Source organism: Gymnoscopelus microlampas (genome assembly GCF_963454915.1).
Source record: "Gymnoscopelus microlampas genome assembly, chromosome: 3".
Taxonomy (NCBI): Eukaryota; Metazoa; Chordata; class Actinopteri; order Myctophiformes; family Myctophidae; genus Gymnoscopelus; species Gymnoscopelus microlampas.
The window spans coordinates 9,405,434-9,477,522 of NC_139940.1; positions in this window are offsets into that span (position 1 = coordinate 9,405,434).

Consider the following 72,089-nt stretch of genomic DNA (forward strand, 5'->3'; position numbering starts at 1 on the left):
ACACATTGCTCTCAAAATCAACACTACCCCCCACCCTGACAAGCACTTAAGGCATTAGCCAAACTACAAGCTACAAGGTCCCGCTTTCCTGAAACAAGTTTGAAAAAAGTTTTGGTCTTGCAAGGTTTCCACCCGACAGTGACGATATAATACGCCCCCAAAGCAATATTCATCTCACATTATCCCCTCACAATGCCCACACACTCACACAGTTGTGCAATTAACCTGTGATATTTTAAAATGAGGTTTTACCGTCGCCTTAACAAGAACAGAGTGTTAAGGTGACACAGTTTGGAAGTACATTCTGAAGTGCCCAGCACAAGAGAGAGAGACTGAAAGAGAAAGAGATGGAGAGGGAGAGAGACAGAGTTAGAGAGAGAGAGAGAGAGAGAGAGAGAGAGAGAGAGAGAGAGAGAGAGAGAGGCAGAGAGACAGAGAGACAGACAGAGAGAGAGGCGTGTTATTAAGTTGAAGAGCACATCTCTTATCCTCTAGGAATCCTATGTTCCCATGTTCCTGTCCCCAAAACAAAACCAAAGTCCAGAGTAGAGGACATCTAATCCAATCAGGGGAGAGAGAGAGAGAGAGAGAGAGAGAGAGAGAGAGAGAGAGAGAGAGAGAGAGAGAGAGAGAGAGAGAGAGAGAGACAGACAGAGAGAAAATGGGATTGACCTACAGAGAGACAGACAGACAGACAGACAGAAGAATGGAGAGATACTTTACACAGACCGAAGGAATTCAGGACAGAGAAAAGAGACAGAGAGAGCGAGAGAGCGAGAGAGAGCGAGAGAGACCGATATTGCATACGGGGGGACAGGGAGGCTGGGAGAGAGAGAGTAATGAATTCTGAATCCAATCACGGGGGCTAATATCAGTTAGCTTTGGCCAGAGCCAAACACACTGAAGGCTCTGATTATTATTATGCCCCTGTTTATGCACCGTCGTTCGTTCGCCCGCCGGCCGCCACGGGCCGAACGTAACCGATCTACAAGCTCATCTGGAAACAGCAATTTGTTTGGCGCTCGATGGCGCGGTACGGCGAAGTATGTGTGCTATATGCTACAGGCCTAGCAAATACACGAGAAGGAAACACAATGACAAGCTGGAAGGGAGGAAGGGTGCCGAGACAGAGAAAGAGAGAGAGAGAGGGGGGGGGGTGAAATGGGTGCTATTTAGGCTACGGGCGGTGGAAGATCGAACCATATTAACCCATTAAGACCTGAGGCGATTCTTTAAAAAAATCTAAATTCTAAGAGTTTTTTGAAAATAATTAAAAAAATGTTTTTTCAAGATTTTTCAAAAATAGCAGATCTACACGCTCATAGCGCGGCACTCGGTGCCGCGCTATGAGCTTGTATATCTGCTATTTTTGAATAGCCATAGAAATCTACCGGGAACGCATCGGTGTCAGATCTACAAGCTCATAGCGTGAGTGCCGCGCTATGAGCTTGTAGATCTGCAGTTATTTTTTTCAATCATGAACATTTGTGAAAATCTTTGAATATATATATTTTTAAAGTGAACATTTGTAACTCAAATCTTTGCTTCTGGGGGTATTCTACAAATGTCTTCTTCCTAACAGTTTTTTGAAAAAAAACATCTGTTGCTATAATCAGTGGTGCTCAAACTTTTCCATGTCAAGGACCCCCAAAATTAAATGAATTTGGCCGCGGACCCCCATCTCAAAATATTTTGTTCCAGGGACCCCCCAGAAGCAAAGATTTGAGTTAAAAATGTTCGATTTTAAATATATATACATTGAAAGATCTGCACAAATTTTCACGATTTTTCAAATAGCAGATCTACAAGCTCAAATAGCAGATCTAGTAGATCTGCTATTTTTTAATAGCGTAAAAGTGTAAAATAATGCTTTTTAGCTCGAATCTAAAAATGACACACAGGTGCGTTCCCGGTCTTAAAGGGTTAAGAGGTGGGAGGGGGGGCATGCAGCTGGAGGTGAGGAAGTGAGGGAGAGAGAGAGAGAGGTAGACAGAGAATGGGAGAGATGAGGAGGGAGAGAGAGAGAAAGAGAGATAGAGATAATAGCAGATGCAGACAGAGGAACGGGGGCAGAGGTGGGCATTGTGCTGCATGAATGATAACACCAATTAAGACCACTGTAAACACACTCGCCCATGTATGCCTGCGCACACACACACACACACACACACACACACACACACACACACACACACACACACACACACACACACACACACACACACACACACATACTTGTATTTGCTACATGGTGGGGACGTATGACAAGACCCTCCCTCGTGGGGACACCCCTTTCTAGACACGCTACAGCTCTGAAAAAAATCAGGCATGACCATAAAAAAAACAGGAACAAGAATCTGACTTTAAATTAGCAAAATTCAATACTTTTTCTCCCAGATTTGACTGGGTCATCCCACATGGGGACGTCAGATATTTCTATCTTCGTGGGGACACCGTAACACATTTTCAGATATGTCTCCGTGGGGACTGACCAGTAGAGTCTAGTACAGTACAGTACAGTACAGCCTAGTACACCCAAGACTAGTATAGTCCAGCCTGTTGGGAGAACAGACTAGGGGAGGGTGTTATATGCTATACTAGCATGGAACAGGCTGGACTAGGCTAGACTAGGTTGTACTAGGTTGTACCAGACTCTAATACTCTCTATTAGGCTTTACTAGTCCCTTGTCAGCCCTGTAGATACTCAGACCATAGGGACTAACCACTGTGTACACGGGCCATAGCTTCTGTGTGCACGAGCAATAGTTTTGCATGAACCTTTGTAGAGTTTCCGGTTCCGGTGAGGCTGGTCGGTTTGCCACGCTGTGCCAACAGCTACCAAAACCAACAAACTTTTATTAACTTGAATACTGAGAGTATAATCTCGCTACTAAAATTGTGTTACTAACTGCGGTTAGTTAGCGAGTGACAATGGCGGAGAAAAACATTAATCTTCGCAGTAACAAGGACAGGCCCGAGCAAGCTGAGACTCACAACCCATCTACAATAGCGCAAGAGCTGAGAATAATGAATGACCGTATTAACGGCATGTATACAAGCCTGGAGGCAATGTTTGACGAAAAACTGAAAAATCTACACTCGTCTCTGGAGAAGAGTTTTAACAGGAAGGTGGATACCCTGCGAGACTCCCTGACTAAAATTGTTAATGAGAACAAAGCAGCCCTTAAACAAGAAATCGAGGTGAAAACCAAGCAGATCCAGCACAACGTGGATATGGATATTGGATTAATAACATCCCGGCCTGACCAGATGGAAGGCGCCGCGGCCAATATGAAACGATCTAAATTCGATATAGACGTTTCCATCACGGTGGCTGGCCTCCCCTTTGAGGAGGGCGAGGAGGTAAAGGAACGGGTGGTTCGGCTACTAACGGAGGGTTTGAAATGCCACCCTATGCCCAGCGTAGTGAACGCGGAGAGGCTGAAGCCCAGGGGACGCGGACCGGGTCTCATCAAAGCAGAGTTGGGCTCCGTGGAGGAGAAAGTAGCGGTGCTAAGAAGAAAACAACACCTACGGGAAGAAGAGGGATTTAGCAGGGTGTACATCCAGTCTGCAAAATCTCATGCAGAGAGGCTGATAGACCTAAACTTTCGCACTCTGCAAAAGACTTTTACATTACCGGCAACGGGAGGCTGGTCAAACGGGACGGAGCGCGCGATGAACGGGGGGGTGCGGAGCGCACCGACCCCACGGAGAGAGAAGGACATTGAACCGCTACCTCAGCCCATGACACTGTCTCCCTTGCATATTGGAATGTGAACGGGTGGACAATGAGAAACTGTGAGTTGAGATCCGTTATTATTCATTCTATGAACCCGGACATAATCTCAATCAACGAGACTCACTTGGTTGGAGAGGACTCCATTGATCTGGAAGGCTATGCGTGGTTTGGCAACAATTAGAGTCAAGCATACTAGGGCTCCAAAAGGGTCTGGGGGAGTGGGGTTCTGTGTAAGTCACGGTTTGATTAAATCATATAAAGTGAATGTAATGTATAATCAGATGGAATTCTAGGCCTCCAGTTTTCACATTTAAAATCTGGATATACATTTGTGGTGTTTACATGTTATATTCCACCCGAAATGTCTGTGTGGGGGAGAAATGCGTTGTTTACAGTCATCTCCTGAGTCAGATATATTTATGTTCAGAAGCTGATGCTATTTATGTATGTGGTGACCTGAACAGTCAGGTGGGCGGACTATATGATTATGTAAAAAAGATTGGTGAAGTTCCAATGAGAGTCCCATTAGATGCAGGTATTAATAAACGTGGAGAATCATTGATTGAATTTCTTAGAGACTCCAAATTCTGTATTGTCAATGGCAGAATCTGCCCCCTCAAAGATAACTATACATCTGTATCAACTAAAGGAAAAGCTGTGGTTGACTACATATTGGCACCATATGATTGCTTGCAGTCTTGTATCTCTTTTGAGGTGATCACTCCAACTCCATTGGTGGATAATGCAGATTGTGTAGAATTAATTGGAGAGCGGAGTAGACTTCCTGACCACTCATTGATATATCTAGAATTCCAGACAAGGGCAGTGGCAGCTCCTCAAATGGCTCTACCTTATTCTAAAGGGAAGGTATGTAGGAAACTACCGCAAAACTTTTTAAAATGAGAGGAGTCAATCAGAATTACTGATATTGAATGAGAGTTCACAGAGTAGTCACGTAGATCAAGAGGGCCTGGATAAGTGGTATGATCATTTTTGTAAACTTATCCACCAAAAAGTGGGAAAAGAGAATACAAGTAGTAGCCACAATAGTAATACAAGAAAAAAAAAATACACAAGGAAACCCTATTGGAATGAAGAGCTTCAGCATCTATGGCAGGCTATGCATAAGGCAGAGCACTCATTCTTGAAATATGTAGGCACACTGTCTGGAAAAAAGAACCTCTTGAAAACATTTAAAGAGTGTCAGTGTGTATTTGATAATATCTATAGGACAAATAAAAGAGCGTATCAAAGGGGACAGATACTGAATTTTGAAAGGATTCAAACTTCAAACCCATAACTGTTCTGGAAGGAAATTAACAGACTGGGCCCAATAAGGACAAAGAAAATCCCTATGGAAGTGTTGTTGGGGCATGATGGTAATCTATTTAATGAGCCATCACAGGTTATTAAAAGGTGGGAAATAGATTTTAAAGGTCTTTTCTATGATGATGCATCAAGTTTTGATGAAACATTTCACAAAGAGAGATGTTCTGCAAAAGCCTCGCAAGAGTGTAAGATGGCACTGGAGGTTGAGCCTTGTAATGACGATCTTAACACTGAGCTGACCATAGAAGAAGTCCAGTTTGCCATTAATAAAGCAAAGACAGGCCACAGGCATAGAAAATCTATGAGGTCTTGAAATCGCCAATGCTATCTCACACTCTGCTTATTTTGTTTAAGAAATGCTTTGAAATGGGCAAAATTCCCTCTGTGTGGTTCAGATCCATTATAAACCCTATTTTTAAATGTGATGATCCTAGGGTGCCTCTTAATTATAGAAGGATCAGCCTGTTGAGCACAGTCTAAGTTATACTCCTCTATACTCAATGACAGGTTAATGTTCCATCTAGAGGAAAGACACCTACTCGTAGATGAACAAAATGGGTTCCGCAAAGATAGAGCTTGCATTGACCATCTTCATTCACTCTGTACAATAATAAGGACCAGGTTAGAAGAGAGGAAACCCACATTTACTTGTTTTATTGATTTCAAAAAAGCTTTTGATTTTGTTAATAGGGACTTCGGAGGAGTCATTGGTAAAATCAAGGCACTCAAAGATGTTGGTTTCCATACCTATACAACACTTTATCAGGCTTGTGTTTGCCCAGTTCTAGACTATGGGGCTGGGGTATGGGGTCATGGGAGATTCCCTAAGAGTATAGCTGTAAATAACAGAGCCCTCCGATATTTCATGGGTGTACATAAATATGCACAAATGGCAGCTGTCTCAGGAGATATGGGATGGGAACCTAGTGAGGTCCAATGGAAGGTCTGCACCGCCAGGTTGTGGAACAGATTAGTTGACATGAATGATAATAGATTAACAAAGAAAGTATTTAACTCGGACGAACAACAGAATGGACCTTGGATAGAGGACATACACAATATGTTCTGTATATATGGAGCTGAAGATGTGTTTCTCAGATCACAAAAAGTTAATATTGTAACGCTAAAGGAGAATATTTTTGATAAGGTCAAACATACTTGGGCAGAAGAGATCTTGAGTAAACCAAAATTGCGTACATAGACAAATTAAACATGATTATTACACCGAAAACTATGTTTTATTTAACCTACCAAAGAAAATAAGATCACTCTGTGCTCAGATTAGAGGAGGTATACTGCCACTTTACATTGAAACAGGTTGCTATGTTGGGTTGGATGAAGAAGATCGAATCTGCCAAATGTGTGATCTAAATGAAATAGAAAATGAGTATCATTTTGTTTTGTATTGTCCTTTTTATTGTAGGGTCCATGAAGAGTTGTTTAAGAATGTTAACTATGCTGATATGTTGGACATCAATGACTCACAACTTAATAAAAATATGTATTTAAACTGGCAAACTACCTGGAGAAAAGCCTGGGATATGAGGAAAAAAAGCATTGTACAGCCAGTAGGAGACATGTAATTCAAGTTATGTTTTGTTTGGTCGGTAATTGTTGTATATGATCAGCAATACCGGTAACCAGTATATGAAACTATTTTTGTGAATATTGTAACTGTCTGAAAAGGTGTCATATAATCCCATGAGGGATGGGCCACGAGGTGGCATGACACTTAAATAAAATAAAATAATTCAAATAATTCAAAATTGTAGACCATAGTACAGATCTGCCTTGTACAGCCTAGCACAGCCTACTAGAGATTAAAACAGCCTATTAGAGACCAGTAGAGTCTAGTATAGTACAGCCTAGTACATCCAAGACTAGTCCAGCCTTTTGGGAGAACAGACTAGGGGAGGGTGGTATAGGCTATACTAGCATGGAACAGGCTGGACTAGGCTAGACTAGGTTGTACTAGGCTGTACTAGCCTCTAATAAGCTCCATTAGGCTGTACTAGGCTCTTGTCCACCCTGTAGATCCTCAACCCATAGGGGCTAACCACTGTGTACACGGGCAATAGCTTGTGTGTGCACAAGCAATAGTTTTGCATAAACATTTGTAGGATGGACTGGATGTCAAAATGCAATACTTTTTCTCCCAGATTTGACTGGGTCCTCCCACATGGGGACGTCAGATATTTCTATCTTCGTGGGGACACCGTAACACACTTTCAGATATGTCTCTGTGGGGACGCCATAAAACACTTTTAGATTAATGTCTTTGTGGGGACAATGGTAAAGGCTGTACATACATTACATTCATACACTGCATGGTGGAAGAAACCATGCAATGCACCAACCTACTCATCGGGGGCAATTAGGGGTTCAGTGTCGTGCTCAAGGACACTTCGATATCAACTCTGAGGGAGTTGAGCTAAAACTGAGCTCAGGTATTCACTCTGACAGACTGGAGATAGCCTGCGTTTGTCTTGGAACCACATGCCATGGCTGCATGCCATAGAAGGGACAGGCACATCAAGCTACAAAGCATGATGTAGGCCAGATCAAATCACTAACTTTTGTATAGTCATGTGCCGCTGTATTAAAATGGCAACTGACGGACTGGACTGGACAAAAAGGTTTGTCCATTTCAGAAAGAACTACCTGTAGAAAACTTGTTCAGTAAAGCACAGACCAGACAGAGTGAAGTTGTCAGTTTGCCTGTATCAAACAATTAAAAAAAATCATGATTCATTATCGTACAGTACCCACAGACAAGTTAAATGATTCAGGGTAGGAAGAAATACAAAAAATGTGGGAAGACAGCACAAAAGACTTGTGTACTGTTGTGATAGAAGGCTAGAGAATGGATTACAACCACCCTATGGACCGCTAGCATTGTATATATAAACAGTTCTGCTACCTTTAAATGCATTTTACATCAAATACTTACCCTGTAGATCCTCAACCCATAGGGGCTAACCACTGTGTACACGGGCAATAGCTTGTGTGTGCACAAGCAATAGTTTTGCATAAACATTTGTAGGATGGACTGGATGTCAAAATGCAATACTTTTTCTCTCAGATTTGACTGGGTCCTCCCACATGGGGACGTCAGATATTTCCATCTTCGTGGGGACACCGTAACACACTTTCAGATATGTCTCCGTGGGGACGCCATAAAACACTTTTTCATTAATGTCTTCGTGGGGACAATGGTAAAGGCTGTACATACATTACATTCATACACTGCATGGTGGAAGAAACCATGCAATGCACCAACCTACTCATTGGGAGCAATTAGGGGTTCAGTGTCGTGCTCAAGGACACTCAGATATCAACTCTGAGGGAGTTGAGCTAAAACTGAGCTCAGGTATTCACTCTGACAGACTGGAGATAGCCTGCGTTTGTTTTGGAACCACATGCCATGGCTGCATGCCATAGAAGGGACAGGCACATCAAGCTACAAAGCATGATGTAGGCCAGATCAAATCACTAACTTTTGTATAGTCATGTGCCGCTGTATTAAAATGGCAACTGACTGACTTGACGAGCAACGCTGGACTGGACTGGACAAAAAGGTTTGTCCATTTCAGAAAGAACTACCTGTAGAAAACTTGTTCAGTAAAGCACAGACCAGACAGAGTGAAGTTGTCAGTTTGCCTGTATCAAACAATTAAAAAAAATCATGATTCATTATCGTACAGTACCCACAGACAAGTTAAATGATTCAGGGTAGGAAGAAATACAAAAAATGTGGGAAGACAGCACAAAAGACTTGTGTACTGTTGTGATAGAAGGCTAGAGAATGGATTACAACCACCCTATGGACCGCTAGCATTGTATATACAAACAGTTCTGCTACCTTTAAATGCATTTTACATCAAATACTTACAAATCACTGCAGAAAAAAAGCAGCTTTTTGTCCTAAAGCAACTGCAAAAGATATGTGCCATTTGTTATACCCTGAATGTGTGTTGCTGTGCCCCTCCAACTCTTAGGTTCCCCTCTTTCAACTGTGTTTATAGTTAGACACTTGCTTTGGCAATTCAAATGTAATTTTCTCCTGCCAATAAAACTCCTTTGATTTGAAAATGAATTCTTATAACTCTCCACATCTTTCTGGGTTCACCATAGCACAGATATACTACTTCACACAGTCTTCAGGTATTACTGAAATGTATTTCCAGTCTGAACAGAAGGTACAAAATGTTATACAGTCTGAACAGAAGGTACAAAATGTTATAACAATTTAACAATTGAATGTAACAATTCAAACAGAGCAATAAGGCCACTCCAAAACAAAAGCCCATCACACCAGTGTAATGTGCTTGCCAGACCCTTGCAGAACATAATACTGAACCTCCATTACATTTACATTAGTAACCCTTTGCCATTAACCAACTGGGCAGATGTGGACCCCCAACTACTCGGCTCAGCAAGCAGAATTTGCAGTAAGGCTTGGGGATATTGTAAGACAGGTGCAAGGGGGTCAGACCTCTTGGTCTTGGCGCAAACAAAAAGCAACACCCCTTGAAAATTGTTAATGCAGCATATATATTGCCAGGAGGAAGCTGTGATGTGTGCCAAAGCAGTTTTTCAAAGCAAGCAGGGACAGTGTATAAAATAAAAGGATTCACAAGAGGGCAGGCAGTGATCACCTTGTGTGCACAATGCACACGCCCCCACCACCTCACATGCAGATTCACCTTCTTAGAGTGACGAGTGTGTTGCACTGTTCAATTTATGGACAGTGACTTGCATAGGGAATTAATAGACGCAGGTCTCCCCTCGCCTCCCCACAGATCAAATACAGTATGATGTTTTAAGAGTGCAGAAGTGGACGACAAATCGAGGATTTTTTTTTTTAAACTATCCCTCCAAACTTAATTGGCCAAATCTAAACTTAATTGGCCAAATCTACACAAAATGAAAGTCCCAATTAACTGAAAAGAATGAAAGATTTTTTTTCTGATATCTGATCATAACAGATACCTGGAAGGCACTCTTCAAAAGGAGGATCTAACAAAAGTGGATACAGCAGTGTTAATGAGGACAACACCATACTGAACTCACTGTGCTATTCAGAACGTGATGACTGAGCAAAAGAATGATTCTACTCATCAAAGCAAAAAACATATAACCCTCATCTTTTACTGTGGTTTGTAAGTTTGAGTTCAGACAGATGGAAACAATAGTGTACCTAGTACAATGAGCCAGTTCCTGATAAATATAAGAGGCACAGTGATATGTTTTGTGGCATATATTTTGTGGCAATGTTGCAACTTCAACTTCACCATCAGGAGTATTTTCTACTTTTTCTTCTTCAGGGAGGTAATTTTGTTGTGGACATAATATTTAACCGATCTCCAGTCTCTGTTCTTAAGGGCGGGCTCTGTTTTTAAGCATGTCTCACAGGCACTTTTGTGGGGGACCGTACTAGACAGTATGAACTTCCTTAAGTGCCTCTCCACAGCTTCTCTTTCTTCTGGCTCCCATTTTCTCTTTTCTTGGGCTAAAACGAAAAAGGAATAACAAATTTGTGTAGTATAAGTTGATAGTTTTAACCTAAAAACTATTTTTTTTCTACCACTGGCTATTTCTACACAGATTCAGCATTTGATTGGTCAGCATAGTTTCATTTGTGTAATGTGTTGGATGTTTTGCACATCACACTTGTTACTCTTTAACATATGATTTTGTATGTAACGGTAAACAAACAACAAAATGTTAGCCTTTATGCAGCAACAAAGTAACGTTGAACTTTGAAGTCAAGGGAAATGTCACTGTGCTTTACTGTAACACTCCAAATTATCATACATACACATAATGTGTGTGTTAGGTTCGCAAGACCAACACTAAAAACTAACCAAACGTGCTCGGTCAGAGACAGACGCTGCCAGGAACACACAAAGCTGTCAATATATCTTTACCTTTTTTTGGCGGTCCGGCTCCTGTCTGTGCTGACCCACTCCGTTTTGCCACTGTTGCCACTGTTGAATGACAAGGAGATTATTCTGTTAGTGCCACAGATAGGCCAAGTAAAGCTACATGCATTGATTGCCAGGAACACACAAAGCTGTCAATATATCCTTACCTTTTTTTGGCGGTCCGGCTCCTGTCTGTGCTGACCCACTCCGTTTTGCCACTGTTGCCACTGTTGAATGACAAGGAGATTATTCTGTTAGTGCCACAGATAGGCCAAGTAAAGCTACATGCATTGATTGCCAGGAACACACAAAGCTGTCAATATATCCTTACCTTTTTTTGGCGGTCCGGCTCCTGTCTGTGCTGACCCACTCCGTTTTGCCACTGTTGCCACTGTTGAATGACAAGGAGATTATTCTGTTAGTGCCACAGATAGGCCAAGTAAAGCTACGTGCATTGATTGCGGTACCATTCTACATTCCGACATCCCGCCACTCTGACATTGAATCAAGGTTGAGTTTAGGGTTAAGGTTAGGTTTAGGCATAGTTTGGCATAGTTACTGAGGTTAAGGTTAGGATTAGGTTTAGGCATAAATGCTAAGTCGGAATGGCAACATGTCGGAATGGCGACATGCACCCCCCATTGACTGCTACACATCTCCAAACTTGGTGAGAATCGACACATGCAACAGACTGGCCGACAAAGCCACTTGGACCACCCAGCTGACCTAGGTCAGAAAAAAAGGAAAACCCTGTCCAATATCCTTACCTCCGGTTGGCACCGCCTCCTCATCTTGCTCTGATACTGATCCGCTCAGGCCAGCAACTATATAATGACAAGTCAAATATTATTTAAGTAAATGTGCAGGAGATAAATGTGTCTGCCGTCTCTCACTGTAATGTCTTTGTGTCAATTACAAATGGCGAGAGCTGTAAAGCTCACAGTTCATCCAATTACATTTGATATTCACATTTCCTTTAAGCACAGCTGAGGTAAAGCTCTATTCCCAGGTCTACCCTATAGTAACAACTAAAGTCAGTATTGAACAAAGGTGGAAGCTAGAACAAAAGTTGTACTCTGACTCTCCCTCCCAGTGAGATTTACTTGTGGAAACTTTCCATCCAATGTGAGTGTTCGTCAGGCGCACACATTTACACCTGGCATGTACAGTGGTGTATGAGTGTGTGCACTGAATCCAGCGTATCCAGCATAAGAGAATGCTCTCGCTGTCAGTGGAAACCTTGTATGTCCAGAAGCTTCAGAAAACGGACAGAAGAACTTGTGTTCCAATGAAACAAATGTAGTTCTTATTTAGTTAAAAGTTATTGTTAACATTCTTCATTGATAAAATAATGAATTTATAAAAGCTACATACAGTTGCAATGATTGGCTATTTCCGCTACTTTTGTGTGGCACTGTCATATGAGGAGGTGGGGCATTAATTAAATTATGGAAAAAAATACATCACAAAACACTGAAATATGGAGATACTGGTTTTCTACCCCACAGTAATGTGTTGCCTCAATCTGTCTTTGCCGTGGCATGGCTGTGCAAGTAGTTTGAAAATGGAATGACAATTAGAAAGGATGGTGATGCAGCTGAGCTTGGAAGAGGAGTGTGTGAGTGAGTGACCGAGCATGTATGCGTGTGTGCATTTGTGTAACAGTGTTTGTGTAACAGTACCTGGATGTGCTGTACCATGTTCCTTAGCTGAACCAGGAACTACTTTGCCTCGGTAGCTCTGTTTGACAGTCCTGTGAGAGCTGGCGACAGCTGGCCCTGAGAACAATACCGAACACAGAGAGGACATCAGAGACAGGACAATGTATGGACACGTAATAACACAAGTATCCTGAACGTAACAACCTTATTCAAAATCTTGTTTGCGGGCCATGAAAAATTACCCTTGAAAATGACAAGAAACCATCAATAGCCACTTCTGCCCTTTGACGATACAACACATTTCTTTGCCAAGCATGATAGATTACTGTAGCAACAGTACCTATGAATTCTGCTGCACTAATCCCCACAGTTTATTTCATAAATTAGGTCCCCTGCATGACACTAGCTAAATAAGTTACTGTGTTTCATAAACCAGGGCTGCAACCAGTTTAGTTGTCACCTGTTCTAGCATTCATGAGCTCTCAATACTAATAGCTATTCAAGGGCAGGTTTGCCAATGTGACTGGAAATCTTTATAGTACAATGTACAATCCTGCAACAAGCAAAGGAAGAGAATTTCTCAGAACATAGAGTGGCCACCTGGGAACCAATGGGTTCCCAGTTAGATTCCCGGCTCCTCTTGTGTTCTTGAGCAAGAAGACAACCCTTACCCCTTCCCCATAGGGAAGGGGTAAGGGTTGTCAAAGGGATTTCAGGTTGTTCATAGCTTACACACCTGCTTTGTGCATGCAGGTACCGTCATACAAAACAGTAAATTGATGACTACATCTGTAGGGCTCTAATATTTACGAACATATATTACATTCTAATTAGCAAAATGACCCAAGTCTGACATTGAGATGATTTAAGTACGGTTCAGCACTTTTGCAGTTATGTTTTGCTGTGTCTTAAAACTGGCCACACCCTGCGAGGCATGGGAAGGCGAGTCCGCAGAGAACATAACAGGAAATGCCATTGCTGCGGCCGTGCACAATGGCACAAGAATCCCCTTGTTTGGACAACGAGGGAGCAGAGAAGGCGGTGCGTGTGAAGTGGGAGAAGACTAAAGGTGGCCGTCTCCAAGCTGATAACTGTGAGAAGCAAACAACTGGCAAAACCATCAACTGTTCCCTTTTGCATGCGACAGTGAAAAACAACATTATGCTAAAATGTGTTATGTATATCAGCAGTCGGGGGGGTTGTAAACATGTAACAGAATATGTGCTGCTGTAATGATCAAAGCACATACCTTCCATGAGCTCAGGCCCCCCACACACGTCGTCATCCCCACACGCGTCATCATCTCCACACGCGTCATCATCTCCACACACGTCGTCCTCACAGTGGGCAAGTTCTAACAAGAGGGTATACAGCACTAGGGTTAAAAGTTGGCTCTGAAAAAATATACAAGCTTCTATTCAAGGATTTAAGCCACATTTTCATGAAAAAAAGCATATATATATATATATATATATATATATATATATATATATATATAAGCTTGTAGCACGGCACAGTGGCACTCGGTGCTGCACTGTGAGCTTGTGCATCTGTTAATTTTCAACAGCTAAAGTAAAACAATGCATAAAACACCAACCGTTTGGAGCAATGTCGATTTCGTCCAGGTTCTTGCCTTGGAAATCTCCCATTCGTCCCTGCTCCATGGCCATGAGCACTTTGCTCACCCTGGCGAGCTGAAGGGTCCTCTCCGGAAGCTTATAAAACTGGGAGTGAACAAGGGGGGAGTGTCCCATGAAATCGGCTAGCTGCCCGATCTCCGTTTCTCTTAGGTTCAGAACCGTGGAAAGAGTTGCTAGATGTTTCCTCAGTTTCGTTCCTGTAAATGCGAGGGGATTCTTGAGGTCACACAGTTTGCAGTACTTTCTGAGAAGATCACTTGTGCGAAAGAATGACTTTGAGTATCCGGGTATGGCGAATAGATAGGGGTTGTCTTTGAGGACACCACATTCATTTCTGTATTCACAGAGACAGACCAGTGATTGCAGCATTAGCGGAGTTAATAGAACGGGTACCTTCCTCATATCAGTCTTTCCCCTAATTTCGAATCTCGCAAAGTGGCTGCATAGCTTTTTCTCGAGGTCAGAGAGAGCATAGTTGATGTCTTCGTGGTTGGACGATTTGTCTCTTGAAAAGAAGTCTTGTAGAGTAATTTTGTTCGTCTCGCCTTGTCTGCGACGGTTGAAAAGCATAACCTGAGTTTGAGTGACCTTGGACAGGTTCCTCCAGTTCTCCTCAGACACTGTAGACTTGAGCTCCTCAAGGTATTGCTGCTGCTTGTTCTGCAGGTACTTGTGTAATTTTACGACGTCCTCCGTCAGAGGAAGAAGCAGTGGGGCGTTCCACTTGGCTTGAGCCAGGTTCTTATGACACTCATTGGCAACATCCTCAGCCCATCTGGACTCATAAAGCCTCTGAAAATTCTGTGCTTGTTCAGCCAAGGCTTTATCTCCGTTGATGAGAGCACGACCCTCCATAAGCACCGATATTCTCTTTAGGCTGTAGCCGATTTTCATTGGCAAACTTATGGCTGGTGTGTCTTTTCTGGTATGAGTTCTTCCTACATATTCCGCAGCCTTCACAGTTAGGTCATAGTTTTTGGGAAGGATATACTCTGCGATGGTATTAAGTGGCGTTATTTCACTTCCATAAAGAACAAGTCGCCCCAGCTCCCTTAACTTATTCCGGATGACGCCATGTTTCGTTTCGTCGGATCTGTGCTTGTTGTAGAGGGACTTGGCGAACTCTATAATGCACTTGTCTCTTAGGAGTGCATCTGAGATGTTATCCTTATTCAATTTACTCAACACTTTCCCAAGCTCCTTGGTCACATCACAGGGGATGGGTTCGGCTACTGCACATATGGACTGAACTCTTGTTTTACCAGGTTTTGGTTTATCGTTTTGTTTGTTAAATTTGCACTTCTTAAAGTGTCTCCACAGTGCCTTTCTTGTGAAGAGCCCTAGGCAGTGGACGCAATGCAGGACATCTTGCCCAGTCAAATCTTTTTTTGGCTGCTGTCTTGGTATCAGACTCCCTGAGCCCGTTTTGAAAACTTCACCATTGTGGGCATAGTTGCCTTTGTTGCGGATCAGTTCTAAATGCAGTTTCCTTTCTTTAGAATTCTTTTTGAAACTGAATGCTCTTGCAACCTCGATCTCCTTGTGATGAATTTTCTCCAAATGCCTTGCTATCTTTGCGAATGGCAACTCACAATACACACAGAAATAGCGTTTACTGTATTCACGAGATCCGTCTTCTTTTCTTTGGGCGGCAGAAATTTTCAGAGAGGCTCTCGAGACATTTTGGGTCTTAGTGTGTGTGGTCTCAGAGTGTGTCTGTGTGTCTGTCACATCCTGTCTGTCTCTCCTCAGTTGGACATCTCTCTCTGCGGCCACATCATCACAAAGTTCCACCCGTTCCTCGCTGGTGTGAGCGGTGTCAGCGGCTGGTGTCTCAGATTCACTCCCTGCATCCACTTCCTTAGAAGAATCATTGCCACTCTGATCGGCAGAGGGGGAGTATGTTTCGTTGTCTAAGGCTGGTGGGGAATTCAGGCTGGTAAATTCTAAGTCACTCCCTCTATCCACTTCCTCCCCCGAATCACTGCCATATCCATACTTATCGCCAGTGGGGGAGTATGTCTGGTCGTCTAAGTCTGAATCGGAGGATATATCGGTGTCCTCATCAGATAAATCTTTGGGCTTTGAGTCGAAGCCAGGACCTCTCAGAGGGGCTCTCAAGACACGTTGGGTCTCAGAGTGTGTGTGTGTGTCTGTCACATCCTGTCTGTCTCTCATCAGTTGGACATCTCTCTCTGCGGCCACATCATCACGAAGTTCCACCCGTTCCTCGCTGGTGTCAGCGGCTGGTGTCTCAGATTCACTCCCTGCATCCACTTCCTTAGAAGAATCATTGCCACTCTGATCGGCAGATGGGGAGTATGTTTTTTTGTCTAAGGCAGGTGGGGAATTCAGGCTGGTAAATTCTAAGTCACTCCCTCTATCCACTTCCTCCCCCGAATCACTGCCATATCCAGACAGATATGTCAAGACATGTTGGGTCTTAGTGTGTGTGGTCTCAGAGTGTGTGTGTGTGTCTGTCACATCCTGTCTGTCTCTCCTCAGTTGGACATCTCTTTCTGCGGCCACATCATCACGAAGTTCCACCCGTTCCTCGCTGGTGTCAGCGGTTGGTGTCTCAGATTCACTCCCTGCATCCACTTCCTTAGACGAATCATTGCCACTCTGATCGGCAGATGGGGAGTATGTTTCGTTGTCTAAGGCTGGTGGGGAATTCAGGCTGGTAAATTCAAAGTCACTCCCTCTATCCACTTCCTCCCCCGAATCACTGCCATATCCAGACAGATATGTCAAGACACGTTGGGTCTTAGTGTGTGTCGTCTCAGAGTGTGTGTGTGTGTCTGTCACATCCTGTCTGTCTCTCCTCAGTTGGACATCTCTCTCTGCGGCCACATCATCACAAAGTTCCACCCGTTCCTCGCTGGTGTGAGCGGTGTCAGCGGCTGGTGTCTCAAATTCACTCCCTGCATCCACTTCCTTAGACGAATCACTGCCATATCCAGACTTATCGGCAGAGGGGGAGTATGTCTGGTCGCCTAAGTCTGAAACGGAAGATTGATCGGTGTCCTCATCAGATAAATCTTCGGGCTTTGAGTCCAAGCCGGGACCTATACAGGACAAACAAGACAGTCTCGGTTATTTTAGTTGCTAAGTATATAAAACCTTGCAACCTAAAGAGGATGCACCAACTTACATAATTAGGCTACTAATAATAAAGGTGTAACAATACATTTTATCAGCGATATGATACGTACATTACATGGTTGACGCTACGATGCATGAATGATATTGGTTCATTATGGCAATACGATCTTTTACATAGTATTTTTATTTATTATTTTCTTACATGAATCTTTTTAAGCTAACACATTTTTGTTGTAAATTAACACCCTACTTGAACCTGACCGTTTGGGGAATTATTACTTACTTACTTTTTTTTTTTTTTTCATGTTATGTGGAAGCAGGGAATTATAGATTCAAATTGGTTCAGTTTGGGGTCCTCCCTATGTTCCCCAGGTCCTATGTTCCCCTCTCAACCAAAAAAAAGTTCTATGCTCCCCGGGTTGTTCACCACTCAGACAAAAAAGGTTCCATGTTCGCCACTCGCGATTATTGTATTCCTAGGTGGCGAGGTGGAAGGGAGTGCTTGTTTTACTGAAATTAAGGCTAGGGTTTAGGTTTAGGCATAGTTTTACTGACCTTAAGGTTAGGGTTGATGTTAGGTTTAGGTATAGTTTTACTGACCTTAAGGTTAGGGTTGATGTTAGGTTTAGGTATAGTTTTACTGACCTTAAGGTTAGGGTTAAGGTTAGGTTTAGGCATAGTTTAGACACCACCCACATAGGGGAACATAGGACCTGGGGAACATAGGTACGGTCCCGTCTGCTATTAACTCATTTTGCATAAAAAAAAAATACAATTGCCTGAAAAAGCCAGTACTCATGCTGACTGGAAACTCACCAGTACCTTTTTTGTGGTGCTGGGAGATATATTTCTCCAACATCTGCAGCGTGGAGGGTTGGAGTTTATCAAGCTCAACATCAACCTCACGGTCTTTGTCAGCAGCTAAATGGTATGGGTCAGAAAGGATAATTGCTAGCACTTGACCTGTTTGTTCTCTAGGGAGATCGGCGATGTCAGACGCAAGCTGCACCAACTCCTCCACAGTATATCGGTATATCGCCTTGTTTCTGTAGAGGCAGGACACAAATAGGTGGCAGAAAACTCATTACAAAAGGACACTTCTGGAGTGCATGAGTGAGGTGTCCGGTTTATAATAATGACATGTATTAGATTAAGCTACTCTAAGTGTGCAAATCCTACCTGGCATTTCTGGCTTTGGGTTCTCCCAGCGGCTGCAGCTGGTCAATGCCAGAAGAGCCATTGGGCTGCAGAGGGAATGAGTAAGACCAGAGTTAGAGGCATAAAGAAGGGGAAAAAAACAAACAAACAAAAAAACAGATCCCTCCAAGTGTGAATGTATTTTATACATCTAGGCTGAACTAATACTAAGATGAAACATAGATAATCTTCTTCTCACTACTGCACCATACTATTTCCATAGACAATGTCCTGGTTACCTCAGTTCCAACTGCTAAAAATCTTGGTGTTGTCCTGGACAGCCAGCTCTCATTCAAAGCACACATCATCCTTCACATGTTATCATCTATAACATGTGAAGGATTACACCCTTCCTCACCCAGGAGTCAGCTCAGCTCCTTTAACAGACATTAATCAACGCTTGACTATTGCAACTCCCTCCTCACCGCCCTACCGGCCTGCGCACTTCAACCTCTCCAAATGATGCAAAATGCCACAGCACGCTTGGTGCCAGCCAAAATTCAGCCAAAATTCTCCCATGTCACCCCCCTTCTCCCATCCCTCCATTGGCTCCCAGTCAGCTTAAGTCAACCCAAGCAATTATATGACTGCACACTCAACATGCCGTTTTTTTAGGGGGAGGGCGTTATGCTGCTGCACTGTCTATAGAAGCCAAGCATAAATAAATAGGCTGCTATTATGTATGCACCTATATTTAAATACCACCTTGAACTGAGCATTATGCATTATCAGTAGTCAGTGGACACATCCACTGTCATAGCTGAAATGCACTGTGCATGTTTTTTTTTATCATCATATGCATGCAGGCAGGGTTGGGAGGGTTACTTTTAAAAAGGAATCCCCTACAGTTACAAGTTACTTGCTAAAAAATGTAGTCAGTAACGTAATCCTGATTACTCCATTTAAAAAGTAACTACTAGTTACTTTCAGATACTTTTGGCTTACTTTTAAGCAAAACTCTATTTAATTAGATGATACAAGTTTTACCATTGATAGACAAGAATGTTGAGCCAATGAAATTAAGATATGGACAACATAAATATGGTTAAGGTCATTTAGTTGTTAAGAATTTGACCTCTCTGAACAGTTACATTACTGTAGAGTCATTGTGTCAACAAATAACAGATCATAAGAAAATGCATCTTGACCTACAGAACCATTTGGATTGTTTGACAACCAACACTAGCTCATTCTAAATAACACAACCGTCCCACAGCAGATAAAATAAACAGAATATACCAAGTTACTATCAGAACCTAGTAACAATCAGAACCAAAGAAAGACACTTTAATAGATTATAGTCCCTTTAACCAAACCATCTGATCAGTTTAAGGTTAAGAGTAAAGGCTTTTATGCAGGAATATCACTGCAAAGAGGACGAAAAAGAGAGCCACGAATAACATCTGAACTCAGTGCTGTATTTCCTAATACACCCCTCGTAATAGCTATCTGCAGTGTTGCCTAGTCTGTTTATTATAAGCCACATTGGTGCTAATTATTCTGAAGTTGCTTGTAAAGAATGGTAGAACGGTTGTGAGCTTGTAGATCGTCTATTTTCAAATAGCCAACATATATAAATATGCACATTGTTTAATGGACGACATATATAGCTTTGAAGTGCTCATGTGGCCTTTTATAGTCACTTATTTTGGGCTTGTTTTCGTAGACCTGTTTGCTTATTTCTCTCGCAAAGTCTGGCAACACCGCTCTTGACTCAACAACAGTCTCCACTGTGAGGATTGAACTCGCGGTCTGAACTCTCAATGACCCCAATAAACAAAACCTGCTGGCCTGCACTCAATTCATAATCAAGCTCACTGGAGATGCAGCGTAGTCGACTATGACATGGATTTAGTATACACATAGTGCAATCACATGTAGGCTACTTTCTGTGCACTGTGGTGCAATACAGCATGTTCTACACGTTGGTAAACATTGTTCAAAAGTTTAGCGCGCTGCTGTAGGACAGTGGTTCTCAACCTGTGGGTCGGGACCCCCAGGGGGGTCCCCACATGATGGGGGGGTCCCCACATGACAGTGAAGTGACTATTTAAGGACTTAAGACCTTTTTAATACCTCAGAAACAAAAGAGAGGGGAAAAAAAGACCATTACTGCATCAAAAGTAGCCTAATCAACAAACTATACTATAAAAAATGGTCAAACATTGGCCAAAGTGTCAGATAATATAAGAAAGACGCAAACATTTTGACAATAGCCGATCTACAAGCTCACAACGCCAGGCATTGTGAGCTTGTAGATCTGCTATTTTCACAATATTTATCTGTGGAACAACTCCTACATACCAAGTGCTTGTCAGGGTGGGGGTCCCCAGTTCAAATATGATTTATTTTTTTATTTTTTTTGGGGGGGGGGGGGGGGGGGGGGCGCGTCACAGCATGAAAAGGTTGAGAACTGCTGTAGGATACTGTTGACACTGTCTCTCCCTCCCTCTCTCTTTCTCTGTCTCACACACACACGCATGGCTAATGGCTACAGCAAACAAAAGCTCTCTCCCTTATGGATGTGATGGTCTGGTCTGTAAATATCCCATCTTAAAACATTTTCAACATCTGAATAAAAATGACTTACCTTCCTGGCAGCATTCTGGCCCATGGCAGAGTAGTTTAGTTGAGCCTGTAAAAAAATGAAAAATATATGGTATAACTCCCTTCTCAAATGACCACCAAAGACAAAACAAAAACAAAACTTTTTTTTCCCAGACAAACAAACACTAACACTTTTTCCAGACAAACAAACTAACGCTAATTCCTATGTTAATGTACCTGGCGTGAGTCGGGAGCCTTTGTAAACTTTGATGAAGTGTGAATTTTAAGTAGTTTTAAATCTACGCGTGTGCCTGCGCGTCTCCCTTGTCAAATAAGTGGTTGCAACCAGTCCACTGAGCATTGCACCCCTGATTACATGACATGAGGGACAGCTGGTAGCCCTGATGCAGCTTGAAGTTGAGAGAGACAGATTTATTAACTAAAATGACTCACCATGCTGCAACCCTAAAAACAACGTAGGTTTAAGTCACACATGCATGGTTTCCATGTCGTAAATATGAAGTTAATCCCACGTGGATGGTTTGTTTACCACCAGACCACAGAGACGAACGATAGCACTGTCAAGGCAACCCCACACAGCCTTCTAAAATGTTAAAAGTGGATTTCAAAATAAGAGCCACTTTGTAGCGGTACATGACACGAGAGTTAGACCGGTGGGATTTCAGAAAAAAAGGCCTTCTATAAGGAGGTTAGAGGCATTTGGGGGTAAAAATTGGGAACAAGGCCATTTTACATAATTCAAGGGTGCTGAATCAGAAAAACACTGTTCCCAAGCAAAATTCTTAGTGCTTAACCTCCTAATTTGCATATCAAAAGGGCTGCCGATTTTGAAGTATTTCTTAAATAACTCTATAACAAAGCAATCAAATCTGACAAATAAAGTGTATATATTTATATTCTGAGGGTCATACAATGTGTGGAAGGTATTTGTAATGTAATAGATGTAAATAAATGTAAATAAATATGCAAATTAGAGGCCACTACAGAAAACGGTGTCGTACTTAAAGTGATTCATCAGCATCCCCCCTATTTTCTTTTATTTCTACTTATCTGTATTTTTTACCATCCTTAGGACATCTAAAATAAATATTTAGATGATGTAAAAATCGTGGTACATTTGGCCCCTGATGACCAAAAAAATAAATGTGACATTCCATAAATACGCTATCATGGGGATTTCTGCCTTGTATAACTCACCCCCAGAATGAGTTAGAGCCACAGAACTGGTATCATGGGGATTTCTGCCTTGTATAACTTTTTAAAGGCTCTAGCAGTGATTCTCAACCATTTTAATTTCAAGGACGCCCAGTTTGACATGCATTAGACTACAGATCCCCATTTAATGGCATTTCTATCACTTGGACCGCAATTTATATTGTGAAATCTATGTTAATTTAACTCTGAGAGTGTACAAATGGAGCCAAATGGACCTGTTAGGGTCCATTTGGTTCCATTTGTACACTCTCAGAGTTACAGACCCATAAGGGTCCATTTGGTTCCTATCCATCATTTAGCTGGGGACCCCCTGGAACCCCCTCAAGTACCCCTGGGGGTCCCCGGACCCCACTTTGAGAACCAATGATCTAGAAGACGTTTTGTAGAAACTCTTAATGGCTTTAACTCATTTAGGACTGAGGGCGATTCTAAAAGTGACTTTATTTTCAGGGGGTCAAAATTCAACCATACAAGACTGTAACTCCGACAGTGTACAAAGCAGAGTAAAATGGAGGACATTAAATTTAAAAGAAACACTACTCCCTGTCTTGAATGACTTAAACGGGCGGACAGAGGGCTTACTTGTTCATCCTCTTGGCGCATGGAGGAGGCCCGTGTGTAGGTCCTCTCTCTCTTCATCTTGCCACTTAGAGTTAGAGAAGAACCTGGGTCTGATTCAGGGATGAGAGGTGATTGTCTTGAGGGCTGGAAGGAGAAAAACGAAAAACGTGAACCCTTGCATCCATTTTCTGGACATTTGTACAAGATTACGTCACTGTAGATAAGCTACAAAAGAACACAGGAATGAACAATAAAATTAGATCTGGTTGTCTCAGGGGTGAACTGTCCCTTTAAGAATCATTTCACTACTAGCCTATGGCCTGTCAAATGATCAAAAATTGTTAGCACAACTTGAAAATGAATTAATCAATCATGATTAATCAAGAATCGAGTTATGTTCTAAATATGTATATTGTTTCGGGAATGAAAAGATAAAGGCTAAGATACATTTGTCATACAATATGAGAAAACATTGGTGAAGAAAGCTATTGGTAGTAGCCTACTTTTTTCACAGATGGTCCAAACATCTTGCTAAATTTCACTAGCTACAATGGGTAATTTACCTCTATTCATCCCCCCTCACACCTAGGGTTACTCTGCTACATACACACACATACATGCACCACATTTGTGATGAGTCAATCACAGGTGGGATGAGGGATATAGGCGTTTTGGGTTGGAATTACAGTATTTCTGAGGTGATAGTAGACACCTTATTGAACACATTTGTGAATTAAGCTATTAGTACGTTTTTATTTGCCAGATTTGACAACAATTGGGCTAATTTTCTCTAACTAAATCGCCAGACATGGCAACACTGCCATTTCACGTCCAGAGCTGCACAGCTGTGGTGGGTGACTAAAGCTAAATGCAAACCACTGCAGTGTATTTGTGTATTTCACACAACAGTTTATAGCTGCAACACTGCACAATCAAGGAAAGAAACATGCAGCAAAACATAGGCCTACAGTAAAAATGACAATTACAAAACCATCAGAGAAATCGGGTTCCAAAAGAACAAATACACCGGCAAAAACGAAGCAACTGTCAATCCCCCCGTCCTCCCCCTCTCTCTCTCTCTCTCTCTGTCTGTCTGTCTGTCTGTCTGTCTGTCTGTCTGCAGTGCATGCAGCAGAGACTGGTCCATAGCGTCATTTTAACATGAGATAAAGTTATTTTTGTCTCAATGGACTCACTCTTGACAAACTCCTACTCACAGTTTGACTCCAGTACGGTTTATGCACTCTCTGAAGTAGTTTTCGCGGCAGTATTTAGGCCTATCTGTTTTAGTTTTGTTTTGAGAGGAAGCCGGTAGTACATGCTTCCAGGCACTGAGCCAATCGCTATTAATTATCGTATCCATAGCAACTTACTGACCAATGAGCTCCCTGATTCTAGTGCGCCGCATGATGCATCCCATAGCCGCAAGGCTGCTTGTTGTTTGGCACTAATCTAGACCCGAATTTATTCTTCTCCGTACAGGGTGTCGCGTGGCAACACATGGCCTAAAACAAGCTTTGAGGGCAAACTTATCCTTGTGTATCTAACCTTATTTTTTATCGTCAAAGGTTCTTTTATTAATATTCGAAGGAATGATCGAATATTTGGCTGTTGTAGGTGACATTAGTAAGCATACAAGCATACAATTACTTTTTGAAGCAAAATAACACTGCAAAGTTAGGATTAATTGAAAAGGCAACTGACCTGAGACTGCATTTGCGCTGCAAATCTGCTCTCACATTTCTTGTGGTGCTCCCGAAGTGTTTTCACCCTTTGTTTGAATCTTTCCATTTGATTACTCTCCATCACGAAGTCCTTTCTGTTACAGCAGTACCCAACCAATGCACACAGCTGGTCTGATTAACACCTGATTAGTTGGGGGGGAGGGCTGGGCAGCAGTCTAGCTGCATGAGTTAAACCTTTGCCTCAAAGTCATGTGAAATGATGCCATGCAGGTCAAACATTGTCGAAAACATTAAATAATACACATGAAAAAGGCAGATATTGTGAAAATAGCAGATCGACAAGCTCACAACATCACAAGCTCTCAGCAAAGTGAGGGATTGTGTAAGCTTTTAGATCTGCTGAATGAAAATTGTAAAAAACAGCAACATTAAATTACATAATATACACCCTGGTTCATTCACCCCTCATGTTAAGGTGCGTTGTTTGTACTTGTTATATCTGCACTGTGGCATCCTATATCTTCTTCCTGAACTCATTAGCTCATACTCAGAGTTAAGTACATGTAGTGCAGTGGTTCTCAAACTTTTTCATGTCAAGGACCCCCAAATTGACACTTATTAGCCCGCGAACCCCCATTTCAAAAGAGAAGTCAGGGACCCCCATAAGAGAAGATTTGTACGTCTCTAGCAGTGATTCTCAACCATTTTAATATCAAGGACCCCCAGTTTGACATGCATTAGGGCTACAGACCCCCATTTAATGGCATCTCTATCTCTGGGACCCCAATTTATATTGTAAAATCAATGTTAATTTAACTCTGAGAGTGTACAAATGGAACCGAATGGACCCTAACGGGTCCATTTGGTTCCATTTGTACACTCTCAGAGTTACAGACCCATAAGGGTCCATTTGGTTCCTATCCATCATTTAGCTGGGGACCCCCTGGAACCCCCCCCCCCTCAAGTCCCCCTGGGGGTCCCCGGACCCCAGTTTGAGAACCAACGGTTTAAGCTATGTAGCCTAACTTTTCAGTTGATTGCCATACAGGCTTGTGTTGTAGACAGAACGTCGAGGGCGTGACCTCGAGGGTGTGACCACCCGGGATGCTGTTTCTGGGCGGAGTCTCGCCAAATTCATGCCACGTCCCCCCCCCCACCCCCGATGGGCCCTGCCTAGTACAGCCTAGTCCAGCCTATTACTGCCTAGTCCTAGGACTAGGCTAGACCTGGGTGTACTAGGCTTTACTGTATTAGACTCTGCTGGGCTCTAATAGTCTGTTTTCAGCTCTAGCAGGCTTTGCTAGGCTGTACTTGGCTTTATTAGGCTATAGAAGGCAGTACACGATTTCCGCCCCTTTTCTACACATTTCTGTAAAAAAAAATAATAATAATTTTTTTAATGTTATTTATTTTTGCTGTACATTGTTAAGCAGCGTGGGACAGTGGGACAAAATGTCCAATTTCGGGACTGTGTTACAAAAATATATAAAATCGTTTGAAACTTTACCTTCTGCACAGTTCTCCACAGCAAAGATATTTGTCCACAGTCTTCCTTCCTTCCTTCCCATGAAGCAGCACGGCATATTGGCTAACGTGTCACGTGAATGACGTGATATAGTCCTGTAGCAAGTCCTCAAAAAAGCCCTTAGTTTTTGAGATTGTCTGGTCTATGGGGAAGATGGACTCCTCAGTGGGGATACAGTGGAGAGAAATGGCCCCTTATGGGCCTAAAGAGGATGTGCAAGTCAGTACAGAGCTATCACAACATGTATCTAGTGTCTAGGCAGGGGTGGTGGAGGAGTCTGGCGTGGATAAGGTGCAGATGTGCTTGTCACAAACATCTCCTTATTCCTGAGACTAGTAGTTGTGTGAGGTTTTAGTGCAAAATGTATTTCACATGTTATTTTGTGATTGGTACTGCTGGCAATAAGCTTGAACCTTGATCTTTTTTTCTGGATATTTTTAACAGCAAGAAGGTAGATATAGGGGACAGCCCATGACACCCTGGGCTCCAGTCTCCCCATATAATCCCAATCTAACCGACCTCCACGCCCATAAGGGGCTGTGTCTCTGCTGCTATCGAACAAACAAGCATTGCTTTCGGAAAACACCAAGTTTTTGTTCTGGAGCTGTTCTGGAGAGTGGGGAGAACGCTCTGAGCCATAATGATAAGTCACTGTGGGCCCATGGGAATATTAATGGTTAGCCACCACCGACTCTCCTGTGAGCCAGTACGACATACACCCTTGTCTGCCTGACACACAGTCATGCACCACCTCGTGGAGGTCTTACAACCACCACTATGGGGGGGGGGCGACCCTCCTCACAAACGCCTATGCCCACTCACGAGCACCTATCTCAGGCATAGGAGCCAGCCAGACCCGCCAGGAGGTCCATTTGGGGCCAGCATACATACTGTACATATGTATATGACACAGTCTTGCAACATGTGGAGGTCTTACAACCACTACCACCACTGGGGACTGTCCTCACTACCTATGCTAACTCAAGAGAGCCTATCTCAGGAGTGCCTATCTCGGGAGCCAGCGTGGAGGTCCACTTGGGACCAGTGGGACTATCCAGTGAGCCAGGCATGTTATTTAGGACACCTAATACTACAAAAAAACTGTTGAGAAACCTTTTGTTAAAACATTTTAGGGTACGGTGCTTATTTTCATATATGCACCCGCCTATTATTTTTATGTTGGAATAACTTTTGTACTTTATATATACCAAATTAAAGTCCATATCAAATTAAAAGTCACATTCCTTCTCAGTTGGCATTGTTTAACCCTGCCTGAATATCTATTGTAGTGATTTTGGGGCAACATTTGGGGCAATGTTGAGGCAATTATGTATGTGAGCAAAGTACAGCACCATATTCAATCACACTCACACATGATTGCTGTCTGTGGCAGGGGCAACATGAAGCCATGTCATTCATTAATGGAAATATGAATTTATGATTTCAGTAGTAAGACATGTTTTATATACACATCCAAACCAAAGGTGTATAGATTAATTCATTTTGTTGAGAATTGCAGGCCTCAATACAGAGAAGCATTACACAAATGGAATACTGTGATTAGGTGTATGTCTAAAGAAGTCTCATTTGCAATACAACTGTACTAGATCTCTCCACACAATCACTGGTTATTGTTTAATAGCATCTTAGGCTATGCAGTAACAGCTTATTTGACATAAATGTATGTTTTTTTTCTAATGAGGGAAAGTAGAGGAGTCCTCACTACAAAAGTACAATTTCCGCCTAAACTAAAGGTATGTTTAAAGGACTATATTTTCAGTATTTCTTTCTGTAAATTACATTCTGACTTTGGTGATGTAGGGTAGACAACTGGTTCATACCTCAGCAAATTTGATGAAGATAAGAGTGAGCATTCTCAAGTTATAGCATTTTTGGTCACCTTTGCCCTATGCGGATTTGCCTTTTTCAGAGATTGGGGTAGTTCTAAAGAATAGTCAAAAAAACTAATTCTGCCCCCAAATAATATTCACAACAATCCATTTCATTAATGGGAGACCCTAAAGATAAGAAAAAACATGGTTGTGTTTTGTTCTAACTCAAAATCTGAGGGCCTCTGCTACAGGACTAATAGGCAGCATGCCATATGATTAGCTACAGGAGTGTGAAAAAGATAGAAAACACACACTTCTGCAGTTGCATGGTTTTGGTCGATAGGGGGCACTGTGTAAACACTCTTGTCAAAGTTTTCCCACATCGTGGGGACTTCACTAAAACTTGTTGAGGACGTCACAGGCTGATGTCACAGCCATGTGCTATTGATTTAAACGATAATCCACGTGGGGACCCGGTTTTGGGTCCCCATGAGGTTTTGGGTCCTCACGAGGTGAGTGTGTTGTCAAACGTCTGTCCCCATGATGTAGCAATTACAAACCCACACACACACACACACACACACACAAAGAATGACAGATGAATGCAGAGATACATTATACACTGACAGTAACTCAATGATAGAGAGATACTAGGGTTAATGCTGTGTACACACATGTGCACTAACACACATGTACACGCGCGTGTGCACACACACACACACACACACACACACACACACACACACACACACACACACACACACAGCATGGAAAGATAATGACTAGCATGGTGTCAGGGTTAATGTGGCAGTCACACACACACACACACACACACACACACACACACACACGGAAAGATAATGACTAGCATGGTGTCAGGGTTAATGTGGCAGTCACACACACACACACACACACACACACACACGGTACACGACAGACAGACAAACACACACACATCCCGTCACACAAACACATCATTTTCAATTTACTTTCAGTGCCAACCACCCTCTCCACATCTCTCTCTCTCTCTCTTCATGACTTCAGGTAGCAACACCATTGCATTGATTAGTGTAACAGGGGCCGCTCACATAATACTGACACTAAAGTCCTTCCCTTTCCCCCTATACATCTTTCTTCTTCTTCTTCTTCTTCTTCTTCTTCTTCTTCTTCTTCTTCTTCTTCTTCTTCTTCTTCTTCTTCTTCTTCTTCTTCTTCTTCTTCTTCTTCTTCTTCTTCTTCTTCTTCCTTTTCTCTCTCTCTCTCTCTCTCTCTCTCTCTCTCTCTCTCTCTCTCTCTCTCTCTCTCTCTCTCTCTCTCTCTCTCTCTCTCTCTCTCTCTCTCTCTCTCTCTCTCTCTCTCTCTCTCTCTCTCTCTCTCTCTCTCTCTCTCTCTCTCTCTCTCTCTCTCTCTCTCTCTCTCTCTCTCTCTCTCTCGCTCTCTCTCTGATATGATTGAAGGAATGATGGACAAAAGGATGTAGGGAAAGAATGAGAGACAGGAAATGAATGGAATGAAGTTGCTGAAATGTGGAGAAGAGGTAAAAACTCAGACAGACTGACTTCATTATCATATAACTGACTGACTGACTGAATTATGAAATGAATGACTGACTGACTGACTGAATTATTAAATAACTGACTGACTGACTGACTTAATTATTAAACTAGAAAAAGTGCTCGGAGCACAAGTCTCCACCAGGTCAGGTAGGTTATTATGGCCTCCTGGTGGCGCTCTAAAAGACAGGGCAAAGGTTTTTCCTTGGCCTCTAAGGAGTGTGCGTGCAAAGTTTCACGCAGATCGTTGCAGTTATAGGTAAAAACGTGAATCGGCCTGTTATAGCGCCACCATGAGGCTGATTTGAAAGTTTTCAAGTGGCATTTCTTCCTGGGCCAAGTGGGAATCTACGTGGAAAGTTTCACGGAAATCGCATGCTGCGTTCATGATTTGAGGCATTTTGTTAAAAACGAACCAATCCTGCAAACGTTGGAAGCCAATCTTAGCCAATCAGGATAGAATATGGAAAATCGGACAGATCCGTGTTGATCACATGACTATAGAGATACTGTGTACCGATTTGCGTGTTGTTTGGACAAAACCTGTAGGAGTAATATCCATGAATGTGTTTTGCAAAAGTCGGCCTCATGGTGGCGCTATGACAGGCTGATCTGAAAAATGTGGGGCAGAGGTTATGCTGTGGCATCCAGGGAGTGTGTGTGCGCAGTGTCACAGCGACCGGGCCTACGGTGGCAGAGATTAGCTGATCGCAGACAGAAGGACGGACGCACGGACGGACGGACACACGGACGGACGGACAGGGGGCAAAACATACTCTCTCGCCATGCCTTTCGGCCTGGCGGAGACAATAACTGACTGACTGACTGGCTCACTGACTGACTGACTGACTGACTGAGTGACGACTGATGGACTTAATTATGAAATAACTGTCTGTCTGTCTGTCTGTCTGTCTGTCTGTCTGACTGGTTGTGAGGATGGAGCTGGGGAGTGGCAGAAAGGAGAGGAAACAGTAGGACAGACTGGCTGAGGAGGAGGAGGAGGAGGAGGAGGGATAAAATATGTGAGGGGAGCAGGAAAGAAATATTGATTAGTGGGGATGTGGAGACGTGGTTGGACTAAACAAATGGCCTGCCAGAGCTCCGCTTTTGACTGACAGGACGTGCGTGTGCGTGCGTGTGTGGGGCCTGTTTGTGTGTGTGTGTGAGTGCACGCACGCACGCACGCACGTCTGTGCACGTGTGTGTGTGTGTGTGTGTGACCGTGACCAAGAAAGAGAGGCAGAGTAGAGAAAGGGAGGGAGAGAGAGAGAGAGAGAGAGACTGCGGAAACAGACACGGTCAAATACAGTGTGTCAACGACTTAACCACTTAAGACCTGGAACTGTGTCATTTTTAGATTTGAGCTAAAAACGCATTATTTTACACTTTGGGCTATTCAAAAATAGCAGATATACAAGCTCGTAGCGCGGCACCGAGTGCCGCGCTACGAGCTTGTAGATCTGCTATTTTTGAAAATTCGTGAAAATGTGTGCAAATCTTTGAATATATATATTTTTAAAGCGAACATTTTTAACTCAAATCGTTGCTTCCCTGGAACAAAACATTTTGATGGGGGTCCGCCGCCAAATACATATCATTTTGGGGGTCCTTGACATGAAAAAGATTGAACACCACTGATATAGAAACATACATTTTTCAGAAAACTGTTGAGATTTAGGAGACGTGTAGAATCGTGTAGAAAGGTCTCAATGGGTTAAAGCCCACGCAGCATCCGTGTTGTTCCAGCAGATTGACAAGCTCACAACACGTCGTGCTGTGACGGGTTGTGAGCTTGTCGATCGGCTATTTTCTGCGAAGGCGTTTCCCACATTAACAGAAAACAGGAAAGACGCCAGTATGACGCTGTCAACCATATAGGGTTTAAAGCAAGGGGTCTTCAACAGGGGGTCCGGGACCCCTAGGGGGTCCTCAGAGTTACTACAGGTGGTCCGCCAAATCTTTGTGTGATAGGAACTTCTTTTTTACATGAATAACTTGAACCCTAGAATCCCTGCTCTGAGGGGAACATTCGCCGAAAATAGCAGATCTACAAGCTCACAACGCCTCGCAGCGCGAAAACATGATTTACGAGACTGTGGCCAGCCTGTGTGTGTGTGTGTGTGTGTGTGTGTGTGTGTGTGTGTGTGTGTGTGTGTGTGTGCACGCGCGCGTGCGTGCGTGCGTGTCCTGGGCATGACGTTAAACTGCCCAGTTGTAACTACAATCGTCAATGTAGTTGGTGCAGTGGATGCATTTGCAATTTCTGTGGACTATGTAGCTTGCATACAAGAGGGCACTTCTCACCGGTGGACTCTACCAACAGCCGACGCTACCTGACGGCCCCTCCTTCCCGTGAACAGCTACCGGGAAGAGAGGCAACAGACCCGGTGGCCTTCCAGTGTCAGTACACTGTCGGAATAGCAACGGGTGGACCTCCAGGCCCATGAGAACTACTACTGAGAGCGCTTTAACACCAAGCAGCAGTGCAAGACTAAGTTTCCTCTGGTGATCCAGCCAAGGACATTATACCCACGGACTGGTTGTTGGGAGAGTTTCGAACAACTTGGGATGCCCAAAGACGAGGCAGAAAGGCTGGCAAGGTATAGAGGATATGCGTGTGACATCATCATCAAATCCGGAAGTTATGCAGGAATGCCTACTGAGTGTCAAAAAAATACTTCCTGGCCTTGACAGCCCATGCATCCAAACAGAAAAGTCATATCTGATTGCATTAAACAACATTAAACAATGTTAAACTCACTTTGCATGTTGCTTTGCCACTCGATTTGCCACTCGATGTGCCATTGACTTTAAGCATGCGCATATCCTCTATTCTTCTGTCTCTGCTGCCACATGTGGCGGAGCCGCCACTACTTGGAGTGCTGAATGACATGTGTGTTGTATCATCAGGACATATCCATGAGTTTGTGAATGTAACCTTTACTGCACCTAAAATATGTGTGTCCCTGTATGCTTTCCCTGTGTGTGGACATAAATAAATTGTTAAACTGTGTGTGTGTGTGTGTGTGTGTGTGTGTGTGTGTGTGTGTGTGTCTTTAAGTGGCGCATGTGTTGCACTGTCGGTTGTTTTGTTTAATCAGTGTAACTGGTTGCATATTTGTGCAATCAGCAGCTGTTGATGTCGTGCTCATACGGACATACAACCACACTCGGTCACCTGTTGGAGCGGTTGGCACCGCTCAAAAATGGACCAGTAAAATGGACCAGTAAAATGGACCAGTAAAATGGACCAGTAAAATGGCCACCAACACCAAGAATGATTAATCAAGTCTCTCCAAAAGCGTTCCCAATGATACCGTTTATCAACACTGTTGCTGTCGTATTTGTGGTGTGGACTCTACCATCCGCTACATTAGAACAATGTGGACTATACCATCCGCTAGATTACAACAATGTGGACTATACCATTGGCTAGATTAGAACAATGTGGACTATACCATCCGCTAGATTAGAACAGTGTGGACTATACCATCCGCTAGAATTAACAAACAGTGTGGACTATACCATCCGCTAGAATTAACAAACAGTGTGGACTATACCATCCGCTAAATAAATGAAATGACATATTTATGGTTCTTGGTGCGGGCGGCCCGTTAAGGGTCCATTTTTAGATAAATTAACGCGGCGAGGAAGAGATGGATAGCAGAGAGAGAGAGAGAGAGAAAGAATAAAAGGCAATGAGAGGTGGCGTTGGAAGGAAGGGAAGAGGGGGAGCGGATAGAAGAGGAGAGAGAGGATGGAGGCGTGGACAGATAGAAAGAGACAGAGCCTGTTAGGAGGAGAGAGGGAACGGAGGGAATGTAATAACGAAGGGGAAGGAAAAACAGCCTCTGTGTGTGCGTGTGCGTGTGTGCGCGCGTGCACACGTGCGTGTGTGCGCGTGCACACGTGCGTGTGTGTGTGCGCGCGCGCGCGTGCGTGCGTGCGTGCGTGTGTGTGTGTGTGTGTGTGTGTGTGTGTGTGTGTGTGTGTGTGTGTGTGCGTGTGCATGTGCGTGTGCGTGCGGATCAACAGGATAGGAAGATGTAGCAAAGAGAGAATTGAGACAGAGAAAATGAGATGGAACGAGAGAGGAAAAAGAGAGAGAGAGGAGAGGTGTGTGTGTGTGTGTGTGTGTGTGTGTGTGTGTGTGTGTGTGTGTGTGTGTGTGTGTGTGTGTGTGTGTGTGTGTGCCTTTCAAAGGCGAGGAAGATGTGGCGAGAGAGAGAGAGAGCGTGTAAGAGAGAGAGAGAGAGAGAGAGAGAGAGAGAGAGAGAGAGAGAGAGAGAGAGAGAGAGAGAGAGATGGAGCCGGAAGGAGTGGAAGAAAGAGGGGGGAAACGAGACACAAGAGAGAAGACATAAATTGAGCAAGCGAGAGGCTGGGAGGGAGAGAGAGAGAGATAGAGAGAGAGAGAGAGAGAGAGAGAGAGTGAGCGCGAGAGAGAGAGAAAGAGAGGGGGGGAGAAACGAGTGGCAGAGACATCGCTAGGTTGGATGTTATTTTTGGGGAGGGGAGTTTCTATGCCGATGGAAGATGAGGCAGGGAATACAGAACTTGCGAGAGAGAGTGAGAGAGAGAGAGAGAGAGAGAGAGACATAGAGAGAGAGAGAGAGAGACACAGAGAGACAGAGAGAGAGACAGAGAGAGATAGAGAGACAGAGAGAGAGAGAGAGAGAGAGACAGAGACAGAGAGAGAGAGAGGTGTTGCTTTGCATGTATTACTGTATACCATTCTATCACTCTCTCAGATAAGATGTATTTGACGGTGCGGAGCTCTCTCTCTCTGAGCCATAAACTGTTCGTCTTCTTGTCACCCCGTTTCACTCTCTCTCTCTCTCCCATGGTATTTATGTTGTCTCTCTCCCATGGTATTTATGTTCTCTCTCTCCCATGGTATTTATGTTGTCTCTCTCCCATGGTATTTATGTTCTCTCTCTCCCATGGTATTTATGTTCTCCTGGCTGCCTCTCCCGTTCCCTTCAACAACAACACGTATACGCTCCGCTGGGACCGCCAAAAAGCCTAATTTATATGCTCCTCCTGCGTACGTACGGCGGTGTTAAAAAATAGCAGACCTACAAGCTCACAACGCGCCGCGTCCGCGGCGCGTTGTGAGCTTGTAGGTCTGCTATTTTTTAAGCCGCATCATGACACTCGTAGCGCGGCGCGGTATCAATCAGGCTAAACGCAGCGTTATTAGCTAGCGCCGCGCGCCAGTGGTGTAAAGTAACTAAGTACGTTAAACTCAAGCACTGTACAATTGTGAGGTACTTTTACTTTACTGGAGTATTTCCAATTGTCTTTACTTTTACTTTCTACTCCACTACATCTCAGAGGCAAATGTTGTACTTTTACTCCACTACAATTATTTGAAAACTTTAGTTACTAGTTACTTTGCTGATTTAGATTATTATTACAACACATGCATTAACCACTTTAGCTCTATCTATCTATCTATATATACAATTTGAATCCTGCGCCATGTCGGTTGTCCGTATGCGACGCCAGTGTGACGGTGTGACGTAATCTGACATCACGATGACAACGCCAGTGTGACGTAATCTCACGACAGCATGACATCACATGACATCACATCCTACCTATAAATTCTAGGATGCCGTCAGATCGCACCAGTTCGACGGCTTCCATAGTGGGTTTTGGTCATTGGAGAGGTGATGCACGTCACCTCTTTCTGAAGTGGGTACTTTCAAAGCCTGCCGTGGATTTAGGAGAGCACAAAACTCTCTCTCACACTGTGAGGTGCCTGTAAGGTGGCACTGCAAAGTGAACGACGCGTCACGCTAGACGTTCGGGCCGCGTAGCGGCCCGAACTTCTAGTTTTATACATAGGCTATTTGAAAATCACAACTCGTCGCATCGCGACGCGTTGTGAGCTTGTAGATCTGCTATTTTCAGACATTTTTGTACTTTTACTTTTGCTACTTTAAGTACATTTTGATACCACTACAGTACTTTTATACTTTTTAAATTTTTAATTCGGAACTTTTACTTGTAACAGAGTACTTCTACATTGCAGTATTGATACTTTTACTTAAGTAAAACATGTGAGTACTTTTCCCACCACTGCGCCGTGCGTGCGTGCCATCTCCTCATGTACCGAGAAACAAAACCAGTCGCGTGTCACACCCATGTGATCACTCACTCTGAGAAGATTTCATGTCGAACAATCTTCTGAATCTGAACCTGATCACCTCGGCTTTTTTCCCGGGAACTTGTGAAATATCGTGAAATACCGTTTTTGAATGAGGAACGACGACGCTGGAAGTTTGCCGAAGGTGACACGTTATGTCACCTTGCTAGCATGTTACGCTATAGCCTAGCAGGAAGCTGCTTTATGGCGGGCACATAACGAGCTAAAGTGATTGTCACAGTGACAGTGCCTCCTCGTGCGCGTTTTGGACAGGCTGACAGCAAAAGCCTTTTTTCATGTCAAACTTTGAGTCTGTTTTTCAGAAGGAAAAAAAAAACCCTACGAGATGACATTTCTGGCTGAATATTTGGAGTAGGCCTACAGAAATAACTCAGGCATCATTAGAGAGCTCAGAGTGTCCTCTGGCCTGCGGTGTGCACGACTCAAAAATGTCTGTTCAGGTTCAGCTTTCCCACTGATTTTTTTTTAGATTTTAGATCTCGAAAGCGTTCGCGGTCCACCCCATGACCACTTAACGGTTCGGGGGTTGGTTGGTTGCCTCACAGGATGCTTGCCTTTGAGGTAAGCCTGTGCACCACACACATAAACACACACGCTCACATTTGCATACAGTACAGAAACGTGTGCATGCGATGCGGTCTATAGCCAATACCAATTCAGGACTCCTGAATCGCTGCCCTCCACACTCTCCCATCTAGCATCAGGGTATAGACAAATCCACAGACGCGCTGCCTGTAGGCAGCCATAGCTGCGGTGTCAACGCTCCTACACCGCGACACCGCAGCAATGGCCGCCTACAGGCAGCTACAGGCAGCACGTCTGTGGATTCGTCTATAGGCTCTATGCACAGCAGCCATATCGTGAAGAAAATCACAGGTGTTGCCAATGATACTAATGAAGGCTCTGTTCCATTCTGGTCAAACTGAGTCAGGGTGCTGATATTGTGCATGTTGGCTCACTGTAAACACTCTGCTACACCACCAGTGGGTCTCAAAGTGTGGTCCAGGGACCCTCATGGTTACTTGAGGGGGTTTCAAATGGACCCCTTATGGGTGCGTAACTCTGAGAGTCTACAAATGGAACCAAATGGACCCGTAAGGGTCCATTTGGTTCCATTTGTAGACTCTCAGGGTCCACTGTGCTACACTAAATGGAACAGAGCCTTAATTAGTATCATTGGTAAAACCTGTGAAGGAAGTAAGGAAGAGGCCCATTTTTTTCCAATATGGCTGCTGTGCATAGCCTATTCAGGACTCCTGAATCGCTGCCCCCCCACACTCTCCCATCTAGCTTCAGGGTATTGAGCTCTCTACACTGTTGTTAGCTAAGCTGTTGCGCCGCAGCGCATCTATACGTAGGCGGTTCGCTTCCTGCCTTTGCCCTGGGTTAGCTCCCATAGTGTCAGTTTGCTTGCCACTAGTTCCGGGTTGCCTGACGAAGTGCCCTGCCAGCCTCACCCTTCTCTCTCTCTCTGACTTTGTCTGTGACCCGTGGTTCCCGTAGAGCAGTGGTTTTCAACCCTTTTCATATTAAGGTCCATCATTTATTCGGCATTTGAGCCACAGACCACCATTTGATGAGATTTAGACTCTCCAGACCCAAAATGTAGTGTCCAAAATGTTTGTCCACAATTCCACATGCTGTGTATTGATGTTGGTACCATAGGAGAGATAACAGGCAAACGTTGATTTCACATTCTCAAGAGTTAAAGATCTACCTAATAAGGGTCCATTGGTTACCATCTCTCCATCATTTGGCTGGGGACCACCTGGAACCCCCTCAAGGACCACTGGTGGTCCCCGGACTACTGGTTGAGAACCACTGCCGCAGAGAACCACATTTCTGATGTGGTCCGTCCCATGATGTGACAGTGCCATTCGTAGCATGCTTAGACTCCATCCAGGACCCTTTCCACACACACACACACACACACACACACACACACGCACACGCACACGCACACGCGCGCATGAATACAGCCACGCACCCTCACGTACTTGTACACGAGTAAGGACACGCATGTTTCCGGACACACATACAAATACAAATGCATTTAGACCTTTTTTGTATCAGGGCTGAAAATCTCCAAAGCATTCACAGCTCACCCATGTGACCACTTGATGGGTGCATTTTCAAATATTTTCCTTGACGTGAAAATATTTGAGAACCACTGGTTTAAACAACATTAGGAAGGAAGCCCAAATAAGCAACTACACTTTGGAAACAAGCCCAAAAAATAAAACACAACCTGCCAATATTAACAAGCGACTTTACAGAAAAACAAGCTCAAAGTCACTTGTAATAAGCAGACGTGGCAACGCTGCACAGCCCTGCTCTGCAATGTGCAGCGGGCACCACCAGCTAATTATAATCCACCTCTCTTTCTCACATATGCGCTCATCATACTCATGTTGCTCATTATGGCTCCCAATCTGTGAGATTCCCTCAAAATGAATTATGAAAGGGCTGCAGTGGGGGATTAGAGAGAACGTGTTGCACACGTCCCACAGCAGACACATGCCTGCATATATGCCGTATGTATGCTGCTGCACACGCCTGGGATATTGCGTATTCCATCAGCGTGTTGAGGTTTCGGTATAACCCAGCATCGGTCGCGTTGTTGTGTGGGTGAAATAGGCTCTCTCTCCCTCTTCTCACCCCTTCTCACTATCCTTCTCCCTATCTCTGTCTGTCTGTCTGTCTTCCCTGTCTGTCTGTCTGTCTGTCTGTCTGTCTGTCTGTCTGTCTGTCTGTCTTCCCTGTGCAGTATGTCTGTCTCTGTCTGTCTGTCTGTCTGTCTGTCTGTCTGTCTGTCTTCCCTGTGCAGTATGTATGTCTGTCTGTCTGTCTGTCTGTCTGTCTGTCTGTCTGTCTGTCTGTCTGTCTGTCTTCCCTGTATGTCTGTCTGTCTGTCTCTGTATGTCTATCTGTCTGTCTGTCTATCTGTCTGTCTGTCTGTCTGTCTGTCTGTCTGTCTGTCTGTCTGTCTGTCTGTCTGTCTGTCTGTCTGTCTGACACAACTTTCCTCGCTCGTTCTGTCCCTCTCTCCTCCCTCTCTCACTGATCAAGCTCTGGTCTGACACACACACACAAACCGTTGCATTTTCAGATTGTAGCATGTACGTGTGTGTGCGCGTGTGTGCGTACGGTACTGTGCGTGCGTGCGTGCGAGCGAGCGAGAGAGAGAGTTAGAGAGAGAGAGAGAGCCCACATGTCGCACTTGCACATCCACGCATGACAGAGGAAGAGAAGGAGGCTGATGAAGAGAAAGAAAGAGAGAGGTGTGGAACCAAAAGGAGGATAGAAGAGAGGGTGAGAATGGGAAGAAAGTAGGTTACAGTCAAGAGATGAATGTGGCCTTTGATTTGCGACCGTAAACGAATCTGCCGTTAAAATGCAAATGCGCGCGTCTCTCCATTTTCCTTTCTAGAACCAGAACCGCCCTCTCCAGCTCTTAACCCATTCAATCCGGGAACGCATCTCTGTCATTTTTAGATTTGTTTGGCTATTCAAAAATAGTAGATCTACAAGCTCATAGAGTGCCACGCTATGAACTTGTAGATCTACTTTTTTTTCTAAACGTGAAGATTTGAGCAAATCTTTGAATATATATTTTTTAAAGCGAACATTTGTAAAATATGTTGTTCCAGGGACCCCCCAGAAGCAAAGATTTCAGTTACAAATGTTTGCTTTGAAAAATATTCATTCAAAGATTTGCACACATTTTTACGATTTAAAAAAAATAGCAGATCTACAAGCTCATAGCGCGGCACTCGGTGCCGCGCTATGAGCTTGTATATCTTCTATTTTTGAAAAAATAAATACAAATTAAAAAGATTTTTGATCATTTTTTGAAAATTTTTTGAAAATTTTTTGAACATTTAAAAAAAATGTTTTGATTTTTTTTTTTTTAATGACAGATGCGTTCCCGGATTGAATGCGTTAAGTAGCATTGGGCGTATTATCCATTCCTACAGGATGCATGGGCCTATTCAGATGCCTGCTCTCTCTGGTGTTTGTTTAATATCTTTGCTGTGACAGCAGTCTCTTCACAAGAGGAATCTACAGTCCACGGATTAGATGGTGGTTAGATTGGAGAAACAAACATGAGATAAAAAGAAGCACAGTGTGTTCTTTTTTTTTCCCCTGGCTGGGTTTCAAAGTGAGGAAGCACCATGCAGCACTTGAAGACGCACCGGCGCCATTTGTGCGTGCATGCGTGCGTGAGTGAGTGAGTGTGCATGCGCATGCGGGCTAGGGCTGTGAATCTTCTGCTATCTCACGATTCGATTCTGATTCTTGGGGTCACGTTTCAGATTTTTTTTCAGATTTTTTGAAAACAAACGATTCTCGATTCAAAAACGTTTTTTATTATTCAAAAATGTTTTTTTTTATTCAAAAACGTTTTTTTCTGATTCAAAACGATTCTCCATTCAAAACGATTCTCGTTTCAAAACATTTCAGGATCTACTCCAGTCTGCTGGCATGAGAGCAGAGTCCATTTACATAGCTTTTATAATTGTAAAGGTTTTTATCAACTAAACACACAAAGGTAAATCCAAGATTTTTTTGTATTGATTTTTGGAAAATGAGAATCGATTGTGAATTGTCCAACAGTAGAATTTTCTGACACCCCTAATGCACACACACACACACACACACACACACACACACACACACACACACACACTCAGTGGTGGAAGAAGTACTCGCAATCAATCTCTGTTACAAATAAAAGTCCTGTATTAAACATTTGACGTCAGTAAAGTACAAAAGGCATGTACAGTACCAAACATAAACGTACTCATCGTGCAGAATGGCCAATTTCACCATCATTATCATTGGATTGTAATTAGTAAAGCATTAATATGTTGATAAAATGGTACAGTAGGCTAAATGGTGCATTTATATAGCCTTCATCCAAGCACTTTACAACGTGCTTTACATTCATTTTTTTATATAGCGCTTCTCTATAGCTTCATTCACACACACACACACACACACACACACACACACACACACACACACACACACACACACACACACACACACACACACACACACACACACACACACACACACACACACACACACACAGCAGAGGAAACCATGCAACTTGTTCATCTGCAGCAGTTAGGGGTTCAGTGCCTTGCTCGACACTTCAAGTTTGTTCAATATTCTTCAATATTGCTGTTGGGCAGAAACCTCTTACATATTTTAACTTTTTGTGTCTTTTTCCCCAAAAAATTAACGCCCTACTTGATCATACTACAGCGTCACACAAAAGCATCAAAAGTGGCAGATCTACACGCTCGTTTTGAGCTTGTAGATCTGCTACTTTCACTATTTTTGAATTTGAACCCTGAAAAGTAACAGTTTTAGTTTCCACCCGAGAGAGACGATATAATGTTGCATAATTAATTGATATGCTACTTACCCTATAATATTACATCATAATGTATCTTGTTTTTTTTGTAATCGTCTAATCTGTAAAAATAAGCAGTAACTGAAGTTGTAGAATAATTGTAGTTGAGTAAAACGAACAATATTTGTCACTGAGTAATCAGATGTACTGTAGTAGAGTAAAATACCACACGATGTGTAAGCGGAGTGATTTAATCATTATTTGAGGTATAAAATGTATAACCAAGTGTGCTTTATATGTATCGTTTCATTTAATCATCTAATTTAAAATCATTTTAAGCAATAGGTCTGTATCTATTAAAAGTTTGCACTGGGCCTTAGGGCATGGACTAGTAATGTTAGGTATAGGGTGATCTTAGCATATGATTTAGTATGGTTGCGTGCTACCTCCAGAGTTCAGGGCCAGGATCAAGTGTCTGGGTTGTTTGCAGAGCCAACTAGACTGTTCTAAATGAGGTAATTATTAGAATCAGCACAGCGTCTAATGACCTGCATATGACTAAGGGAACACCATCTTTGAGAGACCCCGGGCTCAGACCTGGGAGCCAGACATCCCTAACAGTGGTGGAAAAAGTAATTTAAAAAAAAACACTTAAGTAAAAGTATCAATATTACAAGGTAGAAATACCTCTGTTACAAGTAAAAGTCAGGAATTCAAAATTGACTTGAGTAAAAGTACAAACGTATTGGTATCAAAATGTACTTAAAGTACCAAAAGTACAAAGTACTCATTATGCATAATGTCCCATTTCACAAGTTTTAAAGTATAAAAATATTTTCGAAACTAGCAGATGTACAAGTTCACGATGCGACAAGTAGATCTGCTGAAATGTATATAGGGATGAAGTGGTTAATGTATGTTTTGTAGGCCTAATAATAATCCAAATCTACAAAGTAACTAAAGTTTTCAAATAATTGCAGTGGAGTAAAAGTACAATATTTTCCTCAGAGATGTAGTGGAGTAGAAATAAAAGTGCTCAAAATTGTACTTAGGTACAGTACTTAAGTAAATGTACTTGGTTATGAATTATGTTTTGCTATTTTGGAATTGGAATCCTATAAGTAACATTTAAATAATATGTCAAATGCATTTAGTTATATTTAAGTTAACTTAATGAACTTAAATACAAGTACATTGGACATAAACCAAACTTTTTATACTAGATTGTAATACTAGTCATTAAGCTACTAATATAGACTGAAGTAATTAAAGCGGGTCATCTTTGCATGTTTGGAATTGTAGCAACTGAAAACCAGCGGGCTGCATTAAGTGAAGGTGGGGGCCGCATGTGGCCCCCGGGCCACCAGTTGCCCATGATTTATAATTTGTCCATTCTTTAAGCCCATTGCAAGAGGATGTGAATTTCAATAGGGTTGCAGTGTCTATGTGCCAAATGTTGAATGGACACCTGATGTGTTTGTAAGGGCAAGGTCTTGTGTTTCAAATATAACGCAGAATGATGCTCATGCCTTTTGGGCGCATGCAGTATAAAAGCATGGTTTCCTATGTGAGGAACGTGACTTGGTCCAACGTCTGTCCGTTAGAATCAACTCAGCTGCAGCTTCCTGAATAAATTGATACTTCAAAGAGAATCTTGGTCTCTGTCTAGTTTCCTGAAATCACTCCACGATTACAAGTAGAAGTATCGAAAAACGGAAATATTCAAGGAAAGTAAAAGTACCTCATTGTACTAAAAATAATACAGTTGTCATTCGTTTAACCAGGTGAAATACTCAGTGAGATTAAAATCTCTTTTCGTATTGTTTAATGAAGGCGAGCTTCATTAAACAATACGAGTATTGCTCACCACAAACAAAAGTGAACGCGATATCCAGTTAAAATGCAAAGCAGGATCAAGAACTAAAGGGACATCACAAGGTGCGCCATATTGACACAATTGAAAGGCAATCACATTTGCCGACTAGGGTATAGCCTACTAATCTCTCTATATCCTTTAAAATAGATTTCAATTCCCCCATAGTAAATGAGCTCAGATGGCTCCAAATCCTTCTGCAAGTCATTCCAGGAGGAAAAAAGGGCAGAGCACATTTAAAAAGATTTAGTATTCTTTTTTTTCTCCCCTATACCCTCTCTAATTCAGTTCTTACTCTCGGAATCAACATCTGAATGGCATTGTGAGAACGCAGGCGAGAGCGCGAACGCGCTTCCTTTGTTACACTCCACCACTGTGTGTGCGTGTGTGTGTGTGTGTGTGTGTGTGTGTGTGTGTGTGTGTGTGTGTGTGTGTGTGTGTGTGTGTGTGTGTGTGTGTGTGTGTGTGTGTGTGAGTGTGCGAGTGGAGCGGAGGTTACATTATTTGAAGATGATAGAAAATCTATTTATGTAAAAAGTTGGTGCCACACAACGAGTGAAATGGGTTGGCGTTGCGGTGCCGTCGCACCCCTCAGTTTAACATTGTGCCCCCGCATGCCTTAACCCACTCAAACCGGGAACGCATGCATACTGTGTCATTTTAGATTTTTAGCTATAGGGGCTATTTTTAGCTATACAGGCTACTAGACGGGGCTCCCGTCTAGTAGCCTGGCCGGCACATCGGAGACAGAGACAGCAGAGAGCGTTGACGTTCATTGCACCACGGGTGTTCGTGTTGACACGCAAATCGAAAGCGAAACCAAACTGCAACATGCAAACCGGAAGCGACGCGAGACCTAACTTGTTAGGCGGAGACCCAGACAGACAAACAGCTTGGAGAGGCAGACACACAAATAGTCATGCATCAGCGCGACTCTCTATCGTATATTAGGATATATTTGCAAAAAATGTTCACGATTTTTCAAAAATAGCAGATCTACAAGCTCATAGCGCGGCACTCGGTGCCGCGCTATGAGCTTGTAGATCTGCTATTTTTGGATAGCCAAAGATTATTTTTTTTAAATGACACAGAAGCGTTCCCGGTCTTAATGGGTTAAAAAGCACGCTTCCCCGGCAGGCACCGACGCGAGCAGCGCTTCTGTCACGCTGTGAACCTGTCACACAGCCCCGCCAGACACACACTGTATCGTCACTGTCCCCGCAGAAACCTCTTATCTCCAGATTTTAACTTTGTGTTTTTTTCTCTATGCACAGCAGTCATATTGGAAAGAAATTGGGCCTCTTCCTTACTCCCTTCACAGGTGTTGCCAATGGTACTAATGAAGGCTCTGTTCCATTTAGTGTACCACAGTGGTTCTCAAACTTTGTAATATCAAGGACCCCCATAACTCTGAGAGTGTACAATTGGAAACAAATGGACCCTTATGGGTCCATTTGGTTCCATTTGTTACACACCTGTAAGGTCGGAACCCCCTCAAGGAACCTCAAGGTTCCCTGGACCACACTTTGAGACCCACTGGTGTAGCAGAGTGTTTCCAGTGAGCCAACATGCACAATATCATCACCCTGACTCTGTTTGACCAGAATGGAACAGAATGGACTTCATTAGTATCACTGATAACACCTGTGAAGGAAGTGAGGAAGAGGCACAATTTCTTCACAATATGGCTGCCGTGCATAGAGCCTATTATTGCTATCGTTGTATCTACGCATCACACTGCAAACTCATCATTCTCCTCGCTCACGCCATTCTTTGATCATGCCGCCTTAACCAGTGGTGGTGGAAAGTACATTTACTCAAGTACTGTCAACTTGAGTTTTTTTTTAATGTTTTCTTCTACTCCACTACTCAGTGCTCTGCTCAGCACTTTAAAAACTTTAGTTAACTTTGAAGATTTAGATTACAATTACAAAACAATACATTAAGCCCTTTACTTTGGAGATCGGCTATTCGAAAATAGCAGATCTATAAGCTCACGAGCCGTTGTGAGCTTGTAGGATCTGCTACTTTCGAAAAAATCTTAGAAAGATTTCAATACTTTTACTTTAAGTATATTGTGATGCCAGAACATTTGACTTTTTACTCAAGTAAAAAAATTGAATACAGGAGTGTTTTACTTGTATGAGAGTATTTCTATTGTGGCATTACTTTTACTTAAAAAAAAAAAAGGAAATAAAAAAGATCTAAGTCCTTCTTCTGCCACTGTAGGCATCAAACTGCAGACTCATCATTCTCCTTTCCAGTCCCAGCACACACACGCCTGCCATTCTTTGATCATGCCTCACACACGTGTCAGCCGCGTACGCTTTATTTATTTATTTTTTCTCCATGCGCCAAACGTCGACAGCCAGAGCAGCAGCAGCAGGAAACTGTGAGTTACAGCTCCTTGTTGCACAACTCAAAAATTTCAGACGCACCCTTTTGTGATTTAGATGTCGGCCTGCCAGACGGTGGATAAAAGCCTTGATTTCCTGTGTACTTCATAGCACGACGACGGGTGTCACTCGCCCCGAAAATAGCAGTGCTACAAACAGTACAACGCGCTACAAACGCGACGACACGTCGCATGGCGACAGGTCGCGAGTTTGTAGCGCTGCTATTTTTGACGAGTCACACAGTGACGACGGAGCGTACACAAAAAGCATTACTTATTATTAAGCATTACTCATGCTGAAAGGAAGGCAAAGAACTGCATAAACGTACAGTATTATGCAATATGTGTTAAGGGTGACGTAACGGTTATGTGACCGTTACGCCTATCCCCGACGATGACGTCATCCTTCTGATTCTAGCTGTCTGATAATAAATTACTAACAGTTTCTTAAAGTCTATTCAGCTAACTTTCTTATACCCCTTTAGTTGTTCAACCGAACAACTTTGATTATAAGCTTTCCAGCTCCTAACTCCAGGAGGCAACTCGCTTGCCTGGACTCCATCATTAATCTTAACCAATCTACGTATTTTGGTCTTTCCATCTTCCACCCCTAACAGTATTATCAGACCTCATACAGGCTTTCGACGACTCTAGACGTACTACTTCCGTTGTGACGCGCGGTCGTGTCCGTCGAGACGAGGGTACTGTTAAGGGTATGTGACCGTTACGCCATCCCCGGCGATGACGTCATCCTTTTGGCCTATTTCTATCACGTAGGCTTCCGATTCTAGCTGTCTGATAATAAAAAATTACTAACAGTTTCTTAAAGTCTATTCAGCTAACTTTCTTATTTAGTTGTTCAACCGAACAACTTTGATTATAAGCTTTCCAGCTCCTAACTCCAGGAGGCAACTCGCTTGCCTGGACTCCATCATTAATCTTAACCAATCTACGTATTTTGGTCTTTCCATCTTCCACCCCTAACAATATGGGGCCACACCATGGTCCTGCTGAATCATGGTGTGGCTCAGAGGAACACCATTCTTTACAATGGTGTTTCTTCTGAGGTCCAACCGAGTCAGTGGCATTTATTTATTGTCTCCGCCAGGAGAGTTTGTTTTCACTTTCCGTCAGCCAAGCAAACATTGGTCGAGCCTCACGTGACACTTGACAATACGGTGAAATAGTGTGATCTGATTGGCTAGTGACATATAACGGGCTATAAATACCTGTGTCACTTTGAAAGAGTCTTTGCCTCTTTCAAAGTGAGGTAAGACAGGAATAATCACGAAATGGCTGAGAAATGGCTGAGAAATGGCGGATACTGTAACAATTGGATAGGACACTTACACAGACAGGACAGATAGGACACTTACACAGACAGGACGGATAGGACACTTACATAGACAGGACGGATAGGACACTTACATAGACAGGACGGATAGGACACTTATACAGACAGGACAGATAGGACACTTATACAGACAGGACGGATAGGACACTTATACAGACAGGACGGATAGGACAGTTATACAGACGGATAGGACACTTGTGTCATGTTACTGACACAGTAACATGTTCTATTTTTTGAACAGAGCCTTCATTCCCAACACAAGTCTGCTGGCGGAGACTTGTGCTCCGAGGAGCACTTTTTCTAGTTATATATTTTTTTGCTTCCCAAAACGACCCCCTGTTTTTACCTTTAATGTACCATGGGTACAAGGTTGGCTTTTGCTTCCCTAGTTGTCTCTTTATCTGCCTGGCTACTGTACATTTGAGAGCAATGCCTTGTTTATATTTTCAAAGAGAGCCGTTAAAAACGAAAAGGAAACAGCTACAACTGTAGTTTCTGCAGATCCTGCATGCATGTCCCGTGTTCTGCACAAGATCCTGCAATTACCGTTGCTGTCAAATCTGGATATTAAAACTTGGTAGGTTTATATCACCAGTCAATCAATGTTATTTGAAAAGTGAATTCGCTATACCCACGAGCATTGTGAGTCCCTTTAGCTAGGAGGGAGGGGAGGGAGGGGAGGGAGGAGGGAGGGCAGGGAGGACGGCCCGGAGCGGGTGATTATCCCGCAACGGCATAATTTATTATTTTGTCCATCTTATAAAAAAGGCAGTGTCTATAAAATAGAAAAGTTGGCAGAGTGTGTTTTGCCAAACTGCGCTCTACTGCTTCAACTTCACTTCATCTCCTAACGAGCCTGTGATCTTAGCTTAGTCCTGAAAAAAGAATATCCAATTGAAGTGAGACTCTCACATCTTTGAAGTCAATTGTTGGTTCTTGAATTATTTTTAGTTTCAGTGTATACCACACTGGCTGCTGTTGTAATATCTGCATTACTGTTCAAGCAGAATGTAACAAACACATCGCTAAGTAAATGGTTGATTCTGGACTTATGTTGAGTTTCAGTCACTGGCTGCTGTTATACAGATGCTTACTTTTCAAGCAGACTGTAACAACCAAATGTGTGTTGGCTGGTTCTCAACTTATTTTGTTTCAACGTTCAAGAGTGCATTTTGTTTTCCTTGTGTGACCCTCAACACTGATGTCACAGGCTGCTCACACCACATGAAGTCTGACGTTCCCATGTGAATTCAGAGATCCAATTGATGACGTTTTGACGGCGGTGATTGTTCTGAGATCTGACCGGGATAATGTCTGCATTCCGACATCTCACTACTCCGACTAGTGGCTTCCGCGTGCGGTTAGGGTTAGGTATAGGGTTAGTTAACGTCGGAAAGGCGACATGTCGGAAAGGCGACATGTAACCGATCTGACCGAGTCGGTGGCTTGATGAACTACAAAAAGGCTTTCTGTGTCAACCACTTAAACTCTAGACCAGTGGTACAGTACGCAACAGGTGGCCCATGGACTAGAATTGAACATAATTCATAATATCTAAATAAATATAGTAAATAATATCTGACTGACCATCCCATATACAGTAGGTAGCTATATTATATGGACAGCAATGTCTTTGTATTGATCAAACTGGGTAGAATGAACACATAGGGCCCTATTTTTGCCAGTGCCGTACCCATTATCCCTGAACTTCTTTGCCATCTTTTTCTTTTTACAAACATTTTTAAAAACATTTTGAAATAGTTCAAATAGCCAATCGACAAGCTCACAACGTGTCGATGTAGATCGGCTAGTTGAAGAAGTTTATGGATAATGGGTAAGGCACCGGCGAAAATAGGGCCCATAGTTCTCTTTCCATTCTTCTTTGAATGTTCCTTTTTCACAGTCAACTTTCCTCTTTGGACTTTTGGATAAAAAAAACTCTCGTGTTTAACCCATTGAGACCTGAAGCCGATTCTACGTGTCTCCTAAATCCCAACAGTTTTCTGAAAAACGTATGTTTCTATATCAGTGGTGCTCAATCTTTTTCATGTCAAGGACCCCCAAAATGATATGTATTTGGCCGCGGACCCCCATCAAAATATGTTGTTCCAGGGACCCCCCAGAAGCAAAGATTTGAGTTAAAAATGTTCGCTTTAAAAATATATATATTCAAAGATTTGCACACATTTTCACGAATTTTCAAAAATAGCAGATCTACAAGCTCGTAGCGCGGCACTCGGTGCCGCGCTATGAGCTTGTATATCTGCTATTTTTGAATAGCCCAAAGTGTAAAATGATGCTTTTTAGCTCAAATCTAAAAATGACACAGTTCCAGGTCTTAATAGGTTAAAAAAAAACTACCACAATTGTATTTCACATGCCTTAACAATAGGCTGTTTCTCTCTGTTCTAAGAAGAGACCTTGTGAACCCTGAAAGAGCTCTTCAAAACAGGAGGATACCTGTCTGTATCCGGATAAAATGTTCTTTTCAACTTGTTGATGAACTAAATATCCTGTACGTGCCATATTCACGGACAGGACCTGAACAAAATGACAAACATTTCATATTTGCACCTGAAACATTTGATTTCACACGCACATGTTATACCACACCACACTCATCTTTATTTATGAAAACAAGGTGGTTTGTTGTATGCTCTAGTTACTAAAGTAGCTATTGATTGTGTTCTGGCATGCGATCTAATGACTTGGAAAATAATCGCCCCACGGTCAAACTTACATGCTGACACGCTGCTCTAGACTTAATAAACTGGACCTGAGGGCTCTGTACTTAGACTGTTTTTTCCCCCTTCTACAGCAAATATCCTCACCAAAAATAACCGATATGAGCTTGTAGATCTGCTTTTTCTTTTGCTGAATGTTCCCCCCCCACCCCCCCAGAACATGGATGCTGGGGTTCAAGTGGTTCATGGGGGGAAAACACAGGATGTGATGTGATGTAACCAGTGGAAGTAATTTACTCAAGTAATTTACTCAAGTACTGTACTTAAGTACAATTTTGAGGTAATTTTACTTTACTGGAGTATTTCCAATTGTCTATACTTTTACTTTTACTCCACTACATCTCAGAGACAAATATTGTACTTTTACTCCACTACAATTATTTGAAAACTTTAGTTACTGGTTACTTTTCAGATATAAATTATTATATAATGAAACATACATTAACCACTTTAGCCCTATTTTATACCAAGGCTATTTGAAAATAGCCGATCTACAAGCTCACAACGCGTCGCATCGCGACGCGTTGTGAGCTTGTAGATCTGCCATTTTCAAATATTTAATACTTTTACTTTTGATACTTTAAGTATATTTTGATGCCAATACTTTTGTACTTTTAATCAAGTACATGTTTAATTCTGGACTTTTACTTGTAACAGAGTATTTCTATATTGCAGTATTGGTACTAAGTAAAGAATTTGAGGACTTTTTCCATCACTGGATGTAACTGTGTCTCTAGTTGCTTTTCAGGGAAGAGCAGCGTTTATGTTCATATTGTTAGTGAAACGGGTCGCGGTGCAGCATGTAGGTTGTATGGAGCAGATGTGTTTATCAAGAGGACGGCCCTCCCATCGCAGATGTTGGCCAGAATTATGGGCCGAGACACACATGATTTGGTGTCACTATTACGCCGGCTCTTTCTCTCATTACGGGTCTCTGCGTGGCTTTAATCACAGCCATGTATCGGTGCATAGACTTTACAGCGCCAGGCGAACATCGGTTTCTCGTTTTACGCACCGCAAACCCCTGAGTGTTCGTTCAACTCGGAGAGAAGTTAAAACTTTAAGAGTCGAATTAACACGCAGGGGTTTGCAGTGTGATGCTAATATGTGAATGGAGGCATGTTACAGTACATGATAAGAATGAAGATTCTATCTATCCATTTATATATCTGCGTGCGTGCCTGCCTGCCTGCCTGCCTGCCTGCCTGCCTGCCTATTATCTATCTAGCTCCACATCATGGGCGACCGGGCGTTCAGTTCAGCTGCCCCTCAACAGTGAAACTCCTGAGCCACCTGAGAGCTCCACACTCTGTTGATGTTTTCAAGAGAGGACAAAAGACTTTCCTTTTTAACACATTGACAGTCAATGACGTAATATTACATCATCTGGTGTTTTTTAGTGATTACGCTAGAGGGCGGCAGGGCGCTCTTCGCCAGCCTATGAATGATGCCTTGACTTTGAGAGAAGGATACACCCAGAAATGACGTCATGATCGTTTATAAATCATCATCAGATTTATAAACATACTTTTATCTCGGATTTCTTTTCCCGGTTTGCGTTTTTAGTGAAAACGAGCTATATTCAACTGCCGATAACTATAGCGGTTACAATAGGTTATTTTTTCCGTGGAAAGAAGAGAGACTCTTTCCACGAGACATCGTTTGTTTACATCTGCGTTGAAAAAAAATAATTCTGTGGATCGTCAAAAAGACTCAAAATAAGGTAAAAGCGCTGGCAGTGGCGGGTTAATTAATTAATTAATACCTGGCAATGAATGTGTTAAGAAAGCATTCATATAGATTTTCTGGTTTTATACAACCTATTGGTCTTTTGCCCCCATGTTTTTCTTAAACTCTGTTTTAGATCTGTTGTTTTCATGCAAAATGTTTTGATTCTGTACTTTAGTACTTTGAGATGTATTTCAAATATAAAGTGCAATATAAATAAAATGTATTATTATTATTATTATTATCTATCTATCTATCTACAGTATCTATCTACCTACCTATACCTACAAACCTACCTACCTAACTACCTGGTATATGTCTACGGTATCTGTCTACGCCGGTATCTATAATTCCCATCTATCCAACAGTTGTTACTATGTCGCTGGGTTATTTGGTTTGCAAGGTTTTGCCATGTCACAGCGGTGTTAGTAAACTCTGAGAGTTTGTGTCATCTCTCCCCCACACCTTCACACACAGCCACTCAGCTGTGAGCTCACTGTCAGCACATGTTAGAAGCAGGCTTAAAAGATACACACACACACACACACACACACACACACACACACACACACACACACACACACACACACACACACACACACACACACACACACACACACACACACACACACACACACACACACACACACGTTTCTATTACTATACTTATAAGGACGTCAACATTTTAGGAAGCCGATTTTATGATTGATTTATGATTTCTTTGGGGCATTTTTAACCGCAAGTCTAAAGCCGAAAAATAGCAGATCTACAAGCTCACGTGTCGCGCTGCGACACGTTGTGAGCTTGTAGATCTGCTATTTTACGGTGTGTGCCATCGCTGCACAACTAAGTATAAAATGGGAAAATTCCACAACCCGACCCCCTAAACCTAACCTCTCAATGTCTAATCCTAACCGCAACCTCAATCTTTTCTAATCGTAAACGTATCTCTAAAAAACATAAAACAACCATTTTTCTTGCGAGGACCCGGAAATGGTCCTCACAGCGTCTATTCCTCAAATTCTACTATACTCGTGAGAACGTTTGGTCCTCACAAGTATAGTAACACACACACACACACACACACACACACACACACACACACACACACACACACACACACACACACACACACACACACACACACACACACACACACACACACACACACACACACACACACACACACACACACACACACACATCTACCGAAATGTCGTTGGTCGGGTGGAAACCTTGTACGTCCAAATCTGTTCCTTTTTCTTTATTATCATTTAATAAAGAATTAAAATAGCGAAAATAGCAGATCTACAAGCTCACAACGCCTTGCATGGCAACGAGTTGTGAGCTTGTAGATCTGCTATTGCCACTATTTTGTGCGACACTCATGTGTGAAGTAGGGCTGTTCATTTACCCAAAAAACAAGTTGAAACATTGGAGATAAAACGTTTTCTGCCCGACAACCAGCGATATTTAGCGAGTATTTAGACGCCACAGAAAGGACTCCCAGACCTGTCAGACGCACGGCGTCATGTGGTGAGATGAGAGAGAGAGAGAAAACATTTACACATTCCAGGCTGAATTCCGTTTTCCACAGCATAGCGCTGCTTGCTTCCGCCCCAAAAAATTGCGGTTTGTCAGAACTTGGCAACCGATGAGTGGCACCTGAGCGAACAGGTGTCACTCCGCTCAGAGGGATTAGAACCTCGTCCTCTGTGTGTTTGTAAATAACGTAGTAAAGCAAAGTAAATTAACCCGCATTGCTTCTAAGATTATTGGCCTTCCCACACCCACACACTTTACGATAAAGCCATCACGTTTTTAGCACTCACCATAGTAAATCCCCCTCAGCCGTCACTTTACAAGCATGCCATCGTACAAAGATACAGCACTTTGGAATGGCAAAACGTTTTTTATAATATAAATCTCTATATGGGCAAATATGGGACAAGGACTGACAGATAGACAGAGATTGTGTTGTCCAGAGCAGTGGTTCTCAAACTTTTTCATGTCAAGGACCCCCAAAATGATATGTATTTGGCCGCGGACCCCCATCTAAAAATATTTTGTTCCAGGGACCCCCCAGAAGCAAAGATTTGAGTTACAAATGTTCGCTTTAAAAAATATATATTCAAAGATTTGCACAAATTTTCAAGATTTTTCAAAAATAGCAGATATACAAGCTCATAGCGCGGCACTCGGTGCCGCGCTATGAGCTTGTATATCTGCTATTTTTGAATAGCCAAAGTATAAAAGGTAATAATTATTCTGATGCTATATTTACACATTTTGCTGGGTACCCCCTGGAACCCCCTCAAGTACCCCTGGGGGTCCCCGGACCCCACTTTGAGAACCAATGGTCCAGAGCCACAGATCCGACCACTATGCCCATATATGGTCAAGTGCATATATGGGACCGACCGACTTCAAACTCGGCGTGCGCAGCGGCAAGGACTCAAGGGAGTGCGGTGCCCTCCGTCGAGTAGTTCGGATATTTAGTTGTCCAATGCCCATATATGGACATTCCAATATATTGGGCATATACTAATGACATCAGAGATGGGCATGGGCATAAAAGGGACAAGGACTGACAGGTATAATGAGGTACAAAGACAGACAGGTACAGAGGTACAGGCAGGACACTATGACTCAGACATATTGGTGGGATCGGCAGTGCAACGTAGGTGTGAGGGCCACGTAGTGGCCCGAACTCTAGATGTATATATATCTATATATCTATATATTAAGTACTGTGGAAGCTACTGATGAATTTACATAATATGCCACACATATACATTGTACAGTACATAGGCTGACCTATAATAAATAATGTACTGTGGAAGCTACTGATACATGCTGATGGTGTATTTAATATGCCACACACATATGCATTGTACATAGGCTGACCTATTTTATTATCTTGGTAGTATTAGACTAGTGGCTCTTTTTTTCCTCTCTTTTCTCTTTTTCTTCTTATGCTCCTACATTGTCTGAAGGAAGCTGAACAAAAACATGTTTTACTCTTATGTACCTGTACACTATAATATAGTGTTCAGGTACATGAGAGTAAAACATATTTGTGTTCATATTATGTAACAATAAGTAACAGCCTTGGACAATGAACAGTGAAATCATCAATTTCAATGTATCTATTTGTAACTCTGAGAGTGTACAACTATAACCAAGAGAAACTAAGTGAACAAAGTGCATATTTGACTTCAAGTATCAATACTGCAGTGTAGAAGTACTCTGTTACAAGTGAAAGTCCGAAATTCAAAATGTACTTGAGTAAAGTACAAAAGTATTGGTATAAAAATGTACTTAAAATACCAAAAGTAACAGTACTACATTTTTTGAAAATAGCCGATCTACAAGCTCACAACGCGTCGCATTGCGACGCGTTGTGAGCTTGTAAATCGGCTATTTTCAAATAGCCTATGTTTTATAATGTAATACATTTATATCTACAAAGTAACTAGTAATTATAGTTTTCAAATAATCGTAGTGGAGTACAATATTTGCCTCTGAGATATAGTGGAGTAGAAGTAAAAGTACAGACAATTGCAAATACTCTGGTAAAGTAAAAGTACCTCAAAATTGTACTTAAGTACAGTACTTGAGTGAATGTACTTAGTTACTTTACCCCACTGCATACAACACAAAGAAAAACAGAAAGAAACATTCAAATGATTAGAAACAACAAAAAACACAAACTGTACAATGCATCTCAGGAAAAACACATTTCACACCTGGAGGAAAAGCTCAATGGCATTCCCCAAATACATGCCACGTTGAAACAGTAGTGTTTTTAGGTGGTCCATTTGGTTACATTGGTATGCTCCCAGAGTTAGCATTCTCCATAATCTGATTGGACATTTTATTATCTGGGGAACACTTACCGAGTATTTATGCGTTTGGCCTTGCACCTCTAAATATCGGTTGCTTTTTTTAATGTGGGTAATCAACAAATTAAATTGTTTTGCAGGTTGCACTTTTTCCAACAGAATTTCCCCTGATGCGTGTATCAGCTAAATTGCTTAACCCATTAAGACCTGAAGCCGATTCTGTCTCCTAAATCTCAGCAGTATTCTGAAAAACGTTTCTATATCAGTGGTGCTCAATCTTTCTCTTTTTTGTCAAGGACCCCCAAAATTATATCTATTTGGCCGCGGACCCCCATCAACATATGTTGTTCCAGGGACCCCCAGAGGCAAAGATTTGAGTTAAACATTTTCGCTTTAAAAATATATATATTCAAAGATTTTTCAAAAATAGCAGATCTACAAGCTCGTAGCGCGGCACTCGGTGCCGCGCTATGAGCTTGTAGATCTGCTATTTTTGAATAGCCCAAAGTGTAAAATAATGCCTTTTAGCTCAAATCTAAAAATTTGAAAAAACAGTTCCAGGTATTAATGGGTTAAAATGCTAATGTGAATAGAGGAGCTGATGCCCGATGTGCAGCCCTATATACGAAACACTACTAATAACCGTCTTGTTTGCTGGTGTTTATGACATGCAGGGGAAAATAAATACATAGATCCAAACAGGTTTATTGTATTTTGTTTTATGTTGTGGCTCTGTAGGAGGCTATCCATCTTAACACATTGAGTGCCAATCGCGTAGAGCTACGCAAACCTATTTAAAGCCGCCACGTGCCAGTCGCGTAGACCTACGCGAAGTGGTGCTTTTTTTCCTTTTTTTCGTAAAAAAGTTCACATTGCACTTTTTTCAATTTTTGATACGGCACATTTCATTGTAGCACCACCGGAAACGGAATTATTCGGGATCCGGTTTTGCCGATCCCGTCGGCCTCCGTTCTAATGACGAAACTGAAACGCCATTTTCTCTTTGTAGTTTTTCTCCTCGCTGATCACTGTTTGGTTCTAACTACAACATGGCGGCTCCGTTTGACACGTGGTTTTCACTGGTCGAACCAGGCAGATCTCCGCGATGTTTACAAACAGTGCAGAGCTCAATCTTAAGGATTTTAACAAGGGCTATGGCGACGTGAAAAAAACAAAAAAACAACAATAAAACGTTGGCACTGGTGAGTACATTATGAGATTAACCTCTGGCATGGAATGTCTTAAAGGGGAATACCACTCATTTTCAACATTGAACTATCCTCCTATAATTTCACAAATCTCTGCAGTGGTGAGGCCAAAATTGGTTCTGCCAGGTTCTCCTCAGTGGCTGGAGCAATTGGTCTGAATTTGCACACAGCCATTCACCAGTACCATGTGCACCTAACAGTGAAGCCCGTTTTTCGATTTCACAAAATCTCAGCTGTTTATTCGCGTTTTTTTATGTAGTCGTCATGGTTACGGGTTGCCAGATAATGTGCGCATATCCCCCCACGGATGCGTCGACCGGGTATGGACTAGTGTCTTTAATACATCTTAGAGCTGTTGTGTGGAAATGTGTGTGTGTGTGTGTGTGTGTGTGTGTGTGTGTGTGTGTGTGTGTGTGTGTGTGTGTGTGTGTGTGTGTGTGTGTGTGTGTGTGCGCATTGCGAGGTGTTGTGAGCTTGTAGTAGTTCACCACGATGGAAACAAGCTCCCATGGACTTTTGTGTTATGCTTTTAGCCTAAATGCCTGACTTGTACCTCATGCCGTTCACAGTTTTGTCTAATAAAGTATTCAAATCAATGCAGTTCACTGAGTTCAGCTAATTTCACATTATCTATCTGTGGAACCGATTGATCTAAATGCAAGGCTCTAAAAAAAAAATAAAAAAAAATAAAAAAAAATAGCCGATCTACAAGCTCACAACGCCTCGCGCTGCGAGGCGTTGTGAGCTTGTAGATCGGCTATTTTTGGCTAAAGTCCACTCAGAAAAGGGATGCCAGGATTCAAGTGGTTACGGTAAAAAAGAAAATCCTATCGCACAAAGATTTGGCGGACCCCCCTGTAGTAACTCTGAGGACCCCCTGTTGAAGACCCCCGCTCTAAGGGGTCCCCGAGGCCCCTGTTGAAGACCTATGCGCTGGGGTTTATGTGGTTAGACAACAGTGTATTTCCAGTGGAGGCACAAACAGGTGAGATGAGGCAGCCCAGCCAGGGCGTGTATTATTGCTGCACCAACGAGCCCGGCGAGAAATCATATCTCATAGGCCCTGAACACTAAATAAAGCTATTGATTCCTGGCATCAGAGTCTCTGCTGCGCACAATGCCATGGCGTGTGCGCGCGTGCGTGCGCGCGTGTGTGCGTGCGTGCGTGCAGTTGTGCGTGCGTGCGTATTACTGTAGATAGATAGATAGATTTTATTTTCGCGTCCTGCACACAAAGTACCCAACCCTCATGGGTTTATAAGACACCATTTTACGCCTAGAGCACGTTTTTACAGTATATTCACGTAATACATTCAATTATATCTCTAGGATATCTACAGAATTATGAGAACGGAGTGTTCTGTCTTCTCTCCCAAGCTTGACAGATAAAATCTGCCACAACAAAAGCTCCTTTAACAAAACATATCTCATATCTTTTTCATAATCATCTAACTCAAGGAAATCAACCACAAATAGATGACATCTTATTAACAAATATCTCTCTTATATCATCATATTTAGGCCAATAAAACAAAAAAGTGAAAGTCATTTTAAATTTCACCAAGTTCACAAAACAAACAGTAGCCTATCTCTCCTCCTCTGGAGGTGGTAATGGTTCCTACACTATACCTGGGAAGGTGAAATGTGTAGAAAGAAGAGATATAGACATTGTGAGGACCATTTTTCCTGGTCCTCCACAAGAGAAATGGTTTATTTATGGTTGAAATATATATTTTTTTCAATTAGGTTGACAATTAGGAAAAGATTCAGGCTGGGGTTTGGATTAGGATTAGGCATTTCCAGGTTAGATCTAGGGACTATAGGGTTAGATTTATCCTGATTTATACTTAGTTGTGCACTGGTGTCATGCGCCGGAAACAGCTGATCTACGAGATCACAACGCATATCAAAGCACTACGCATCGTGAGCTTGTAGATCTGTTATTTCCGGGTTTAGGTTTAAGTTTAAAATGTGGGGAAAAAAATTAAATAAAACAAATAAAATCACTATCATAAAATGTTGATGTTCTCACAAATATAGTACTGTGTGTGTGTGTGTGTGTGTGTGTGTGTGTGTGTGTGTGTGTGTGTGTGTGTGTGTGTGTGTGTGTGTGTGTGTGTGTGTGTGTGTGTGCAGGCGGCATGCGTGCGTGTGCATATGTGATTATGCAATTATGCGCATGCGTGTGCATTTGTATGTGCGTGTGTGCACGCACACACAGTGCGGTAGCAAAGGCGGGTTATTGCTCTGTATAGCACATGGCTCTGCAGACAGGTGAGACCGCTGTGTGTGTGTGTGTGTGTGTGTGTGTGTGTGTGTGTGTGTGTGTGTGTGTGTGTGTGTGTGTGTGTGTGTGTGTGTGTGTGTGTGTGTGTGTGTGTGTGTGTGTGTGTGTGTGCGCGCATTTGCAATTTATTTATTGTCATTGCAGGTGCAATGCAATTTGCAACTACCCAAGTCAATGGACTCAAGAATACAATGGAGACATTTAAACCTGTAACACTAAGGCAACGCAAAAGCCAAACAAATCTCAAATACATACAAACAAACAAGAAAACGGGGTGAACGTGATGCAATCTCAGTCAATTTATGAGAAATAGAGACATTTCACCCTGTAATACTAAAGCCAAGAGAGTGTGTATGAATGTATAAAACAAACAGAAAAGTGTAGACCTTACACTAGGCCAACGTGTGCATGTAATTCAGTGCAATTCCCTAGAGCAGTATAGTTCTCTTTTTTGTGCCAGGGACCCAGAGAAAAACTATTGTAGCCTACTGTTAAAAAAAACTGACAAAAATGAGTAGCCTACTGTTAAAAAACGGATAAAAATGAGTAGCCTTTCCCTATTGTTGTTGTTGTTGTTATATTTGTCCGGTACGTAAGGAAGTCTATGGAAGTCTATGGAGGCATCACCCCCTGGTGGCCGGGAAACGAACTGCACAAACAATAACAATGCAGGGAAAATAGGGTTTTCAGAAAGAGTACTGTGTTTCAATGCAGGAAAACACCCCAGCATCATTATATAGTGGCTGATAGAGGGGAAAAAATGCAAAATATATATATATAAATATTTTTTAAATTTAGGCTTAATGTTCCCTACAATGCCTTTAAATGAGTTTCGGTTTTGTTTTTAGTAGGAAGCAGAGCACAGACAGTAAATCCCGCCCACTACATTTGATTGGGTAAAGCGCGGCCTTCTTCCTGATCTGAAGGCACGCCCACTTGTAGGTCAGTGCGTACGCGTTATGACAAACCCCCCCGCCCCCCCCCCCCCCCGACAGATTCAAGCGGAGAGCAGAATCTGTTCTTGAGAGATTAGCATGCAACAAGCAACTAAACCCACCTCCATCCCCAACCCAACTCCACCTGGTCTCAATAGGCTCTATATATGCACAGCGGCCACATTGTAAGACATTCACAGGTGTTTCCAATGATACTAATGAAGGCTCTGTTCCATTCTGGTCAAACAGAGTCAGGGTGCTGATGTTGTGCATGTTGGCTCACTGGAAACACTCTACTACTGTACACCAGTGGGTCTAAACTTTGGGGACCAGGGACCCTCATGGTTCCTTGAGGGGTTTCCAAATGGTCCCTTACGGGTGTGTAACTCTGAGAGTGTACAAATGGTTCACAAAAATATATTTTAAAATATCTTTACACTTTACTTTTTAATTTCCATTTCTGCTAAGCAGCAAGCTATGTATACTTAGATGATTTGTATTTATATTAGGATACATTTGCGCGACTGTAAAGACGAAACAGAAGTGGAGAGGAGGCTGCACATCCGGTTTATATTCTAATCATGATCAGAGCTTCCGAGTCCCAGACTGTATGCCGGAAACATTTGAAAATTGTGGGAGGCAACGGTATGGTAACGGGAGACTAGAGTTCGAAGGAAGGAGGTTCATCTGCACTGCCACCACCAGCGTCTCTAGACTCCGGGAGTTCTCCCTATTAAAAACTAGTCTTAACACGTTAACTGTTAACTCATTCACTGCCAAGGACGACTTTACAACTTTTTTTTACCAAAGGCCCACACTGCCACGGACAATTTTGACGACTTTTTCTTTTGGGGGGGTGTTTCCACTATGCTCTTCGCTATCACATGAGTGACCATTTCATCCCCAGATGCATGCAGAACCAGGAGATCACGTGATCCCAATATTTACTGCCCCATTCACTTCCTGTTCAACGTATTTGGCAAATCCCCTGTATCTCGCCTCCTGGGTTTCATTATGTATTTTGACGCGAAATGCTATTTTCAACGGCCTATAACAAGCGAACGGGGGGTCGTGATGACTTTTATTTGCGGAAACGCAGTGAAACCCCCGGGATTAGCAAAACCATCAGGGGATCGATCATACTGGAGATAAATATCCTGTGACCACTTGAAAAGGTAAGAAAAATCGATGTATTTATCTATTTATTCTGGCAGTGAAAGAGTTAACAGAGTCTAATTACCAAAATGTTTTATCTTTTATTCAATAAAACTTGTTTTGGGAACCACTGGGCGTGGAGTGTTCTAGCTATGTCATCATCGCCTTTAGATGTTTTGCCAATAAGCAAATGGGTGATGATGGGGTGGGTGTAAACCTGGGCAGTGTAACCCACAATTTATATCTCCTTTCTTCTCAAAGCATTTTGCTCACTGTAGGAGTGAGTGAGCAGCAGTCATTTAAGCCATTAAGACCCGAAGCCGATTCTACAAATGTCTTCTAAATCCCAACAGAATTCTGAAAAATCATTTGTTGCTATATCAGTGGTGCTCAAACTTTTTCATGTCAAGGACCCCCAAAATGATATGTATTTGGCCGCCGATCCCCATCTCAAAATGTTTTGTTCCAGGGACCCCCAGAAGCAAAGATTTGAGTTAACATTTTTTGCTTTAAAACAATATATTCCAAGATTTGCACACATTTTCACGATTTCTCAAAAATAGCAGATCTACAAGCTTGTAGCGCGGCACTCGGTGCCGCGCTACAAGCTTGTATATCTGCTATTTTTGAATAGCCAAAGTGTAAAATAATGCTTTTTAGCTCAAATCAAAACTGCGTTTCAGGTCTTAAAGTGTTAAGCATGCTTTTCAACCTTGATTTTCCCCCCATTTTTGTTCCAGCAACAGAACAATGATGGATGATTTGAGGACGAATGGGACTAATCCTCGCCACAAACTGTGTGGGTTGTTCCCACTTAGCCGTGCCTCACTCTGCAGTCACACTAAAAGCCAATTCAAAGCGACAAAACTAAGTGACCAGCAGTCAGTATACTCAACCCTAGTACTTGAGTCAAATCCTGGTCAAATATTACTCAACTGCAAGTTAAAAAGGTGCCCAGTCAAAATTGTACTTGAGTTACACTACTGGAGTACTGCTGTAATTCGGTGTGCTTTACATAGGACATTTGAATTCAGTTAAAAAGGAAGAGGAAAAAGGTTAAACCGCTATCTCTTTAACCCATTGAGACCTGAAGCTGATTCTGCATGTCTCCTAAATCCCGACAGTTTTCTGAAAAACGTATGTTTCTATATCAGTGGTGCTCAATCTTTTTCATGTCAAGGACCCCCAAAATTACATGTATTTTGCCGAGGACCCCCATCAAAATATTTTGTTCCAGGGACCCCCCAGAAGCAAAGATTTGATGTTCGCTTTAAGATATATATATATTCAAAGATTTGCACACATTTTCACGATTTTTCAAAAATAGCAGATCTACAAGCTCGTAGCGCGGCACTCGGTGCCGCGCTATGAGCTTGTACAGATGTGCCACTTCAAAACTTCACACGTTACTGTTCTTTCCCTGAAAGTGCCCTGAAAATGCATTTTTTTCCTCCCTGTTCTGCCATATACATGAGAACAAAAGAATGTGTGTTGAAGAAGGTGTCAGACTCATTATGAGGCGAAAGGTGATTTGAAGAGGTCCTTGACCAGTTGCTCAAATTAATTAGCATCATAAAAGCAGTGATCATCAAAATAATTCAGCATTTTAAATGCCCTTCTTTGTCCCTCTTATTGCCCTGGGAATCCCCTGAAAATGTACTGTCTTGGCGATGGCAGGACATTTGAAGTTTTGAAATGGCACATCTGTATATCTGCTATTTTTGAATAGCCCAAAGTGTAACATAATGCTTTTTAGCTCAAAACTAAAAATGACAAAGTTCCAGGTCTTAATGGGTTAAAAAGGTGCCCAGTCAAAATTGTACTTGAGTTACACTACTGGAGTACTGCTGTAATTCGATGTGCTTTACATCAGGACATTTGAATTCAGTTAAAAAGGAAGAGGAAAAAGGTTAAACCGCTATCTCTTTAAATAGGAAACACCTGTTTCAGCTGTTCACTCTCGTATCTGGAGACAGACTCACACACTCGGAGCACAGGACGCCAATACTTTTGTACTTTTACTCAATTCAATTTTTAATACAGGCCTTTTGCTTGTAACATAATATTTTTAGATTGTGGTATTGTCACTTTTACCTAAGTAAAAAGTGGAGAGAGAGAGAGAGAGAGAGAGAGAGAGAGAGGGTATTGCACTGGGGTGTGTGGGTGGGGGGTAGGTGCAGTGGCGTGCACATTTTGAGGGGCAGGTGCTCAAGTAAAAAAAAGGGCACCTTGTGCGGTATGCGGAACCGCCGGCTGCCCTAGTAGTGTGATATTTATTACAGGCACATCATGTACGTCGTAATTGCATATGTATTTGTTTCAATAGCCATATGCTGTCTGATGCAGATGTGTAACAAACACAAAAAAAAAAACATTTTTTTTTTCTTCAAAAGGGCACTTCTGGTCCAAAGGGCAAAGGGCAGGTGCTCTAGCGCCACCTAGAGTCTATCTGTGCACGTGCCTGGGTAGGTGCAGGGGTTTTGAGCATAAATTCAGTTCAAGTTTAATGTCCATAGAGAAATAAATAGTTGTCAAATTGCACTTGGTGTTTAGGGGTAGAGAAACACAATGCTGTCCCTTATTGCATTTGTGAGTATATTTCTACATTTATGTGTGGGCTTGTTTGAGGTTTGGTATTGCGTGCGTGCGTGCGTGCGTGCGTGCGTGCGTGCGTGCGTGCGTGTCCAGTGAGGGAAGTCAGTTCCTGGCATTTCCAGTTCTCTGAGCACCTTTCCCCACTGCAGTGGTGGAAAAAGTACTCAAAGTCTTTACTTAAGTAAAAGTACCAATACTGCAATATAAAAATACTCTGTTACAAGTAAAAGTCCAGAATTAAAAATGTACTTGAGTAAAAGTACAAAAGTATTGGCATCAAAATGTACTTAAAGTACCAAAAGTAAAAGTACTAAATATTTGAAAATAGCCGATCTACAAGCTCACAACGCGTCGCGATGCGACGCGTTGTGAGCTTGTAGATCTGCTATTTTCAAATAGCCTATGTATAAAATAGGTTTAAAGTGGTTAATGTATGTTTCATTATATCATCATTTATATCTGCAAAGTAACTAGTAACTAAAGTTTTCAAGTAAATGTAGTGGAGTAAAAGTACAATATTTGCCTCTGAGATGTAGTGGAGTAGAAGTAAAAGTATTGGAAATTGTAAAAACTCAAGTAAAGTACAAATACCTCAAAATTATACTTAAGTACAGTACTTAAGTAAATGTACTTAGTTACTTTCCACCACTGCGTGCGTGCGTGCGTGCGTGTCCAGTGAGTGAAGTCAGTTCCTGGCATTTCCAGTTCTCTGAGCACCTTTTCCCACTGATTTCAAATGAAGGTGTTGAGCCAGCAAGCAGCTCTGTGTTGTATGCTGTATGAATCAGCCAAGAGGGGGGGGGGGGGGGGGGGGGAGAGAGAGAGAGAGAGAGAGAGAGAGAGAGAGAGAGAGAGAGAGAGCGCACTATTGCTGAAGAAGTGAAGCTGTGAACGTAGCAGTTTTCAGGATCTTCTGCTTCAGTATTTTACACTTTCAGACAATTTCATGTGTCTGATGTTGTTACCTGTACCGGGAGTTACTTAGGAGCATGACGTGCTTAAATCGTGAGTGTGTGTGTGTGTGTGTGTGTGTGTGTGTGTGTGTGTGTGTGTGTGTGTGTGTGTGTGTGTGTGTGTGTGTGTGTGTGTGTGTGTGTGTGTGTGTGTGTGTGTGTGTGTGTGTGCGCGCCATTTATTACAATCGGAAGTAAAATTCGTGACCAAGGCTTCCTCATTGGAGTTGTCTATGTTAACAAATGAAACACCATATACTTTGTCACATGACGCATGGCTTGTCCATCTGCCGACAGCCGACACATATTTATTTTTGAAAATGTCACGGGGTGTGTAATTGATAGAAAATAAGTGATGTTGGGGTGAACTACTCCTTTAAGCCACGTACGTGTAGCTGGGCTGATTCATTGGGTTGTGTACCGTGCTGAGTAATGACCCGACTGGATCAACCCGTTGGCTCGCCAGTGGACGTGTAATGTAGCGTGTGTCCACTGCACAGCATTAGACGTGTATAAATGTTATCTCACACAGGCAGCGTGTCAGAAGAACTGTCTGGATAACATGGCTTCATGCAACCAGAAGAACTGTCTGGATAACATGGCTTCAAGCAACCAGAAGAACTGTCTGGATAACATGGCTTCATGCAACCAGAAGAACTGTCTGGATAACATGGCTTCATGCAACCAGAAGACCACCTCCACTCAGGGTGCTGCTGGGTGTTGTGCTGCAGCCAGAACGTGCTCTACAGCAGTGGTTCTCAAACTTTTTCATGTCAAGGACCCCCAAATTGACACTTATTAGCCCGCGGACCCCCATTTGAAAAGATAAGCCAGGGACCCCCATAAGAGAAGTTTTTTTTACGGCTCTAGCAGTGATTCTAAACCATTTTAATTTCAAGGACCCCCAGTTTGACATGCATTAGGGCTACAGACCCCCATTTAATGGCATTTCTATCTCTGGGACCCCAATTTATATTGTAAAATCTATGTCAATTTAACTCTGTGAGTGTACAAATGGAACCAAATGGACCCGTTAGGGTCCATTTGGTTCCATTTGTACACTCTCAGAGTTACAGACCCATAAGGGTCCATTTGGTGCCTAATCTATCATTTAGCTGGGGACCCCCTGGAACTCCCTCAAGTACCCCTGGGGGTCCCCGGACCCCACTTTGAGAACCAATGCTCTACAGAGCCCTGCTGCATCTTTAATGATTCCCTTTGCACCATAGCACCATAGTAAGAGATAAGAAATTGGTAGAACGCGCTACACGTGTGTGTGTGTGTGTGTGTGTGTGTGTGTGTGTGTGTGTGTGTGTGTGTGTGTGTGTGTGTGTGTGTGTGTGCGCCGCGCATCCACGAAAGCACGCACGCATTTATGTGTGCACACCAGGGCATGGGCTAACTGCACGTGTTCACATGCAGATTGGTGCATGCAAGTGCTTTAGACGCTTCTTCTACTGTGTGTGTGTGTGTGTGTGTGTGTGTGTGTGTGTGTGTGTGTGTGTGTGTGTGTGTGTGTGTGTGTGTGAGAGAGAGAGAGAGGGAGAGAGGACACGGGGCGGGCTAGCATGGCGGTGGTGGCTGTGAGGGAAGCAGAGGAGCGAGGAGAGAGAGGAGAGAGCAGAGGAGTGCAGCTGGATCTCACACTCCTCCTGTTAATTGGCCCGTACTTCAATCACAGCCAATGGAGTGTGTCCTCTCTCATGGAATATATCCTCTCTCACACACACACACACACACACACACACACACACACACACACACACACACACACACACACACACACACACACACACACACACACACACACACACACACACACACACACACACACACACACACACACACACACACACACACACACACAGGTTGAGGTGAGTTCCCTCCTGTCCTGTGAAGCGCTTTGGGTATCAAGATTAAAGCGCTATAGAAATGTGTAATCCATTATTATATCTCCTATCGTCTTCCCCAATCTGCCACTCTCCCCTTAGAACCCTTCCTCTCTCTATCTCTCTCTCTCTCTCTCACACTGTGCTGAAGGGCACACTTGGTCTCAGCTGACTAACACACAAACACACACAGAGACTAGAAACACTGGTTCGTGACCACATGCATACGTACAACAGTATACCTGTGCACATCGAGTCGTACGTGTGTCGTGCGCTCACACAAACGCAAACCACACACATGCAAGTATAACCACATCTGACATGCTCCCTCGCGTGTCCCTGGCCGTCCCCTTCAATCACTTTGACTTTGTACTCGTTTCACTCATTCACCATCCATCCATCCATCCATCCACGTTCTCTTTTGATTAACCCATTAAGACCTGAAGCCGATTCTACACATGTCATCTAAATCCCAACAGTATTCTGAAAAAAAACGTATGTTTCTATATCAGTGGTGCTCAATCAGAGGCCGCCGACCCCCATCTCCAAATATTTCGTTCCAGGGACCCCCCAGAAGCAAAGATTTGAATTTTGAATAAAAAAATACCTATGCAAAGATTTGCACCCATTTTCACGATTAAACAAAAATAGCAGATATACAAGCTCATATCGCGGCACTCGGTGCCGCGCTATGAGCTTGTAGATCTGCTATTTTTGAATAGCCAAAGTGTAAAATAATGCTTTTTAGCTCGAATCAAAAAGAGACACAAATGCGTTCCAGGATTAATGAAATATAACATATTTTGAATAATATTCCATTTTCACATCAACAATCTTTTTATAAAATAAAGATTATAATATATATTTAAAAGAAATGTGATGTGAACATTTTTCAAATTGATCTTTTATAAATGGACTAAATTGATTTGTCTGGTTAACCACATAAGCCCTATTTTATACAACAGAGGTATGCAAAAATAGCAAAACAAAATTCTGATCTACAGTACACGCTCTCAACGCATTGTATCGTGGCATGTTGAGAGCTTGTAGATCTGCTATTTAAAAGATTTTTGAAAGAAAAAAAATAATTTTCAAATCCACCCAAGAATCGATTATTTAGATTAAAATCCTTTTATTTACTTTTTTAATAATCGATTTGTTCGATTATCTGTTGCACACCACCCCTCTATCCATATATCCATCGCTCTCTCCTTCTCTCGTTATCTCACTCTTACACCTCCCTCTCTCCTCCCTTCTCTCCTGTCCCCTCCCTGCCTTCCTATTCTTTGCCTCCCCATCCGTGTCTTCCTTCATCTTCTCCCCTTCTTCACCCTTCACTTCCTCTCTCTCTCTCTCTCTGAGTGTGGATGAGGGTCCATTTGGTTCCATTTCTACACTCTCTGAGTTACAGACCCAAGAGGGTCCACTTTTGGGTGGTTCCTAAGGGAGCCTGACCAACATAAGTGTTTACTCTTGTGTACCTGTACACAAGATGTAACAATAAAGTACAACCTTGAACCTTCTCCGGACCCTGTGTTGAGAAACGGTGTTCAGTAGTGTTCAGGGCCGTGTTAACGTCAGAATGGGCCCTATAGGCAAAGGCCAGGAATTTCCAAGCTTTTATTCTTTAGCAAAAATAAAAAATAAAAGCCTGCACGTGATTGTGTGAGTGTCTCGCATCGCCTCGCATTGCCTCGCTGCGTGCACGCAGCCAGCAGCGGCTGTTAGAGGCACTCGTCACCGATGATGAACGCACCGTAATGGTGCAAAAAATATGCCGTGAACGTCCCAATCTGGGCGGATAAAAACAGCGCAGCACAGGGCACCAACCTTGGGGGCTTCACCAAACGGCGTGAGAGAAAAAAAAACGGCGAAAATCGGTGGAATTTGGAAGCAGAGCGTCCTTTTTTTTCGTGCCCCCCCCCCCCCCCCCCCCCCCCGTTGACAAAACTGTCCGGTGGGCACCGTGCTGAATCTCCCCCCCCCCACCCCCCCGTTGACAAAACGGGACCATTTATTTTGTGCGCACCAAGTCACATCTCCAGGTGCTCTTCTGAGTACTAGACCTAAAAAGTTATGTGCACCCCTGCAAATGATAGCACATAGGCATGTGCCTATTTTGCCTATGCCGCTTAACACGGCCATGGTATTGTGTATGCATGTGTGTGCGTGTGTATGCGTGTGCGTTGTAACTGAACGGCCGTATAGCAGAGAGCCTCTGTCGCAGCGTGGCCTATAGTAGGGACCCTGCTATCGGAGTGAGAAACGCCCCCCCCCCCCCCCCCCCCCCCCCGACACCGTGTCCTGAAGGCCCTGGAGGAAGGATAATGTCTGTAGACGGACGGAGCGTGGCGCAGCGCGCATGCAGGGCCGACGGCTTGATGAAGGCGATATAGTAAAACTGTTTGGCTGTTTTTATGTGGGATAGTTACATTTTAGGAGAACATTACAGCATTATGCGGCTCAAATGTCAGATGAAAGAATACAACACACACACACAGTCTTTATACGCCGGGAGTGTGACGAATAAACGAAACGATCCAAAAATACATCAGTGAACATCATCTAACTATTCATATTGTTGATTTGTACAAGCTTTTACTCGAGGTGTAAACTTGACCTCCTTTTGAAAAGAAACAACGTTGCTTTATCGCTGCGTACATAGGCTACTATTCACGTGTGGATGATGTACTCACGATACAGACAACACTTTGTCACCAGCCATCGTGCATGTGGTGGCAAGTTGACGTTATAGACTAAAAGCCTAATATAGGAACAGTCCTGCTATGTCTACCTACTCTTCTCACTGTCTGAAGACCGGCAAAAGATGATGTGCTATGTGCTTAAAGGCCAAATAAAGAGCTATTCCCAGAATTACACTACAGGCTCTGGTTGCTTCTGATTATAGTCATTATAATGATAACTCTAATAATTGCTATCACACCCCTTGGCCAAATTCGTATCAATTTGGGGCTCCTTGACAGGAAAATCACCCAATCACCCGATGTGTTTAAAGGTGCGAGGCTGTGGATTTTCTTATTGTACTGCCAGTTGTGACATCACTAGGCAGGCACTGGACTGGAATCCACAGGGCAAAAGAAAAGAGGGGAGGCCAAAACAGACCTGGAGAAGATCAGTCGAGAGTGAGGCAAAGACAACCGGACTATCGTGGGCCCAGCTGAAGAAAACTGCCCAAAACAGAGTTTGATGGCGGGGTGTGATTGCGGCCCTATGCTCCATCTAGGAGCCTAAAGGAATAAGTCAAAGTCAACTGCCAGTTGTAAGCTTTGCTGGCAAATGGGTGAATAGGAACAGACTGGACGTCTCAGACCTGTGTACAGTACCTCAATTTACAATGTAGGCATTTTAGCAGCAGATGCTCTTAACCAGAGCGACTTACAATAAGCAAGGTAAATCTCATACAAAGAACGCAAAGAGAAAGTGTAGGGGCCTATGGGTCCGGGACCCCTAGGGGTCCTAGAGTTACTACAGGGGGGGGCCGGCAAATCTTTGCAAGGATGTTTTTCTTTTTTTTACATTAACCACTTGAATCTTATAGCATCCCGATTCTGAGGATAACTTTAGCTAAAAATAGCCGATCTACAAGCTCACACTCGCGCTTTTTCAGGTTTACTAAGTATTGAAGTGGTTACATGTCTGTAGAGCCATATGAAATCCGTTTTATTTTTTTCCCAATTCCGTTTTATTTTTTCCCAAATTCTGTTTTTTCCATTTTAATATTTCTGAATTGTGTATTTTGCTTTTTATGCTCATTTTTACCATAAAAAAAAGTGTCTGGTAAGTGGAAATGAATAAATGTTCAAGATATAACAGTCCATACATGGCCCTTGTTGTGTTATACGCAAAAATGTTCCCAAAATAATTCGGTGACTTCGGTCTGAGCATGCGCAAAATGGCGTCGCGCATGTATTATTGTTTCTATCGTCTTTCTAAGACTATTTCTACGTGGATTTCACTGTTTATAAAGTAGGATGTGGCCATGCAAAATGGTGGTGTCCCGTGGATTTGTAAAAATTCGCGGTAAAAAAAAATATTTTACCGCGATTTTTTTTTTTTTTCCAAATTCTGCAATATTCCGTGTTTTATTCCAATTCCATTTTTATTGGTCATTTCCGCGATTCCGTCCGCGATTCCGTTAACACGGATTTCATATGGCTCTACATGTCTGATCCAATCCAATCAAACATACACTGATGATAGTGCTGTCAAACTAGCAGGGACGTGCACAGATAGACTATAGGCCTTTGCCCTCTTGACCAGAAGTGCCCTTTTGAAAAAAAGAAAAAAAAAACTTTTTCTTTTTCAGTTTACAGCAGGGGTCTTCAACAGGGGGTCCTCAGAGTTACAACAGGGGGTCCACCAAATCTTTATGTGATATGATTTTTCTTTTTACCATAACCACTTGAAACCTAGCATCCCTTTTCTGAGGAGAACTTTAGCCAAAAATAGCATTTTTGGCAAAGAGGTATAGGTGTAGAGGGAAAAAAGAGCAGACCAAGTAAACAAAAAAAAGTATAATTTACTTGAGCACCTGCCCCTCAAAATGTCTGTGCACGCCACTGAGTGGGGGTCCATGATTCATCTCTCTCTCAGCTATAAGGGGCCCTTGGCACGAACAACGTTGAAGACCCCTGTGTGTGCTATAGGGGCTGAGATGAGTCTGTTTGAAGAGGTGAGTCTTCATAATACTTACGGCGGAAACATAATAATCCCATAATGATCCTGTCGCACGCCATTCTGAACGCACCTCAACGACCACAACATGTATATGAAGAGAATGTGGAACTTTCCTGATCATCATCTGTGTAATCCGCAAATGAAAAGCCATTTTCTGCACCTAATAGTCTTGGTTACACCAGCACTGTTGTTGTTGTTGTTGTTGTTGTGAAGCAGTTTGCACTAATAGGATAAGTGTTTTAACCCATTAAGACCGGGAACGCATCTGTGTCATGTTTAGGTTTCTTTGGCTATTCAAAAATAGCAGATCTACAAGCTTGCAGCACGGCACAGAGTGCCGCGCTACAATCTTGTAGATCTGCTATTTTTGAAAAATCTTGAAAATGTGTGCAAATCTTTGAATGTATGTTTTTTTAAAGCAAGCATTTTTTTTTACTCAAATCTTTGCTTCTGGGGGTCCCTGGAACAAAATATTTTGGGATGGGGGTCCACAGCCAAAAACATAATTTTGGCTCTTCTTGACATGAAAAAGTTTGAGAAACACTGATATTATAGCAGCAACATAAGTGTTTAAAAAAAACTGTTAGGATTTAGAAGACATTTGTAGAATCCCCCAGAAATGTTTGCTTTAAAAAAATATATACTGTATATATATATTCGAAAATGTGCACAAAAAAAAACATATTTTCAAAAAATAGCAGATCTACAAGCTCATAGCGCGGCACTCGGTGCCGCGCTATGAGCTTGTATATCTGCTATTTTTGAATAGCCCAAATAAATCTAAAAATGACACAGATTCTTTCCCGGTCTTAATGGGTTAAAAGGATTGCTATTTCCATTTGGCAAAGGAAACAGACGGGTAGGAGGAGAAGTGCTTTGGTGAGACAGACTACAGGTGGGTGGGGACAAAGTCAGCGCCAGCATTTATAATTAGCTGGTGGTGGATATGTGTCCACGCAGCTTTTTATAATACATAAATGCACAGATTTTTGGAAGAAGAAACAGAACAGATCATAAAGAAAAGAAAAACACATAAAGAAAGGGTCAAGGACCCCCTAGCTGCGAGAGATGAAGCAGGGACCCCCCACTACATATCGTAGATTAAACTTCTTCATAGATTTCACCGATAGCTTTATAGGCTTGTTTGACACACATTATCTTTTCTATTAATATGTTGGATTCATGCTAATTTTAAATGTATTTACCAAGGTTAATAAACATTGGTACATTTTTAAACTCTCAATATTTTAGTCAACTTGACAAGCTCACAACGCCTCGCGGCGCGAGGCGTTGTGAGCTTGTAGATCTGCTGAATATTTGGCGGACCTCTTGGAGTAACTCTGAGGACCC